This window comes from Emydura macquarii, unplaced genomic scaffold (assembly GCF_026122565.2).
Source record: "Emydura macquarii macquarii isolate MOO-44397 ecotype Brisbane River unplaced genomic scaffold, CSIRO-AGI_Emac_v2 contig_1253, whole genome shotgun sequence".
NCBI lineage: Eukaryota > Metazoa > Chordata > Testudines > Chelidae > Emydura > Emydura macquarii.
In genome coordinates, this window is record NW_027131390.1 from 40,439,473 (window position 1) to 40,509,895 (window position 70,423).

Consider the following 70,423-nt stretch of genomic DNA (forward strand, 5'->3'; position numbering starts at 1 on the left):
GATGAAGTACACCACATAGCAAGTATAGGACCCATGGATCTGGGCAACAAAAAGACAGATGAAATTCACTGTTGATAAATACAAAGTAATGCACACTGGAAAACATTATACATACAAATGATGGGCTCTAAAGGAGCTGTTAACACTCAAGAAAGAGATCGTGGAGTCATTGTGGCTAGTTCTCTGAAAACATCTGCTCAATGTGCAGCAACAGTCGAAAAAGCTAACAGAATGTTAGGAAACATTAAAAAGGCATAAATACTAAGACAGAAAATATCATAACACCACTATATATATATCCCAATCCTTGAATACTCTGTGCAGTTCTCGTTGCCCCATCGCAAAAAAAAGATGTATTAGAATTGGAAAACGTACAGAGAAGGGCAACAAAAATGATTAGGGGTATGGAACAGCTTCCATTTGAGGGGAGATTGATAAAACTAGGACTTAGCTTGGAAAAGAGATGACTACGGGGGGATATGATAAAGGTCTATAAACTCATGACAGGTGTGGGAGAAAGTAAATGAGGAAGTATTATTTACTCCTTCTCATAACACAAGAACTAGGGGTCACCCAATGAAATTACTAGGCAGCAGGTTTAAAAAGAACAAAAGGAAGTACTTTTTCACACAATGCACAGTCAACCTATGGAACTCCTTGCCAGGGGATGTTGTGAAGGCCAAAACTATACCAAAAAAAGAACTAGATCAAAAAAGAACTAGATAAGTTCATGGAGGATAGGTCCATCAATTCCTGTTAGCCAGACTAGGTAGGGATGCAAAATCATGTTCTGGGTGCCCTTAACCCTCTGACTGCCATAAGTTGGGAGTGGATGACAGGGGATGGATCACTCGATGATTGCTTGTTCTGTTTGTTCGCTCTGTAGCATTTAGCACTGGCCACTGTTGGAAGACAGGATACTGGGCTAGATGGACCATTGTTCTGACCCAGTACAGCCGTTCTTAGATAAATGCCTTACATTATTGCACACTGGTGCACTGGATCGTTCTTTTTAAAGTGGCCTGCAACCATGATAAACTCCAGGCAAGGGAAGGGGCTATGGAAAGTAAAGTACCACAGTCATTCTCCCATTGCTTACAAGGCACATGACACCAAATAACTAAGGCAGTGAAAAAATGATTGAATGCATAATTATTCTCCCCAGCTCTTTCTTCTTCAACACAACTCCCCAGATATTTTGGGGAAAGTTGTCTGTTGTCGGTTCCGAGTTACATGAAGCTGAAAGAAGAAAGGCGGTATGACACTGAGCCAGTGAGGGTTAAGCAGCCAGCAAGCTAAGTAACCCAAAATCAACCTTTAAGGACATATTAGAGAAGTATTGAAATGGTAAACAGAGCCATTTCTTGTAGATTGTTACCAAAACCATGCTAAGTGAGTAAATTCTTTGAAATGTAAACCTGTATTGTTTGAGTATTAAGAATAGATACTTATTGTATTTGTCTGTGTTTACATATATCTTGTTAGAATAGGGGTCGGCAATCTTTCGTTAGTGGCGTCCCAAGTTTTCACCCCCCCCTTCTTCCATGGGACCTGGGTCCTGGCCAGGAGCCACTCCCGGCCCCAAGCAGTGTTGTGTGGCAGCCACTCCTCCCTCCTGGTCCCACACCTCCCCCTGCCCCTCTCCCACATGACGTGGGCCCAGCATGAGTGCCGCTCAAAATCATCTTGCATGCCACATTTGACACACATGCCATAGGTTGCCGACCTGTGTTAGAAGTTTAACAATATGACCTAATTAGTTTGTAGAAGCCGAAGTTCGTTTCCTGTCTGTAATGTTTCATTACTATAGTCTATGTATTCAGAGATCAAACAGGGAGATTAACATTTACATGAAACTTGTGGTGTAATATCATGGTCTTTATGTCTCTTTGAAGTTTGCAGAAACTATCTAAGAACTTTTTCAATGGTTAATTGCCTTATGCTAATCAATGCAACTAGTTACCAATGTTTGCCTAGGAAATAGATATTTACTTCAAAGTAGCAATGTATATTACCTATTCTTCCTTGGGAGGCGGTCCTGCTGTGACAAGACACTTCTCAGCCTGCTTGGGAACTATAAGAAATCTCGGGCTTGACCTTTTTTAGCTCAAATCTGCTTACATTTTGTATGGGGAAATTCAAGCCGCAAGACTGAGGTCTCCAGCTCCATCTGAATTACTCTGCTACTATTTCTCATGGAACAATTTGAACAAACACTGCACATGGACTGCCTGTTGGACTATAGCCTATTGAATTGATTCTGGGAGGATTTTTACAAATCAGCAGCTTATCATCTCCACTGTGAAACTGACCTAAGAACTTTATTCATATCTATACGTATAATAATCTTTTAACCACAGTACTCTTTCTTTTTGTCTTAATACATCTTAGATTAGTTAATAAGAATTTGCTGTAAGTGTGTATTTGGGGAAGATCTGAAGTATTCATTGACCTGGAGGGTAATGTGTCCAATCTCTTGGGATTGGTAGACCTGTCTCTATGGCAGTATTTCTCAATTTTATTTCCCCCCGGAACCCTTGCGTGCCCATGCCATACCCTCCACCGAAAAGTCGAGGAAATCTTCCTCTTTTCAGCGGTGTGGTGTAGGGTTGTTTTGGCGGTGCGCTCTCTGAGCTGTTTTCAGCCGCCCCATCAGCGGCCCCATCAGCTGGTCGGCAGCGTGCGAACATCTTTTCGGCGGCCCCATCAACTGTTCGGCAGCCCGCGAACAGCTGTTCAGCGGAACCCGATTTTTGTTACTTTTGGCGGCACGGTTCCACTTCTTCGCGGAACCCTTCAACTCAGCCCATGGAACCCTGGGGTTCCGTGGAACACCATTTGAGAAACACTGCTCTATGGTGAATAAGCATTTAAGTAATCCTCACCCTGTAGACTGGGTTGTCTGGGTGGGAGCCAAAGGCTGGATTACTTGAAGAGAATTGTATTTTAGCTTCTTGATAACCAGTAGGGTATTGCAGAAACTGTTTTGTTACTGGCTTGGTGAATCTAATTATAAGAATAAACCACCAGTTTGGGGGATTGTGTGCCCTATTCTGTGCTGTTTGCCATGACTGAGCATTCTCTGTGTGGCCCCGCCAGTGACCATGGTCACAGGAGGCTTTTCATTCTTTGTAAAACTTCCAACCAGTCTCTGGCCCATCCCCTCTTGGCAAGGGCTGGGAGTATTATCTATGTCCTCACTGAGACCTGGTGTTGTGGGCTGTCTGGGACAGCAAGTGCTGAGCCAGATCTCTCGCTCCTGTGGAAGGAGATGGGAAGGGGGCATGAGGTTTTTATTTCCAAATGGCTTCCTGGGGGAATAGATTTGTCCCACAAGCAGACCATAGGGCCTGTATGAAAAGCCAGCAGCCGCAGGAGCTGCACCCACCCCAGCAGATCCAAGGGAAGCCAGCTCATCTGGGGAGGTTCTGGGGGCTGATCCCTGCAGGCCAGACCTTTCCCCACCAGCAGACCACCAAAGTCTCCCCTCACAGGATGATCCCGGACACACGGGTGGTGGCGCCTCGTATGTAGAGGAACAGCCAGAGACACCACCCTCTGTCAGTGCTAGCACTTCCGTCCTGTCGTGGCACGGCAGAGCCCACGTGCCATCAGAGGGGTTCTATGAGACTCGTTCCCCTGTGGAAGAGCCCTAAAATGCAGTCTTTGTGGTCACAGGGAGAGAAATGAGACTATGCCCCTGGAGCTCCAGAAATCTCATTGCTGCAGCCCCTTCCCCTCTAAGCTGCCTGCTGGGAACTGTGTGCGCTCCTCTGTTTAGTTCTCCAGAGGGCAAACCAGGGCCAACTAGCCCTGTGCAGGTGCTATTCCCACCACCTGTCTTTGGCACTCCAAGGCCCACCTGTGCAGGTGACAGAGAGTCCCCAGCTTTGGGGTGTGGGGTGGGGTGAGAAGGGGCAGAGCAGGGGGCAGCCCTTGTGTGCTGCCTGTTCCACTTGGGAAGAGATGGAAATCCACCCCAGAGCTTCAGCAAGTGGAAGGCTGGTGCAGAAGGGAGAACGCAGGGCAATGCAGCTGCCTCTGAGCCATGGTGTTGCAGGGATCGGCAGGCCAGGCAATAGACAGAGGAAAAGGCATTCCACAGGCAGCCTCAAGGTGGCTTTGCATTTCCCACTGTCCTGCTTGCCTCCGCAGTGCACGCTCCTTCTCTGGGAGGGGGGTGACATCCCTTAGCACCACGAGCACTGACCCAGAGTGCTGGCCACTGGCCCCGGGTTACTCTGCACTGGTTTGGGATGTGACAGCACCAGCATCGGAGCTGGATGACCGCAGCTATGGGCTTGTTAGGGGACCAGAGAGCAAGGGCTGTCTGAGCCCGGGCAGCGCTATCATAACAAGACCACATAAGGAGTGAGAACATTTGAGGTTTGTATTCTGTGCAGTGGGGCCCAGCCAAGCCAGGCCTCGGCGCTACCCCTGCTGCCGAGCAGCCCCCTCTCACAGCCCACGGCTCTCCAGCAGGTCCAGCACCAGCGCCGCACTTTGCTGGGCCTCCGCCAAGAAGCTGGAGACTCTGCCATGCATCTGTATGGAAAAAGAAAGCGCCTCATTTCCTACCATGTGTACATGCACCCTTCAGACTCCCTGCCCACCCTCCTGCCTCCGTGCTGGATACCTCATCAGACGTGGATGTACTGACCTACATTTCCAGAGTCTACCCTGAGCCCCCAGCCCATGGAGCGAGAGACCATAGGCCCACCTAATCCATTGTAACGGGATGCCTGGGCCAGCGCCCTCTCCCAGAGAGGCAGGGAAGCAGCAGGCCTCCCTTGTAGTTAAGGGCTCATGCTTTGGGACAAATTCAGCAGTGATGTAAGTTATGCGTGTGGTGTAAGTGGGTGCGAGTGCTAACGCAGTTAATACTGCTGGCCTGGATTGGATAGTTAGTAGAGGGAGCGTAGCATGAGAAGTCACTGATGGGCGGGGTCAGATAAGCAGCCCCCACTTCTCCCACGACACGACTCCTGCAAACCCGCTCTGCAGCACCCTCGCCCCAAAGGGGTCCCAGGAGCCCATGGCTTTTGCTATTTCCACCAGTAGGAAACATTTTCCAAAGCACCTGCGTGACTTAGGCGCCTATAGCTCAGGATTTGCACTCCTAAGTCACTTGGGCACTTTTGAAACTTTTGCCTAGCAGCTGAATGGACTGTCTCTTGCCACAGGCCCCTGGGCTCACTTCTCTCTTCCAGTCTCAGCTTCCACATGGAAGGAGCCCAGAGCACAGTGGACCAGCTCCAAAACAGCTGAAATTGGACCCTGTCCTTGATCCTTGTAGGGAGTATCTCAGGATGTGGGGGTACAAGTAGTTTCCCAGGCAGCAGGGAAATGGAACTGGCATGCTGGATGCCCCAAAGAACAAGGGCAAGAGATACAGGAGTTGTAGCATTTATCTGAAATCTCCTATCCCACTTTCGGGAGGCTCCTGTTTACTAGGGTGTGCTGAGATGCAGCATTTTGTGGCGTCAGACACTGGAAGGCCACACAAGCAACACAGCTGGGCGGGAGGCTTTTATAAGGGGCCATTGTTTCACTAGGATGGTGCACGGCTTTGAACGGTGGGGCTGCTTGGTGTGAGTGCATTGACTGTGCTTCTCTCAAACTTGCCCATTATTTTACATTCCCCAGAGGGAAGCACCTGCCCCCTTGGGTCTGTGGGGCAGCAGAGGAGCCCTGGCTCAGCAGGGAGCAGAGAGGCAGAGGCAGTGACCAAACACGGGAATTACTCCTAGGGTTTTCGCTGGGCGTCTGCTTCCCAGTCTGGTTCGGGGAGGCTGAGGGACTGACTCTTCAGGTGTGCACCAGGCATAGGGATAAGCAGGTTGCTAGAGCAAAGAGGGGCCTCTACCCCTCGCCCCCAGCAAGAGCTCCCGGGGGGCCAGGGTTGGATAGGGACAGGAGAGGGTGTTGGGGACAAGAGATGACTTGTTCTGACATCCCAGCGGTTTCTGGGATGCCATAAGGACTACAGCCTCTGGCAGCCAGGCACAAGGCTAGGCACAGCTCAGCATGGGATCATCTGTGCTGGGATCCACTCTGAGCAGGGATGAACCAGGGTACAGGGTGAGCAGGAAAGATGTAACTCTGCTCCAAGGTAGATTTCTTCCACTCTGCATTCCAGCTGGGCCAAACTTCTCTGCAAAAGACTCTGAGCCCGCTTCTAGTGCCCTAGGCCAGTACCTGGATATCTGATTTGCAGGCGAGGTTCCCGTACTGTGCCATCTCTTTCAACGTGGGCCACAAGGCATTCACTTTCTCTGCCAGCAAGAAGGGGACACCGATAGCCCTTTTCAGCCCTTGCTGCATAGCAGCTGTGCGCCTGCGAAAAGCAAGAAATACAGTCAATCTGACTGGAAAGGGCAAGCAAGGAAAACCATTGTGGAAAGGAGAGATATCACCCCATGGAAACTGGGCTGGTAAAATCATTGTGCAAATATTTAGGTTTTACATTTTATTTGCTCATCCAAAAATGACCCACCCTGTGATGAGTTAAAAATATGCCTTTCCAAAGCGCATGGGGAAAACACAAAGAATGATTAATGAACACTGAAAGTAGGACAAATGTCCAAAATCACACAATACAAACTTTTCTCTCTCTTCAGGCGTGTTCTTAGGCAGCTTCATTGCATCCTGTTGACAAACAAACAAACAAACAAAGGGTGTCAGACAGATATTGAGCCTTTGCCCGTTCCTAGTGCCTAATCCCAGGATGGCCCTCTCTGCCTGAAGGGGGAGAAGGTGCCCATCAAGGCTGTGTGTTTATTTCACATGCTGGCTGAACACCCTCCAATGAGTCGCTGCCTTGTGGTGCACATTAAAGTAGCCCAGCAGTTGCTGTCAGTCACATCAAGGCTGTGGCTGACCCTCAGTTTTGGAATGAAGGAGACAGAACTGCCTCTCCAGTGCCCCTTTCTCCTCTGCCTGGCGGAGTGCTGGTGTCGGAGGGGATCTGTCCCCTTGGGGCTCTGAGGACATTCCTTGTTGTGCCTGTTTCCGGTCACTCCACTGTGATTCTCTTCCGGGACACCCATGGGAAAGGATGGCACAGTGAGATGGCTGTGACCTGATCCTGGGGAGCCAAGAACCAGGGTCAGCAAATGGGAAACTGGCGGTGCAGTGACTGCAGAACACTCCCCCAGGATAGCAGGAGCAGCCCTGTGTGCTAGAGTGCAAGCAGGCTGGGGATCTGCGAGGGTCAGGCTCACAAGCTGTGCAGTGCTTTCTCTGCCCCTCCTCCCAGCCCACGTCACCCTTCCACATCACTTTTTTGTGCGCGTTTCTTCCGTAGTGCATCTCTTGTTACGCAGCTGCACCCTTGCATGCTCTGTACAGATCTCTGTGCAGGTGTCCTTCCTTTGCCTCTCTTCTAGCAGTCTGATTTGGGAAGCTGATCTCTCAGCACAGCTAAATCCACACTGCCCGAATGACCAATTCCCCTTGCTGCGGCAGCGAGGCTTTGATTGATCCTGGGAGGTCACTGGAGTGTTATCCGGACGGACTAGTTCTATTTTATTAATTTGGCTTTTGGGCTGTTTTCAATTTGATAAATGCACCTTCCCTGAACGCTGGCTTATTGCTGGGTCTGATTTCAAAATGCTGGGCCAGACCCTGAGCTAGAGGAAATCTGCCCAGATTCACTGATGTCAGTGGAGCTGCAAGGATCTACATTAGCTGCGTGTCTGGTCCTCTCTACTTGTCATCGGGCTTATGTCCAAGAGACACTGGCACGCTCAGCTCTCCACTTAAGCAGGGATAAGTAGGAAATGTACCCATAGGGAACTATCATGTCAGCCAGAATTTCCCAGCATCCCTGCTTAGCTTTACCTATCGCACTGGTAATTAGCGTTACATCCTACGGGAAGGGGCAGAGGGAGAGCAAGGGATGAGCAGGGATTACACGTACCACTCACCATGTAACTGCTGAAAGCAAGGGCGTCTGTGTCCACGATGACGATCATCTCATTCATGGCCTGATGGAACGGGGGGATCAGCTTCCTCATGACTGATTCCAGCGTCTCAAACTGACGCTTTCCGTAGGACATCAGCCCCACCATGCAGCCCAGAGCTGCCCCCTGCAAAGAGACATGGGGACAGCTGCAAGCGTGTTCCCTCCTGCACCCTAACCAGAGAGGACTGCCACTGCCGTTCCTGCCCCGACATGCATGTTCCCGTGTCCGCGACTCTGCTGGACAAAGAGCCTCTGCCTGCCTGGGGAGGGTACAGCGAGACACGCCCGTAAAGAGTGAGCGCTACGTGGGCACTAAATAATCAACTAGGAAGTGTTACCAGGAAGAAAGCTGACTGTGAGCCGGCACTGAGACCGTCCCCAGAGCAAAGGGGAAGAAAAGGCAAGCGAGTACAATAGTTACCATGGATCACTTTCATTGGGCCACCGAGGAGGCTGATCTATTATCAGCCCAAAAGCGCTCTCCACTGGCTAGATGCACCTGGCCCGTGGGGCGTCCTCCGTGACCTCAGCCAGGGGCCACGCTGGCCGGACTGTCAAGATATTCTTTGCCCAAGGCGACGTGAGTCAGGGTCAGAGGGAGGTCTCCCCTGACACCTGGAGAGGAGCTGGGGGCAAGACCTCGGGAGCAGGCCATGTTTGCACTGGCACGCCCTCTCCACCCAGGTGCTCAACGGGTGGAGCGGCTTTGCCAAAGTGAGCCATTTTGGCTGTTTTGGGTTCAAATTCACTTTAGCCTTGGATGCGGGGAATGAAACGTTGTTATCCTGATTGTACGAGTCACGGGCAGCAAAACAGCCCTTCATATGCCCTAACTAACTAAGACGACGCAGAGGCTGCAGCTGCAGAGGTTCCCCGCTAGCTGGCGAAATCCCTAAGTAGTGGGCCAAGTGGGGGAACTGCATGTCATGGCATCCCAGTGAGAGGGAGCAGCAGGGATGGAAGCAGCAGTGACGGCAGCAGAGGCCTTGCTCGACCCCCCTTCTACTGACCTCAGACAACGAACTCTGAGGGGGTGTGGTGGAGTGATGTGTTAATGAGACATTTAATCCATTGGACTGTCCCATTGCAAGGTGGGAAACTGCGGCAAAATATACTGGCCATGGAAATGCGGGGCAGGTGTTTACTTCTTGTTTGCATCCCTTCGAATCACTGTTGCCATGGTTTCCCAAAGTAATGCTGGGTTCTCGCTCCCCTTACCACAAGTTTTCTTTTGTTATACAAAGACTCAGGGCTTGCATTTGGGGAAGTATTGCCTCGTAGAGCCACCCAGGGTTTCAGGCGGAATAGAGGGGGAGATGGGGCTCGAGCCAGCTCTGGTTTGCACTGTTAAGAGAAACACTAGACAGTGAACCCAGCACGTCGCTGCCGACACCCCCTGGCAGATGGGCTACAATTACTCCTACGAATCACTTGTGGGCAGTGGGCTTCTCAAGAACATTAAACCCAGCACAGGCTCCCCAGCCCCGCAGCAAAGCAGTTGCCCTGCTATAACCACCGGAGAGCCAAGTGTGGACCTACCAGAGCAGACATTGTCGCAGATACCGATCCTCCCCCCGGGGCAGCTGACCTCGCGCCAACAGCACGCACAAACGTGTGGAGTGACTTCGACACCAAGCCTCCGTCAGCCTGGCCGTTCTGCACCAAGTATCTGCCACACAGGAAATCGGGACAGGCTCAGCTCCACCCGGCGCCAGCTGCTAGCATCAAGCAAATGCAGGGAAGCCGAGCCCCAAACACGTTCCAAAGACTGACCTGAGTGTAGGCCTCTTCCCAGCATGACCCTGTATCATCCCTTTGCTAGAAACCTGAGCTGGGTCCCAGGGGCACTCTCAGGGCGAGATCATCACAGCCAAGAGCCACTCTGAACTCCACAGCCCCCAAAGACCCCAGTAGGTGTCACTGCGGCACATGCGGACATCCCCATGCTAGCTAGCTTGGCTATTCAATGGCATATTAGGCTATGTGTGCTGATTACTCAGCAAACTCTTGCAGCTCCAGATGGGGCTGTCTAAAACCAACACTTTATTGTCCAGTGATTGAGCTGGGCAGAAATGAATTTCTGTTCTGTGGGACATTCTGATATTTTGAAAAAAATATGTTCTGAACTGGAACAAAAAGCCAGAGTTTTGAAATTTCCCATGAAATTGAAATTCTGAATAGTTTTGATTTGGGACCATTGAAAAGTTTCATTTCAATAATGTCAAATTGTTTTGTTTCAATAAGGTAAAAATGTGTCAAGTTTGATAGTGTTTCATTTTACTTTGACTTATGTTTATATATAACATATTAAAATATGAAATATAATATACATTATATTGCATTAAATTCTTAGAGTGAAAACAAAACTAATTCAAGTGATGAAGCTGAAACAAAACATTTTTGCTGTATCAAAATGAAACACTTCAACATTATTGAAACAAAATGAGAAAGTCAAAGTGATTCTTTTTGACTTTTTCCCATCAAAAACTTTGTTGAAATCAACATGTTTCATAGGGCAGTCAGGAGTGTTTTAAACCCTGTATGAACACAAATGGATTCCCAGTCTCATCTCAGGAAGATTATGCTACTTTGGGATCTGACAGAGCAACAACAAATTGAGTCAACAGCTATGCTCAGAGACTTGTGAGCAGATGCAGGCTCCCCCAAACGTGCATGGTACAAATAAAGAGAGTGACAAAGAAAACAGACAAGGTATCCATACTCAATAATGCGCTCCTGGGGGTTAAATGGAGACAAGGAGTCCAGGCCCAGCCGGCTGACTGCCTGAAATGAACAAAGATGAATTCATCAGAACAGAGTTGACACACTGGGGGACACACGAGGGACAAAGTTCAGTTTCAAGGCTCATCAGATGGCCAGGAATTCTAAGCGAGTGATATGATGTAAATACCCATCCAGTAAGGACTGGCCTCATTTGGGACTCTACTACACTCTTCTGAAAAGCAATGAGCAGTTTTTACAAGTAACTTAAAATTGGTTCCAGCTATGAGTATGTTCGGATATCCATTCCAAGCAACAGCAGCAGCGAAATTAACTAGCTCTTACCTAGGAATTTTCACTCCTCCAATTCAAAATGAAAGATGGTAAGTCTCATTAATTCTCATCTAGAAGTGTGATATTAGATCTAAACAAAACTGGCCCTTTTCGGTTCTAATGATGCGTGGCATGGCATTTTAAGTACAGCACCACAACTTTAAAACCCTGAAACCTGATTCATTTTCATGTTGTATATTATTTTGAATAGGGCATCACACTTCACGATGCATAGCACATGGAAAATGAATTATCCCGTGGGCCAAGGACATAGTTCGCACTTGTGTAAGCCTCTGGGAAGCTCCTGCAGAGTTTTAATTAATCCAGTATATATAGAAATAGACTCCTTAAGGACATTAAAGGGCTCCTTTCACGCACAGCACTTCTCCACCCTCACAATTCGCTGAACATTCCTTTAGAACCTAACCCCAATTAATGCTGTCTCGTTAGCAGAAATAAGTCTTTCTTAGAAAGTCACTCAGGCATTTTATCTGCCTCAGGGATGTGGTTTGGTTTCTGAGAAAGGGAATAAATAGGAACCTCCAAATCTTTCATAAGCTCTGCTGGAAAATAAAAAGACGGCTCTGATTTTGCTTCATTGCTTTCTGCCGGGCCCTCCCGCAGGCAGCCGCTATCATTTGCAGCTCCGTACAGTGAAAGATTTCTGAGCAGGGATGTCAGTGAAAGCTGGCCTCACCAGTCTGATTTTATGTTCCTCCTCCAGGATGAAGAGGTTTTCTTTCCGAATGTAATACTCTGCCGCATCAAGCATGGCCTTCTTGGGGATGAGACCCACCAGCTGGGAGCCCACCACGGGCAGGCTCAGCTCCTGCAAACAAGGGCTCACATTTAACAGCCCTTTAGCATTACAGCTCCACTGACTGCTTGCCCTCTCCTCCTGCCCCCGCTCCTGATCTGCAACACAGGGTACCCGTGACTCTAGCAGGCTCCATCCCACTCTAGGGGCTGAGATAACAGTCAGAGCTCTCACTGTTCTGTTCCTTTCTCTTTCCTTCTGCTGCTTGGGCCCAGCCGGCAGCCCCCTCATCCCAGGCACAGCACGTAAGGTCTGCACAACACGGGACCTTAATGTCACTCCTGGGGCCTGCTGCCCCCATGTCCCTCGCTCCAAGGGGTAGATGTCCCAGTGCACCTGGTGCTTATGGAGAAACCCCAAGGAAGGGCCTCTCCCCTGCCCTGGGGGAGAGGGAAGGAAGGGGAGAGCTGGATGGCTCCCTAGTGGATATGCCAGTTAGTGGCCCCCCGGAAATATGAGAGTGGGAGGAGATAGCTGACAACTCACCGAACGAGGCCATCAGGGCTCCCTCCCAAAAGGCAACTGACGGTAGGATGAAAGTGGGGCACAGAGGCGGAGGGGACCCACAGATAAGCTCAGAACCACAGGGTGTTCCCTGTATCTTAAGCCTAGGACAGAAACCTTGGCCAGGCCGCTCTCCCATGTGAGGTAACTGCCAGCCTGGACAGCATGATGCGGCAGCCTGGAAAGGCTCATGAGGCACACATGCCTGTTCCCTTAATGCCTGAATGGTGATGGTAGGTTGTGGCTCCCTGTATATTCACCCACACACCTACTACAAGACAAGCTTTCATGGCATAGGCACACAGACTTTATCTTGCGCCACCAGCATTTTGACTGTAGTTTTAATTCTCTGAAGGAGGCTGGATGCTCTGGTTAAAATGGCTTCAAGCTTGCGCAGCACCTGTGCTACTCACCCGGGCATCTCTGCAGACCTCCTCATAGACCGTGTGCAGGGAGGTGATTTCAAAGTCCAACAGGTTGGTAGAAACCTGGGCAATATTCTCCTCATCCAAGTACCAGCCCATGCCTTGGACCTTCTTCAAACGCCCAGGCTGCAGAGAACCACTACACTTCAGAACTGCGATGGCTGGCCCTGGGAATTAGCCTTCTCCAGCCCCTTCCAGAGGAGTTGCGACAAATAAAGCATGCTGCAGATGCTGGGCACGGACTGATACACAACATGGCCTCTATGCTCTCCCCCACTCCCTGCCCCACTCACCGGGGGTTTCTGTGGAACTCTGTCCTTCTCCCATTCTTCCCTCCTCCCCCGGCACTTTTGGCCGCTCTCCCTGGCCCCTCCTGGCTGCTGCCTGCGGGGGCTTGGCTTGGGGTGGCAGCTCACCAGCTTCCCCGCCCTCCCCCAGGCTGGCTGTCGGGACAGGGGCCCAAGTGAACCAGAAACTTGCTAGGGGGATGGGAGGAGGGTGGCTCTGATTCCCTTGGCCCCTGCCCCTGGCAGTCAGCCTGGACAGGGAGGAAAGGTTGCACAGATCAGCGTCCCAGCTGCCTGGGGCTGCTGCGGGGGGTGGGCTCCGGGGGCGCTGAGCTGACCTGCATTCCAGCTGGGCTTAGTCAGCCCCGCCAGCCAGAGTGAGGGGGCGGGGCCTCAGGCAGAAGGGGCGGAAGAGGGCGAAGGGGGAGCTAGCCTCCCCGAAGGGAGTTGCATGCACGGCACACAACAGCCTGTAGTGTCCCCTCCCAGCCCGAAGTGGCCAGTCCCATGCCTGCCTCTGTTCCTGGTGCAATGTTTTCCGATGGTCAGGGGGGCACTTCACACCCGTCAGCTGATGGGCTGTGAAGCACCATTCCTAAAGGGTGCCTGATCACTGGCAAGGCCAGCCCCGGTGGATGCTGAGCACCCCCTATTTTTTTCTGGTGGGTGCTTGGGCCCCCTGGCACACACAGAACTCAGAGCAGCTCTGCTAGTTACTTATTCGGCTCCATGGCTTTGCATATGGCCCTGCACACTAACAGAAACGGCAGCTCCCTGCCCTGAGGAACTTACAGTCAAAAGACTGTGGACACAGATGGGAAATCTCCCTGGCAGGGTCAGTGGTTCTGTGGGGTACCCGGCCCAGATTATGCATCCCAATACAGTACCCTGCAGCATGCTTTCACAGCTTACTCCAACAAAGACCTGAAGCTCTCTTGCCAGACTGACTGAGTGTGTTTCCACACTGGACTAGGAGGGGTCACTGCAGCACATGCACACACACCGACAGTGCCTTTGATCTAGCTAATGAATGACAAGAGTGGTGACATGGCAGCAGCACAGACTGCACAAGCCCACGTGGGCCCTTGGGTATGGACGTGAGTGACTATCCCACGCTGCTCAGCTACACTGTGATTGGTCCCCACACTGTGCAGAGCAAAGTCATGCTGCGGTCCCCCTCTGATTGCCATGTAGATCAGTGGTTCTCAATCTTTTTGGCTCAAGGGCCACAAATATCATTTTTACAACCCTGAAGGGCCACCGGTCTATCGATTCATAAAAATGTATTGATGTATAACACCATTAAGGACTACAAATCACTACATATTTAAAGGAAACATTTTAATGCTCCTGTGCTCATTTTTACATTCACTGTTTTACACCTACAAATGACTCACAGTATGTCACACACTCACTGACAAAGCACTGGTGTCGGTGAGTGACTGTCACTACACACTGAAGCACATGGCCTGGCAGCTAAGTCATGGTGGGTGGCCTGCTAAGTGCAGGCCAAACTGCAAGGCACTGATTTTTAGAGTCCCACTCCTCCTCAAGCATGGTGGGTCCCGGCTGCTCTGCCAGCAGCTCCTCCCCGCCACTGCAGCCAGACGGACGGAGTTCAGCGAGGAGACTGCCTCCTTGCTGCTCTCCCATCCCCCTGGCTGCAGCAGGGAAACAGCAAGCATCCTTTAGCCCCGTGCGCTCCCCCAGGGTCCCTAGGCAGTGGCTCCCTTCTACAGCCAGTTGGACAGGAGATCAGTGCTCTCCTCCCTCTGACTCCAGCAGGGACCCCAGCACCTAGAGACTTAGGCAGAGCACTTTGCTGTGCTCTCTGCTACAGTCAGGGGGAAGAGAGTGCTGATTTCCCATTCCCTTGGGTACAGCAAGGAGCCTGCACTGGTCTTATAGCCCCACGGCAACGTGCTCCACTTGGGTGCTTAGGCAGCGGCTCTCTTCTGCAGCCAGTGGGAAGGGAGTGGCAGGCCATTTTGAAAGACACTGTGGGCCACTTTTGGCCCTCGGGCTACAGGTTGGGAACCACTGGTGTAGACAAACTGACAACTCTGACAAACACTTGGGTTATGCTGAAAGCCACCTGGCCAGAACAACCTGTACAGCTCCTCCCTACAAAAAATCAAACAAATGCATCCTGTATTACTTATGATGGCAGCCTTGCTGTTTGGAAGTAGAGCAGAGCTTGTGTAAACCTTCGCATACACTCTGTGTGTAATGCTTTGCTCCAGTCTCCTATTGCTCAGCCCCAGAAACCCACCCCCAATTTCCTTCCATCGCTCCCAGATGTATCTGCTCAGATGCATTCCCATCCTTTGAAGCCCTAGATTCTCACTATCAGACAAGGGACGGGACCCATCCTGAAATCCCTCCTATCCATGAGCCCAGTTGGGCCCCTGCTTTGGCCAGCGCCCCTGGCTGCTCTTTGGCTGTTGGGCCATGTTAGAGACTGACTGAAGGCATGTTCTACAAAGTGCAAAGTATCTCTGGGTGCTGGGGAAGAGTCATAAGCAGCTTCCCTTCTTCTCTAGGTGGGCCCTCAGATGAGGCTCTGGCATGGCCCTAGGGAATGACTTGACTGACATGCATGGAATGTGGGATACTCCCATGTACAGAGCTTGAGGAAAGATGACAAGATGATCACCCTAATAGGAACGCAAGCACTCTCCTGTGGGGAAATCATGCCTGCCCTTATGCAGGGAGCATCCTCCTACGCTATAAATGGATAAATATGTCAAGGAATATGGGAACCCTCACAGTAATCAGAGCCTCAGATGCTCTTCAGCTCAAATGTTTTTTGTTGCCTGCTCAAACAGGCTACGACAAGGGTTGCATTTACCCAGCTACCTTGGTCTAAGGAAAGTAAATTCCTCCTCACCTAGATCCATAATTCAGCAACATGAAAATAACTGGGAGGGATAGCAGACCTGTACAAGCCCAATTTGTAATTTTTTTAATGTGCAAATCGGGTGTGGCCTGTAGCACAACCTGGCACAATTCTCCCTTACTTCGGGACAGCAAATATAGAAGCTCAGATCTGGACACTTGTGGAATTAGAAGGCAATGAGGGAGGGATTTATTCATTGTTTATTTTTGAGCCAAACCTCTATTTTTTTCAGTGCCATATCCCAGAGGAGCCTGATTATTCTCAATAAGGAACCTGAAGGGATTACCTGGTCCTTTGCGCGGCCCTGCTCCCGGATGTTGAGTGCAATCCGATGTGCCAGCTCCTTTGTGCACAGGAGGTTGATGTTGTATGCGATGAGAAATGTGCGCGCACCAGTTACAGTGGCTCCCCATCTTGGAACAAAGGACGCAGAGCCAAAATCAGGAGCCCACTCAGCCTTTGTGAGCTTAGAAGAGAGCGAAAGAAAGAAATGAAATCCACTGAAAGGAAACTCCTCACCATTTAGGGTCAACCATGTTTATGTGTGGTGCACTCTCCCACCAGAGAGCTGACTGCAGGAGTTAATTCAGAATTCATAGACTGTATGGTCAGAGACAGGCATTACAAGCATCTAGTCTAACATTCTGTCTGATACAGACTGGAGGACCTACTCCATCATTCTGGCATGAAGCTCAACAACTAGTGGTTGAACTAGAACAGATCCTCTGGAGAACATCCAGCCCTGTTTTACAATTCTGGCTCTTGGGAATCAGCAGAAGAGACATGACACATTCCTCACGCAGAGCTATTTTCACGCCACCTAGATTACTGAGCACAGGCAAAGAGAGGGAGATGGAAAGAGAAAGATCCTTTTTTGTTAGGAGTGGTCTACACTAGAGTTTGTCGACCAAAGTCAACTTTCTGCACCAAAACAGTGCTGGTGCACACACTGCAATACCTCCCTGCTGCCCCAACTCCCCTGATTTTGCAAAACAATAAAACCACCTTGACGAGAGGTGTAGAGCTTTTTGCGCCAAACTTTTAGTGACAAAGCATTAGTGTAGCCACCATGCTTGCTTATTTCACAGTAAATGGCCTCCAGCAGGTGTCCCACACTGCCCATCCTGACCACTCTGGCCATCAGTTTGAACTTCGTTGCCCTGCAGCCATCCACCCCTCCCCCTTTAAAGTCCTGGGAATTTTTGAAATTCCACTTCCTGTTTGGTCGACGTGGAGCGCTCACATCACATCTTCCCAGCTGACCATGGCAGCTCCACACACCAAACACTTTCCTGCATGGAGCACACCAGAGCTTCAGGATCTGATCAGCATTAGGAAGAGGAAGCTGTGCAGTCCCAGCTCCGCTCCAGCCAAAACAACTTCAATACCTATGATCAGATTTCTCATGGCATGGCGGAGAAGGGCTGTGAACGGGACACACTGAATTGCTGAGCAAAAATCAAGGAGCTGCAGCAGGTATAGAAAAGACTGGGGGCCAAACTGTCACTCTGGTGCAGAACCAAAGACCTGCTGCTTCTATAAGAAGCTGGAAGTCATCCTTGATGCCAACCCCACCTCCACAAGACCCATAGATAACTCCGTGGGCCTGGAGACAGTGGACACCATATTCAACCCTGGTGGATGAGGAGGTCGAGCTGGAGGACGATGCGGAGCAAGGGGCTGGTTTGTTTGGTGACATGGGGAGCCAGGATCACTTCTCAACCCCAGAGGGTTTGAGCCAGTCCCAGTCCTCCAGCTCTGGTGTTCAGGATGCAGGAGAGGGGAGCTCTGGTAAGTGATTTTTTTGATCTGATGCTGCTTGGTTACATGAGGTACAGCTGTCCTTTGGTTTGTAGCATTATACGGCTGGTTGAAGAGAGAGAAATGCATAAGACTAGCTGCGTTTGCATGGGCTTCCCATTCCTTTGTGCAGCTAGGCAGTGCAGCAGGGAAGTGTGTGAATTCACAGTGAGATTTCACGGGAATTCATCAGAGAGATCTCTAGGACACTTTCCTGGAGGTATTCGCCAATTCTCTGCCGGAGATTCCTCAGCAGAGCTGCTTTGTTTCTTTCCCCATTGTAGGAAACTTTCCCATGCCAATCAGCAATCACTTGTGCAGGGACCAAAGCGGCACACAGGCAAGCAGCATAGGGACTGGGTTTGAAGCTGCTCGCATGGAGGAGATGCACCCTAGCATCCCTGCTTACTCTCAGGAGTAAGATATCGGCTTCCATGGCCTTCACCTGTGGAACATGGTGGCAGAATTTGAAATTTTGTCCCTATCTACATGCATCAATCCCCCAATCAGCCACTCAATCTTTCTCCCAGCTTGAGTGCCTTCCCTCCACGCCCCCAGGCACAACTCTGGGCATTTGTTGAGCTGTGCACCTGCCAGGGGACAGTGAGAAAGAGGTGTATTCTACAGCAGTGAATCAGGGTTGTTAGTGCACTGACAATCATCCTTCTGTTCATTGTGCTTCTACAGATGTGCCCTTGAGGGGAAACCCCAACACACCTGTCAAGTGTCTGTGGCGGATAAGAAAGTGCCCTCAGAGGAGATAGAAGGGGATGTTCCAAGAACATCTGTTCCTCTGAGGCGGAAAAAGAAGAACAAAAGACAGAGACATACTGTGTCTGAAAACCAGAAAACGGATAGGCAGGAGAGGAGGGGAAACCAGGAGTGAGTGATAGCAGGTCACGAGTGTGTAATAAAAGCCATGGAGGAGCAAATGTAGCTGCTAAAATCACTTATAACACCGCAGACTGAATTCATGTGTATTCGCCTCCTCCTTTGCAGCCAATACAGAACTGCTTTCCACGCCCTTCCCAAACTCCACCTACACATTCCTACCAAACTCCCAGCCCTCCTTGGTACCTCGTTCACTCCACCCCTTCAGACAGCTTCCAGAATGGTAGCTGGGCTTACACTCAGCTGTCATAGCTCACTCTGCCCTTCACTGCTTTCTCCCCTCCAGCCCAGCTTTTTGTCTGTGCTGTGAAAAATTGTTATTTTGTAAAGACAGACTATGTGCAGAATAAGAAATCTTTATTTGTCTCTTGCACATGGTGGTTGCACCTCACATTGATACAAAGTGCAAGCTGGATAGCAGTCTTAGCATGGCACAGTGCTGTTTACAAATACACCTTATTTTTGCTCATTGTCAAAATGGTTCCTCATGGCCTCCCTGATTTGAATGGCCCCCCACTGTGCCCCCCAATAGCCCTGACATCTGGTTGTTCATAGTCAGACGCAAGGCAATCCACCTTTGCGCTCCACCCAGAGGGAAACTTTTCACTCTTAGCTTCATAAATAGTATGTAACACACAGCAGGTTGCAATAACCATGGGAATATTTTCCTCATTTAGATCATTCAATGGTCATTCAGCATCTGCTCAGCCTGTTATTGAAGCTCTTCTTGCCGCTGTCCAGGTTGCCTATGTAAGGCTTCATGAGCCATGGCAGTAAGGGTCTCCTAGGTTGGGTCTCCCAGGATCACTATGGGCATTTCAACATCCACACTGGACTCTTTTGGTCTGGAAAGAAAGTCCCTGCTTGTAGCTTTCTGTACAGGCCCATGTTCCTGAAGATGTGTGTGTCATGCACCTTCCCTGACCAACCCACACTGATGTTAGTTTTTTGTTAGTGCACAAGCAACCTACCTCAATGGCTGCCTGTATTATACCAGTTTTGGGTGGCCCACCCTGTGAACAAATCACGCTGGACCAATCAGAAACCGTTCTACAGCTATGTCATAGAATGCATTCTTCCTGAGCAAATCCTATCATACCAAGATTTTAAAACAAGAGCCACTTCCTCCTTCCTTCCTCCCTCCCCCTCACCACTCCTCTCTCCTCTAACAATAAAACCTTTTGCCAACATGATAAAACAAGATGAGTTTTGTAGTGAAATTAACAAAAGCTGGTTTACAGTAAAATGGCCAGAAATCTCTCAATGTGAAATCACTCAAAAACAAAAACAAAAAAACCCCCAAAAAACCAAACCAAACCACAGACTTGCTTTTAAAAGATTGAAAAGCAGTGGATAAGGTATAAAAAGGAGTAAAAAGCCTGTTCCCCTCCCCACCACACTCCTAACTTTTTAAAGGCAACAGTTTTAAAGTTTTGCCTAAAGGTTTTAGATTGATTTATACAAAACACACACAGGCTGGCTTTTGTAAACCAATGGATAAAAGATAAAAAGCCTACTTCCCCCCTTCCCCCCCCCCCCCCCACACTTTCCTAACTTGCTAAAGGCAACCATTTTAAAGTGCTGCCTAAAAACTTATTTACGAAGTCTTTTGAACTGTTTAAATGGATTTACAATAGAACTCTTTTACAATTTTACACTAAGAAAGCCTCATACAAATACAGAGAGGTTATTTTTTTTCAAATTTAAAATGAGATAAACACTGACCCACCCTTATTTAAAGAAGCAGATGCCTTCCCTGAAAAAACTGTGACTGAAGTAGATAAAAATTGACCCTTCATTCACAACCCAGCTGTAAACTTTGTAGAGAGAGTGTCATGCCCAAGAAAAGTTTAAGAGGACAGTGAGATAAATATCCCCACACCCTTCCTTGTTCTTTGAAGCTGTTAACTACTACAACAAAATGTTTACTAGCATGCTTTTAAAAATCAAAAGCCATGGCTTTATAACTGCATGATAGGAGTAAAGCTATATTAGCAGGTTTTTTATACTGAATGACACCAAGAAAGCATCTTATACAAAGAAAGCAAGAGATTACTTTTTCAAATGGAAAAAGGAAAACCTTGTATTTTACAACAAGAGCCATTCAACACCCTTTGAACTGTTTTGAAGATGTAAGATAAACACTGCCCCTAAAGAAACAAACCCTTTTTAAAAATTATTTTGCTAACTTGAAAAAACAGCCCTATGACAAGATGAGTTTTGTAGTGCAATAAAGATGCACCTCTTTTTCTATCCTAATTTTTTAAGGTTGTTAAAGTTTAACAAATGCACCAGTCTTTAAATATTTGCCTAAAGGCATTTGCTTATGTAAAAGAGGCTAATTAAAAAAAATGTAAACCAAGGAGAGTTTTAAAAAACAGTTTTAGATTTGTTAAAGACACTTGTCAAAGTTATAGCAGGCTTTCTTATTCTGGATGACACTAACAAAGAAACTTATACCAAAACTTTTTTAACTTTAAAAGGAAAAATTAGTATTTTACCACCAAGAGGCCCCTTTCTAACTGCTTGAAGCTATAAGATAAACCCCACACTGGATATCTGAAGAAACAGACCCCTAACTCCCCTCCCCTCATGACTTTTTTCCCACCATTTTGCTATCATATAAAAAAAGTGTATGTTTCTTAATTCTTTTGCTAACACGAAGAAAACAGCATTGTTTATTTTTTTAAGTGAGTGAGATGTAAGACATTTTTAGGGATGTTTTGTATAGAGTATGGCTTGTTTGATGCAACAAGCTTTTTAAAAAGCTGTTAGATTTTGCATCAAAAGCACAGGTTTAAAATTAAATAATGTAAGCCTAAAGAACTGCTAAGTTTACTTAATTTCCATAACTAAATAATTATCGTCTCTGTGACACAAATTAAATAAAGGGTTTGCTGTTTTGTATGTAGTGGAGACCTATCTGAAGCTGCAAGCTTTTTATAAGGCTGTTAACTTTTGCAGCAAAAGCAGAGTTACCATTTACAATAAAAAGAAAAGGCATTTAACACATTTTAAACTGTTTACATGGCCTTAACATATAAAATAAGAAGTGTAAAGGAGAGAAATTATGTAACAGCCCCCTTCCTTGTCTCCTTTTTTTCCTAGAAGAACTGTGTGAAGGAGGTAGATAAAAATTGACCCTCATCCTGGTTATTCAAAGAAATAACTTTTTAAAAAATGAATGACCATGTAGTCATAGTCTGGTAAATCATTTGTACATTTTTTAATTTTGCCTCAGTAAACTATAAAATCTGGTCCCATATTTCTAGGCACGTAAAAAAAATCCTCTCTTAAGAAGTTGCTGCTCATGAAAATAACAACACATCTAAAAAAAAAAATTCATTTTGCAGCAGTAGAAATTAAAATCTTCAAAGGGATACACCATCAAGCTAATGAGATCCACAACATACCTTGCAAGCTCGGTTTTGTGATTGATTTTTGTAGTGCTTAGAAATTAAACAACAAAGCATCCACATCCAAAGGGAAATAAATCCTTGCCAACATCTCCTGTCATTGCATATGTTTTCAGGTTTGTTAGTGCTCCATGCACAATAATTTCAAAGGCAATCTTATTTTAAAGTAAGCTTTAGGTTTCTTTAATGTAATAGTTCCTTCTTTAAACATGGCGGTGGAGGGGCAAAATTAAAATATGTACAAATGATTTACCAGACACTGGCCACATGGTGGTGCAGTTTGCTAAAGGGAAAAGATCATGAGTAGCAACTTCTTATCAAAGATAAAACAACGAGAGTTCTGTAGCACTTTAAAGACTAACAAATTTAATTTCAGCAGGCATAAGCTTTCGTGGGCTTCAGCCCACTTCCTCAGATGCAGTTGGTAGAAATAATACAGCAAATATTGGTAACATATATAGGAGGCAACATATACATATCCAAAGGCATAGACAACATGGGGTTGGTGGATGAAAGCCGGGTACTTGAGGCCTAATGACAATCATTGAGTAGGAGGTGAGAATAGGTGATCAGAGAAAATTACTTCTTGTAATGAGAGAGCCATTCCAAATCCCTGTTTAAACGCAGTTTGAATGTGTCAAATTTGTAGATAATTTCTAATTCAGCAGTTTCTCTTTGAAGTCTGTTTTTGAAGTTTTTTTGTAGAAGTATAGCAACTTTCAGGTCAGAGACAGAGTGTCCTGGGAGACTGAAGTGGTTTATGGACTGGTTTATGGTTGTTATTTTTTATATCTGATTTGTGTCCATTTATCCTTTTGCGTAGTGATAGTCCAGTTTGGCCAATGTACATTGCAGAGGGGCATTGCTGGCACATGATGGCATATATAACATTAGTGGATGTGCAGGTGAATGAGCCCCTTATGGTGTGATTGATGTGGTTAGGACCAGTGATGCTGTCACTAGAGTCGATGTGTGGGCAGAGCTGGCAACGGGATTTGTTGCAGGGATAGGTTCCTGGATTGGACTTCTTGTAGGGTGTATTGTTGCTGGTGAGTATTTGCTTCAGGCTGGGGGACTGTCTGTAAGCCAGGATGGGTCTGTCGCCCACTGCCTGAGCGAGAGACGGATCATCTGCTAAGATAGGTTGTAGATCTTTAATGATGTTTTGGAGAGATTTTAACTGTAGGTGATGCCTGCTGAAATTAAATTTGTTAGTGTTTAAAGTGCTACAGAACTCTCGTTGTTTTTGCTGTATACAGACTAACACGGCTACCCCGCTGGAACTCTTCTTATCAAAGATGTTTCTCATCGTCCTCTGACTCGACCGCACTGACTGGCAGTAATTATATTCCTATCCTTGAATGCTGTATCCGCTTTCCCACTGAGGACAGGGTATGATTATGATTATAGAGGAGGGAACCGTTGGGCTTGACTGGATAGGGGACAAGGATTGAAGGAGAGCCTGAGGCAACTGGGGCTTATTGTTGGGATGGGGCCTGTGGCAGGGTCTCCATTCTTTCCCATCTCTCTGGAAGCGAGTCACTGATGCCACCAGCTCCTGTTCATTCTTCCCATGGTCCCAGCTCTGCTTGGCTGGTGCTATGCGGGGAGTACTGTGAAAAGAGAGATGCCCCACAGGCGGGCAGAGCCTGCGCTCACATGGCCTGGCAGTCCTGCTGGTTGTGTGAGGTGATGTGAGAATGTGAGGGGGATTGGGCCCAGACCCCGGCCCTGGGTGATGAACAGGCACCTCAGCACAGAGATAATCCCTCACTCATAACCTGGAAAACTCTGTCCTAGGTCAGGGCCAACCCTGGCTCCTGGAAAAGTTTGGTCAATGATTTCACTGGGTGCAGGGTTAGCCCCCCCACAGGGTTTGCCCTTTTGGATTTACTATACTTGTCTCAGAAGGGGGCAGAGCACTGAGGGGAGAGATCTGTAAATCCAATCGTACACATTGCTGGATGCACATTATTCACTGAAAAATTCCAGTTCAGGTTCACTGAAATATTTAGCAAATTTGTGTAGAAAAAAACAAACAAATTCATAAGACCATAATAATAACGGCCTCCCTGCGTCAGACCAATGATCCATCCAGCCCAGTGTCCTGTCTTCAACCACCATGGTCAGTTCCAGGCGTGTCAGAGGGAATGAACAGAACGGGCAGCCATCGAGTGATCCATCCTCTGTTGTCCAGTCCTAGCTTCTGGCAGTCAGAAGTATAAAGGACACCCAGAGCATGGGGTTGCATCCCTGCCCATCTTGGGTAATGGCCATTGATGGACCTATCCTCCATGAAGGCATCTCATTCTTTTTTGAATTCAGTTACACTTTTGGCCTTCCCAACATCCTCTGGCAACAAGTGCCACGCAATTTCAGGCCGATTTTATTTTATTTTTTTTTTAAATTAATAAATCTCAAAAACTAAACAACATTTTAAACTTGGTTACTTGCACAGCTGTAATGACGGCACTGCCTGCAGCATAACTCTGGTCACTGTGGCATGCGTCACCCATGTGTCACTCCATGTAACTCCACTGGAATTCAGACAGTTACGCCTGGGTGAAACTGGTGCGTCAGGAGGAGGAATCAAGCCTGCAGTTTATACCAGCTCTTGGAGAAGTTGCTTATTCATCTCCACTTGTTAATAGCAGATGAACTTAAGCAGAGGCAAATGTAGGCTGAGAGGTCTCTGATTACTAGGCATTCTCATCATTTCCTCCAAAATAAACTGGCATTTAAAATACTGGTATTTCTGATGATAGTAAATGTCACTCAGAGAGCTTTCCTGTCAATTAACCTTTCTTGAAAACTGTAAGAATTAGCCTGGAAAGCTCCCACCATGGGCAGTGCTGGTGCTGCGTGATCAGCCAGTGCTAAGTACACAATATCACCACATCACAATTCAAATCCTCCATTCAAGATGACTTTTGGTTTCAACATTTCCCTAGGTTTTATTTTTAAACATGTGAAAATATTAAAAAATGCTGTAAATCGAAAAAAGAAAGTTTGTTTCAGGTCGAACAAAATGTTTTGTTTGACCTAAAATTTTATATATATATAGTCAATTCATTGACAATTAAAAAAAATGGTTTGGGGTTGACCAAAAACTATTTTTTCCCCCATTTTTCAGAATAGATGGCCAACTGAAAAATCCATTATTCACACAGCTGTGATCCCAATCCGGCAAACCCATGGGGCGAGGTTACATGCCTGCTGCACTGAGGTTATGCTGTACATGGCACAGCCACAACCACTCACAGAGTAGGGTGCCTGGGCTTTCATTGCCTTGAGAACTATGTCAGATGTCCCAACAAAGCACAGGCAGACCCTACAAGAATAGTTACACTGTCCCTATTGTCAATTCCAGGTACTGCAATTAGGTAACACTAGTTTTGGAAAATAGTTAACAATCAGCTTTCAGTTACAGCGAGTTATGGAATTTGGAGTTATGGAATTTCACCCTTTGTAGCACTGCTAAGAATTATCACAAGAGATACCTGATCTTCAGTTTGATCAAGGGTCAGTCCAGCACTTTTCAGAAGCTTTTTTACGATCTTAAAAAAAGCACTTCAGGCTCATCAGGTTCGTTTGGTTTTTAAATGTATTTCAATTTTTAAAATAACCAATAACATGCCTGTGCAAGTCCCTAGGGTTCAGCTAGTTAAAGGTATTTAGGTACCGAAGCCACCTAGGCTCATTTGAAAATCCCATTAGGTGCTTCTGCATCTTTAGGCACTTAAATACCTGTAAAAACTGGCCACAGAAGCCCTAACATACACTAACAATACAATACAATCTCAGCAGCATTAACATGATCTGCTCAAGAGGAACTCAGCCAGCCTCCTCCAGAAACTCCTTTCCACTCCTCCATCCTCTAGGAAGGAAAACCTCAGCCTCTCCGAACACCCTCTGGAATGGGGTCTTTTCAGCATGCCTAGAAAGTCACCAAATAGAATCAGAGAACCATAGGACTGGACCTCGAGAGGTCATCTAGTAGTACCTAGACCAGTGGCTCTCAACCTTTCCAGACAACTATACCCCTTTCAGGATTCTGATTTGTCTTGCATACCCTCAATTTTCACCTCACTTAAAAACTACTTGCTTACAAAAATCAGACATAAAAATACAAAAATGTCACTGCACACTAATACTGAAAAATTGCTTCCTTTCTCATTTTCACCATAGAATTATAAAATAAATCAATGGAATATAAATTTTGTACTTTCATTTCAGTGTATAGGATATAGAGCAGTATAAACAAGTCATTATCTGTATGAAATTTTTGTTTGTACTGACTTTGCTAGTACTTTTTATGTAGCCTGTTGTAAAACTATGTAAATATCTGGAACTGATGGAAGACCTCTGCATACTCCCGGGGTACACATACCCCTGGTGGAGAACCACTGACAGGTGTTTGTCTAACCTGCTTTTAAAAATCTCCAGTGATGGAGATTCCACAACTTAACTAGGCAATGTATTGCAGTCCTGAACTACCCTGACAGTTCGGAAGTTTTTCCTAATATCCAATCTAAACCGCCCTTGCCTTACTGCAGTTTAAGCCCATTGCTTCTTGTCCTATCCCCAGAGGTTAACGAGCACAATTTTTCTCCCTCCTCCTTATAACAACCTTTTATGTACTTGAAACCTGTTATCATACCCCCTTCCTCCCCCTTTTCTTCTCCAGTCTATATAAACCCAATTTTTTCAATCTTCCCTCTGGGGTCATGTTTTCTAGACCTTTCATCATTTTTGTTGCTTGGCTCTGGACTTTCTCCAATTTGTCCACATCTTTCCTGAAATGTGTTGCCCAGAACTGGACACAACACTCCAGCTGAGGCCTGATCAGCGCGGAGCAGAACAGCAGCTATTGTCAGCATTGCCAGCCCCAAACTTTTAAAAATTATGAGTTAGGTCCCCCAAAATGATGAGATTGCCTTAAAATCATGAGGCTTACAAATAAAAATAAGTACTAATAAATGGTGGGTTCTTACTATTTGCCCTCTGGCTTCGCAGACCCCTCGGCTGCCCTCGGGTCACATTTTTAAGTTTTTCTCTGTAACCAAGAGAGCTAGAAACTTCCTTTGTTTAGGAAACGAAAGCCAAGAATCTCACCTCACCACATGCTTCCAGGAGCTGGGGCTTCAACAGACACACCAAACACCATGAGACTCATTCTAAAATCACGAGTGCTAGCCAGACTGTATTGTGGACCAAAGCAGGCAGAAAATTCCAGAGTCTCGGAGCCCATCACCCTGCCAGCTACCACCTGTCCTCTGCAACGAGGGGGAGCCAGCTCAGGCTGTGTGTTTCTCACCCAGAACTTTCCAAACCAAAGCAAACCAAAACAAGAGCAGAAAAGTGCCCTGGTGATTATCCTCATTAACTGAGTGCTGACGCGGTGCAGAACATACACTAAGACACAAGCCCTCCCTTCCCCAAGGAATTTGAGAGTTTTTAAGGTAAAAGTCTCCTCAAGTCACAATACCCTTATTTGGCTTCTGCATTTTCAGAGCTAAGTGGAAAAAACCATTCAGGTGATGATGTCTAAGTCTCTAGACAACCTTCCCTCCAGGCCCAAGGAAGGCAATTTCTCTCAGCCTTAACAAAATCTTTTGCCTGGAATGATAAGTGTATTGAAGCCAGCTGGTTGATCTTTAAGATTGTGCTACTAACTAACGAAATCCCATCCCTAGGCAATGACAGGCACAGTGCACAAGGCTATTTGACGTCCTGCTCTCAGCCTCTGAGTGCAACAGTGAAAAAGGCCAGAGCATCCACAGAGGCTCCCTCACCATCATGAACAGCTCGCTTTTGTTCCACAAGCAGGCTTGCCAGTCCCTCCCCGCCATTCCTAGACACCCCAAGGAATCTAACCTTTTCAGGAAGGGCTTCGTATTCCCCAGCTCGGATTGCCGGCAGAGATTTTCTGCTCTCCTTCCTCGCTGCTTCTCCGTACAGGTACACTGCCAGAAGAAAGGCACATGTGACGGACAACTGGCATGGATCCATTCACCGCATGCATGTTAGTTTGGGTAGGGACCCAGGTGACACATGCACTGGGAAAAGCGCTAGATGTCATCCAAGGGGTTCGAAGGCATGACAGCTCTAACATAATGTACCACAGCAATGGACACCACATTCTGCTTCTGGTGAAATCACACGTAGCTTAAATGGAAACCTCAGGGAGCGTGGCAGGAGACTGACAGCTTCCCTGACACCTAGATGACCAGAACTTTCAAAAACGATAAAAGTTCTTGGGTCTTAAATCAGTAACAATCTTTGTGTAGACCTGGAAATCCCATATATACACTGAAATCAGCTTCTCCTTCATATGTAGGCCAAATTCTGAGTTAGCGATTCCGTGCTTTCCCTGCCACCAAGAACAATGAAGGTAATGTAGGAAAGTGCTCTCAGCAGGGCTATCTATTTTTTACTCGTACTTCCGAACTTTCCTAGTCATCAGGGCTGAAAGTTTGAAAAGCGGCGAGTGATTCTGGGTGCCTCGACTCATGAGACTCTGAAAGTGAGCAGATATTCTGAAAATGCTGAGTGCTCCCCCTCTCTCAGTTGTCTCCCAAGATGGGCTCCCAAAATCTCTCGTGATATAGTTGAAAACCCCGGCCCTCTTTGTTCATGTGTGGTGGCTTTCAAAGCTCATACACTTCTCTTGGGGGATAATTTAGTCCGTCAACATTTTTCCTAAGTTAACTCTTCTATAGGTGTTTTTTAAATCACCTCGGTACAGTTCAAGAGCAGCACTGAAGCAGAACAATGTTCGGTAGCTACGTGAGCACAGGGGGAGATGGTGGAATTATTAAAGAGGTCAGAAAAGAGTTGTATGCCTACAGAATTCTCTCCCCTCCCCATAAGCAACTCACCAGGCACACGCAGCTCCTCCGACAATTGCTGCCCAAACAGATTGGCACAGCGAATGCATTCTTCCATGGTGACATCCCTCACTGGCACAAAAGGACAGACATCCAGGGCCCCCATCCGGGGATGTTCTCCTAGGAAAGCAAAGCAATATTCCAGAGACATGCACAGAGGCCTGGACAGGGCCTGGGAATGGGGGAAGGGAAGGGAAGGAAGAGCAAGTTTAGAGAAGGCCAGACTTTATTTATTCAGTCCTTTTGATTTCAGGACTCAGCTGACACCCCATGGATGTGACAGGAATCACTGATTACGCTGGCTGTGTTTGCTCAACTGACAGCCTAGTTTACTCCAGCAAAAAGAAAACGAGCGCAAGTTCAGGGCCATCAGAGGGAGAGGTGAAACCTCGGTTCCCATTGCAGCCTGCCCTTGTCTTTGCCACGCAGGACATGGGGATGGTCTGTTTGAACAGTGACTGCACTTTGTGTTTGTGCAATCCCCTCTGCCAGATCCACGCTGGACCTGACAGCGGAGACCTTTGGCAGTAGGCTGTACCCAAAAGCGCCTCCCCCCAGACCCTGGCGCTCAGCGGGGCTCTCCATGTCCTTCTGCCCCGCCACCTCCCTCGTCACCTCTGTGCTTGCTCATGTCAATGAACTGAAAAGCCACTCTGGCCGCCTGCAGCGCGCCCTCTACCACGTCCTCTGGACTCCCCACAAAGGTGTAGACAGTTCGATTGGTGGAAGGGCCAGCATCCACATCCAGTAGGACGCACCCCAGACTCTGAGAGATGGCCTCGCTAATGGCATCGATCACCTGAAAGAGAGCACAGCCGAACATGGGGCTTGCCCTGGTAGTGCTTTTCTGACACAGGCATTGGTTCCCATCCTGCTCCAGCTCTGCTCCTGCCTTCCCTGACTCCTGGTAATCCAATTCTGATCTCAGCTCTGACTCCTGCCTCCGCCTCCACCCTTGGTGCTCCTGGTCCCACCTCTCATTAATCCTGGGAGCTCTGGGCAGGTGGCACAGCGCTGCGCTGGGACAGGGAGGCAGCAGGAGGGAATGGGGATTCCAGCCACTGTTCTTCAAGAAAAGTGGGGCAGTGAGCTCGGTCATGGGCCTTTCCAGGGCTGGTCAGGCCTAGAAAACCTCAGCAGCAGAAATGGGAGCAAGGGCAGGGCCAGGCACAGGGCTCGGCAAGTGGACAACCCAGCCTCCACTGGAGAACCAGACCAAGGCAGGTCAGTGCCAAAAGGTATGGGGCTCACTCGTCTCCTGCTTGCAACTGGGAAAGCCAGCTTGCTCCAGGCAGGCATGCTCTGGGGGAGGCCGTCTTGTGACAGAGTGGGGGGGCAAGCCTCACTCAGCACCAGCCCGGCCGATGTGGGACCCAAGCCGCAGCTGCGAGTCTCACTCTGGGAGCAGCGAAGGTGGCTGCAACAGGTGTCCCTGCAGGCCTTCTCCGCTCCCATGGAATTCAAGGAGTCTGGCCATGGATTTTCAGGGCAGCTCTGGAGAGTCGGAAGGGAAGTGAATTCCGTGTGTCATACAAAACGGTAATCGTGTGGTAAACTGCAGCTGATGCATGTAGGAGGAGATCTTATCTGAGGACAGGCTGCAAGCATTAACTCCACACCAAACACCCTCACTTCTGCCCAGAGGCGAGCCATGCAGAGCAGCAGCCAGGGCAGCTGAAAAGCAAACAAGCCAAGGACCTTGCACACACAGTTTATTTCCACAAAGTGAGTCACTTAACAGAGCGAGAACCTGAGCCCCTTACCTCTTTGTTATTGCCCTCGGAAAAGTTGGGGACACACTCCACCAATTTGGACATTGTGCTGGTTTCTTTCCTCCTCGGGGGTGTCCCTTGGCCTGCACGTCACTTGTTGGTTCAGTTTGTGTAATGCTGGGGTGTTAGCTCCGACCTTTCTGGCTGCAGAAATGGAACTAGAAGAACAGGCATCTTTATAGGGTCTAGCCAGTAACCTTTCCCAATCTCCAGGGTTTCTCATTAACTACCCTAAACTGCAGCCAAGAGAAGAAAAGTTTCATGATTAAACAAATAAGGAGCAGCTTTTGGCAGAAAGGCCTATCTGGCCTTTATGTTACTGAGTCTGACTCTGCTGTCAGTTCTGCTGGCAGCAGTCAGAAGTGATATCCCTGCAGTCATGAATTTTTGCACCTGGGACTTTAATGTGCTGTTATAACATGGGCTCTCTTGTCATGTCGTTGTCTGATTTAGTTTCATTTAGAGTAACCCATGTAACAACAGTTATAAAGCATTTCTTTTATTTTATAAAACACATATTTTAAATATTTTTGTTACAACAGAAAAATACACAAATAATAACCCCTATTCATAGGCTATTTTCTCCCATTTTTTTGCTGATAGTGTCTTCCATGGTTGATTTTTTCTTCAGTTGCCCACAATTTATTCTATGCTTATAATCCAAGACATACACACGCAAGTATTTAAGGATATATAGGAACAAAAAGAATCCTGACAGTAGTATTGGTCTTTGTTACATGGAAAAGGTAGACTTTTTTTCCCCATTATTAATGATAAAAGAAGACAGACGTGTTTAGAAAACATTTCCGTTCTGTATCTGGGGGGAAAAAACAGATGATGTAGTTGTCATGCGGGCTGGCTAGAGGGGGGGGGCAGCTAATATATTGTGTGACATCAGCATGGCAGAATCATAATAATCCATGTGAGATAGGCCATGTCAGGTGCGGTTAGGAAGATTATGATATGCTAAGTAAGAGAATATTACTTATGTTCTTGTGTAATATGTGACATGGAAGTTATAGATGTATTTGATATGTCTGTGTTTCAATTGGGCTGCCTGGGCAACACCCCAGATAGGAAGGCTGCAGAACAATGGCCTGCTTAATGGCCCATTAAGGCCTCCCCAGGTGCAAGGGGCCTAGAGAGAAAGGCCAGCATCACCAATGAGTCACCAGAACCTGCTTACGTGACTGGACCCCAGGCACACCTGAAGAGTCACCAGGATTGGCCCATGTGACTATGGACTCCATTTTGGGTCTTGTGACTGTCCGCAGGCCGCATGGCCGGGGGAGGGGGTTTATAAGATCAAACCACAGGATCCATCTTGGTCTTTGCTCCTGTCCAGTCTGCAGACATAGACCTATCTCTGGAACAATTCATCTTGCAACTGAACCGAAGGACTCAGACCCATCCAGGTACTGGATGTGAACCGGAGAGAACTACACAAGCCTGCAAATCCACGTTTCTTCTAGAAACCTGATGTAAATGGACTTTTAATCATTTGTATATCTGTGATTTACTTTAACCCTTTAACATTTCTCTCAGGGTTTATTTCTTTCTTTTTACAATAAACCTTTAGTTTAGACACTAAAGGATTGGCTGCCAGCGTGGTATTTTAGGTAAGATCCAAACTTATATTGAACTGGTGCTGTGGCTGACCCTTTGGGGTCAGAGGGAACCTTTTAGCAAAGAGCAGAGAGTTTGAGTAACTGGTCTCTTTGCTGGACCTGGTGCTGATTTGGGAGCCTGGAGCTGAAATGCAGTGAAGGGGGCTGTGGGCATTCGTGGACTGGCTTCCTGATACCCAGTGAGGGGTAATCAGAAGCAGTTCGTGGCTGGTTGGGAAGCCGGGCTTCAGTGTCACCCACCAGCGTGAGGAGAATCTGCTCTCCTTTTGCAGCCTGCCCTGACCTTGGCATTATCAGTTGGCCACCCTGGGCACGGGGCGTATCACAGTAGTTTTAACCTATGATGATAATACTCTTTCCATTCCACTAGCATTTCAGGAAGATGTTACACAGCAACTACTAAAGTTACACATTTTTAACGCGGCAGGTTCAGATAACTTGCAGCCAGGAGTTTAAAAGAGCTTGCTGAGGAGCTTGCTGGACCATTAAATGTTGATTTTCAATACCTTTTGAAACACTGAGGAAGTTCCAGAAGACTGGAAAAAAACTAATGTTGTGCCAATATTTAAAAAGGTTAAATGGGATGTCCTGGGAAATTATAAGCCTGTGAGTCACACATTGATTCTAGGTAAGAAAATGGAGCAGCTGATAAGGTACTTTATTAATAAAGAATGAAAGAAAGGTAATATATAATTAATGACAATCGACATGGTCTTATGGAAAATAGATCCTGTCAAACTAACTTGATATCTTTTTTTGACGAGATTACAAGTTTTGTTGCTAAAGGTAATAGTATTGATAAAATATACTTAGACTTCTGTCAGGCATTTACCACACACCATTTTCACTAAACAAACAGAATGACACAAAATTAATGACACACATCAAATGGATTAAAAACTCACGAACTGCTAGGCCCCAAAAAGTAACGGTAACAGGGAATCATCATTGAGTGGGTGTTCTGCAGGGATCTGTTCTTGACCCTCTGCTATTTAACATTTTTATCAATGACTGTCATGGCTTGGTTGTGGGTGGCCAGGCCTGGTAGTGAAAGCCATACTCTGCAATCACAAGATAGGAGTCAAGAGTCGGCTGGGCATGGGCCAGGATACCAGGAGGTCAGAAGCAGGAGACAATCTAGAGATGAGAACCACAAGTCAGATGCCAGCAGTAGCAGAAAGCACAAGGCACACAGTCTAGCACAGCTGTTCAGACAGCTTCCTGTTCCTACTCTCCGGGACTCTGCCAGTCGGCCCTGGAAGGCAAAGCCTCACACTGGGGCTGGGCCTTGTGTGGCCAGGAAGCTTTTCCCAGCAGGCTGCTAGGTGCAGGGCAGGAGCGTGGCTGTGCCCATAAATGTGTCAGGCCTGGGTCTGAGACCTGTGGGGCAGGACAATGACCTAGAAGAAAATATAAAATTATTACCAATAAAGTTTGCAGATGGCACAAAAATTGGAGGAGTGGCTAATAACGAAGAGGATAGGCCAGTGAATCAAGCAATCTAGATCATTTGGTAAGATGGGTACAAGCAAACAATGTGCATTTTAATACAGGTAAATTTATAGATCTAAGCACAATGAACATAGACCACACTTACAGGAGGGGGACTATGCCTTGGAATGCAGTGACTCTGAAAAAGATTTGGGGGTCCGAGTGGATAATCAGTTGAACGTGAGCTCCCAGTGCGACACTCTGGCCAAAAGGGCTACTGGGATCCAGGGGAATCTTGAGTAGGAGCAGAGGCATTATTTTACTTCTATATTTGGCCCTGGTGTGACCACTGCTGGAATCCTGGGTCCAGTTCTGGTGCCCACAATTCAAGGCTGTTGATAAACTGGAGAGGGGTCAGAGAAGAGCCATGCAAATGATGAAAGGATCACAAAACCTGCCTGATACGGACAGACTCAAGGAGCTCAAGCTATTTAGCATAACATAGAGAAGAATAAGGAGTGACTTGATCCCAGTCTATAAGTACCCACATGGGGAACAAATATTTAATAATGGGCTCTTCAATCTAGCAGAGAAAGGTCTAACCCCAACCAATGGATGGAGGTTGAAGCTAGACAAATTCAGACTGGAAGTAAATCTGTACATTTTCAATAGTGACAGTAATGAGCTATTGGAACAGTTTCCCCAAGGGTTGTGGTGGATTCTCCATCACTGGCAATTTTAAATCAAGACTGGCTGTTTCTCCAAGAGATTGGCTGGGGGAACTATTGTGGGGCAGGTCTCTGGCCTGGGCTGTCCAGGAGGTCAGACTAGATGAGCCCAGTGGTCCCTTTTACCCTTGGATTGATGAATGAATCAATGACTATCAGCACCCCTCTCTGCAAGGCCCAGCACAATGGCTCTGTTATCTTTCCTTCAAGGTGAGGGCTCTTCCCGAGGAAACAGACTACCCGGCCGTGATAATGCTGACCTTCTGCAGAAGATAGCAAACGCACCAGTAAAGGGCCCATACTCGCCTTCATCCCTGCCCCTTATCTATGGGGTAATCCTTATTCAGACCAATAGGATTGCTCACATGAGGAACGACTACTCATGTGAGACAGGGATCAGGTCTGACGGCACCTGCTGTTCAAAAGCAAATACGCTAATCGTTACATGTTACCTAACATCAGCTAAATCTTTAACAGGTGCCTGCCTTTTCAGATGAACAATGATTTACACATGCAGGGCCCGATGTCCACTGCCCTTGGCAATGCCACGCAGCCATAACACACCCTAGCCCTTTGAGATGGGTTTCTGGCCCCTCAGGAAACAAGGAAATGAGCTTCCCAGGCTAGATGAAAAAGATCACAGCTCTAAAGTCAAAAGCAGCCAAGTAACCCTTTGTGTGCGTTTCCCTCTCTCTCCGTCTAACCCGTTGTGTGTACACGTGTCTCTATCTCTCCATGTAGCCCATTGTGTGTACCCCTGTCCCTTTATCTCCGTGTAGAGCATTGTGTGCACACATGTACCTTAATCTCCGTGTAGCCTATTGTGTGTACGCGTGTCCCTCTCTCTCCGTGTAGCCCGTTGTGTGTGCGTTCTTCTCTCCGTGGTGTTTGTGTGCATGTTCCTCTCTCTCCATGTATCCCTTTGCATGTGCCCCTCGCACTCTGTAACCCTGTATGCACGTGACCTGCTGTATGTCACTTTGTGTGCACGCAGCCCTCTCTCTCTGTGTAGCCATGCGCGCTCGTACCCTGCTCTCACATGTAACCCTGTGCGTGTCTCTGCATGTTTCTCACTCTGGTTTTGGCTTGCCTTTTGCTGTGTAAACACTGGCAGTGCACATAGACTCACGCAGAAGCAGGCCCAACTTGGCTCGGGCCTCAGACAGATTGTCTGTTTGTTATCATCTGACAGGTGCATAGCACAAGTTCCCTGTCCTAGCCCAGCGTCTGTCACAGCAGCTCCTGCTGACTGCGGGGTTGACCGGACCAAGGACTGTCTAGTGATTGCCGGTGGATGCTCCTGTAGCTCATGGCACTGCTTGATGCTCTCACACCTGATGGAAACTACACTCCCCCTTGATTAGCAACATGACTACAAACGACCCCCTCTCAGCTGTCATAATAAGCCTATCTCGTTCCACGTCTTTAATGGCAGCAGGCTAGTTTGCACCAGCTGAGAGCTGCACCTTGGGTCTCAGCTCTCTGCTGTTCCGACAGGTCACCCTGGGCTACAGGACAGGCAACACAGTATGGATGGGACCGGGAACGGGTGGGGGCTGGAGTGCAGCTGGCGGAATGTAGTAATGTGACTGGTTGTGGCATAAGGCATCTTCAAAACCTCTTGTTAAGCAGTGCGGGGGGTGGTAACATCCACGCCTCTTCCAGAAGGACATGTGAGCCTCCGTGCAGGAGCCACGCTTGCTATAAGGTGGATAAAAAGCTGGCTGGTTAGTCAGGCTCACCGAGTAGTGATCAACAGCTTGAAGTCTAGCTGGCAGCTGGTAACAAGTGCAGTGCCCCAATTTTGTTCAACATCTTTATTAATGATCTGGAGGATGGGGTAGATTGCACCCTCAGCAAGTTTGCAGATGACACTAAGCTAGGGGGAGTGGTAGATAGCCTTTGGGAGTAGGATAGAATACGGAGTGACCTAGACAAGTTGGAGAATTGGGCCAAAAGAAATCTGAAGAGGTTCAACAAGGACAAGTGCAGAGTCCTGCACTTAGGACGGAAGAATCCCATGTGCTGCTACAGGATGGGGCAAACTGGCTAGGCAGCAGTTCTGCAGAAAAGGACCTGGGGGTTACAGTGGATAAGAAGCTGGATATGAGTCAGCAGTGTGCCCTGGTTGCCAAGAAGGCTAATAGCATATTGGGCTGCATTAGTAGGAGCATTGCCAGCAGACCAAGGGAAGTGATTATTCCCCTCTATTCAGCACTGGTGAAGCCACATCTGGAGTACAGGGTCCAGTTTTGGGCCCCCCCCCACTACAGAAAGGATGTGGACAAGTTGGAGAGAGTCCAGAGGAGAGCAACAAAAATGATTAGGGGGCTGGAGCACAAGAGTTATGAGGAGAGGCTGAGGGAACTAGGCTTGTTTAGTCTACAGAAGAGAAGAGTGAGGGGGGATTTGGTAGCAGCCTTTAACTACCTGAAAGAGGCTTAAAGGGAGAATGGAGCTAGGCTGTTCTCAGTGGTAGCAGATGACAGAACAAGGAGCAATGGTCTCAAATTGCAGCGCAGGAGGTTTAGGTTGGATATTAGGAGAAACTTTTTCATTAGGAGGGTGGTGAAGCACTGCAATGGGTTACCTAGGGAGGTGGTAGAATCTCTATCCTTGGAGGTTTTTAAGGCCCAGCTTGACAAAGCCTGGCTGGGATGATTTATCTGAGGTTAGTCCTTCTTTGAGCAGGGGGCTGGACTGGATGACCTCCTGAGGTGCCTTTGAACCCTAGCCTGCTATGATTCTGGCTGGAGATAGCTGGGGAATGAGACAGTCCTGTCGATGGGGCAGATGAAACTTCCTCAGCCATGGCTGTGGTAATGGAGGGTATTGAAGGGAGAACAAAGGCCAAGTTTTCCCCTGAGTGTTGACCAGTTTTGCTGATGGAGGTTCTGGCGGGACCATGTCCTGCTGATTAGACACAGGTCCCGCTTGGGAGGATATGGGGCCCAGTGTTGGGTCAGATTGTCAGCTCCTCCCCATGTCTCTGCGGGGAGGTTTTTGGCTCAGATGGAAGGAAGGGGCCACATTCATATGGGATGAGGAGTGCATTTAGTTTGTTTGCACCCAGGGAAGGACCGGAGTTGTTCATCCAAAGACTAAATGAGAGATGTATCAGCAGACTTTCTTCCAGCCTCTTCACCCTGGGAAGCAGCAGCAGAGGCACAAGATTGTCCTGGCCAGCAACTACCGACTCTGGGCAGCTGCCCTCTTAGAGCTGACTCAGGAATAAATCAACATAGGGAGCACCCTCTCCCTGCACTGCATCACCTCACTCTTCATGGGGTGCTTTGCTTCTCAATTCTCCATGGAGCTGCTCTCCTTTGCAGTACTCTGCTCCTCCTCCTGCAGGAAGGGAGACAGATCAGACAGCTGCTGCGAGCTGGTAAACCCAGCTGGGCAGGTGACAGAACTCTTGCAGAAATCTGGGAGCCCGCTGGGAGAGGAGACTGGGGAATTTAGCTCCCACCAGATGAACCCACCACTCTACTGTGCTGTAGATTCGAAGCTCTGCCCGGTGGGACCTGCCTCTTCCTCTGTGTCTGTACAGTGCCTAAGTGGGCCCAAGGCCGCTGGTGAGAGTCCTGCAGTGGGAGCCCACATTGCCGTAGTCTCTGAACTGTCTCTCAGACACTTGGGCAGCCTACGGGCATGTGAGAAATCAGGAAATGGACTACAAATATGGGGCCATCTTTTCTAAAAGATCTCATGATTTTGGGGGCTAAACTCACAAGTTTTTTGGGGGGGAGAGAGACTCATGATTTCAGATCTTTCAGGGTTGGTGAGACCTGCACCACCTTTCTGAGGAGGGAAGCATGGTCAGTGCTGTGACATTCCCCTCTGCAATCTGGACTGGTTTATTGCTGTCACCCCAATCCTCACTCCTGGAACCTGTCTTATTCTGCTCCACTGTGTGAACCCCCATTCCTGGGTCAGCCCACGCACAGCCTATGGTAATCAAGCTGCTCCGAACTACATGAGTGAGTGCTTCTGGCCAGCCACTCTTGGGATCATGCACTAGTATGACCCCAGCCACCACCCCCAGTCCCAGATGCGACCCTAGGAACTGTCATTTTACAAGGTTCAGTGCTGCCCACTGCAAGCTCATTGCTTTGTCAATTTATCAAAGAAATTGATATGCACCTTGTCCCTTCAAATGGAGTCTCTGCCAGACCTTAAACCACATGCACTATTTAGATAAACCAAACAAACAAATGTATTAAGTACAGAAAGATTTTAAGTGATTATAAGTCAGAGGAAAATAAGCCAGATTTGATCAAGATGAAACAAAAGCAAATCACGTTCTAAGCTAAGCTTAAAACACTTTCAGCAACCTTACAAACACAAAGGGTCCTCACCATAGGCTGGCTAGATTCCTTCAGCCAGGTCCTCTCCCTGTGCTCAGCACTTCAGTTGCCTGATGGGGTTTATAGATGGAGTTGGAAGAGAGAGAGGGAGAGTGGTACGTCTCCCCTTTTCAAAATTGTTCCTTAGCACCCCCTTCAGGGTCAGGTGACAAACAATGTCCGTGTATGGCTTCCTCCATGCCCTGACTCACTGAGGTCCTTTGTGGATTTGCTTGTTGATGTGTGGGCCGGTCGTTTGTTCCTGGAATGATCAGCTGGGTTGTTCTATGTACGCCTTAGTGATGCGCAAACTGCCCTTCAGCTCTGTAGAGTTTTGCCTAGATCTGTCTCAAGCCATGAGGACACATCTTTGGGCATATCACATAGCTGTCTCGACAGGTTATGGATCCCCCAGAGTCAATAATCAGTTGGATAATACAACAAAATTTTATTAAGGAATATGGGGTACACGCTGTAATACTTAATACGTAGCTTAAATTATTATCATATAAAGCAGGCAGAGAAACAGGCAAAGCAGTTACTTTTTATATCTCACCACTAGGCACAGAAGGAGTCGCATGTCATTCGATACAGGCCAGCTTTCACGTTTCGCTCTCAGAGTATGGGAATGGGAGAAGCAGGGCAGTCCAGGTGATCAGGCTGGCGAACGCTTTCTCAATTTGGGCATGGGGCGTACCCCTTTTTATACTAGAGAATGCATCACAAGTTTGGTAGCTCTGGATTGGGGGAGGGATATACATTAGTACGTGCCAGACTATGACGAGGCCTGTGGCCTTGGGTGAAGCTGTTATGGCACTGGATTCATAGCCCATTATCTGTGGGTAACAAAGACACTGGGGTGCGTAGGCGGTTTTCTTATAGCAGCATAACAACTAAATGCTGTAAACAACAGATGCAGCCTAATAAGGTCAGGTCACGGTTTTACTGTTGGCACCGAGCGGGAGGGGGGCGAGGGGTGGGCATATGCTGGGAATTCTGCTGCAACAATAGCGAAGCCTCATAACCGCACACGTGACATTGCAAGAAACATATTACTATGACAATAGTGTTCGGTAAGCCATGAGCATTCCAAAAACACCTTACATGACATACTTTGCATTAGGCAATACAGAGTTACACTATGTGGGTGAACATGAATGATACACAATCACACATTAGGGGTGTATGTGGGGTGCAGTGTGTCACAAGTGCCCAAATACTGCTCAACTGGCAGAGAATGGGGAGAGGAAGGCTTCATCTCCTCTCCTGCCCAAGCTCACTGAACCCCATGCAAGAGATCCTGAGCAATGGGCGGAGATTGATCACACTGCCTGACACCGTGGCGCGTGGGAGCACAGTTCAGCACTCAGATCAAAGGAATGGCACAACCAGAGTGAGCGATGGGCTCCTGGTGTGATCTCACACCTCATATCAGCCCAGCTGAGCCAGACACTACATGGGACAGGCACTCTCCCAGGGCCAGAGACCACCAGCACAGCATGAGCACCACCGTTAGTACGGCCGGCACTCAGCTTTCACACCCCTCTGCTGCTTCAAGGTGACAAGTGTGAAAAATAAACCCCTCAGTCCTAGGCTGTGCCCCCAGTAGCCTGTGCCTCTGGGAGCATCTCTTCGGAGCATCCCAATGGCAGCACGAGTAGGCTGCCCCATGGCACAACAGGCAGGTTAGCCAATGCCCCTGCTCCTCTGACGGCTACAGAGTTAGGGGGGAGGGAGACAGCCTGGCCTAATGAGAACTGCAGAACCTGCTGTGTGGCCCATGTGGCTAGCGCACTAGACTGGGACTCTGGCGACCTGGGCTGTTCCCAGATCTCCTGTTGGCCCACAGGGTGCCCTTGGGCAAGCCATGTCGCCTCAGTTTCCCCATCTGGACAGCAGTGTGATGACACTGATCTCCTGTGTAAAGCGCTTTGAGATCTACTGCAGAACAGAGCTAAGTGTTAATATTATTTGGCCATTGCTAGGAGAGAGGGGCGTCCGCAAAGCATTTGTGTGAATGCAGCACCTACTCTGCAAGACCCTGGAGTACCAGCTCTCAGCAGCAGGCTTGGAAGAGATGACCCGTAGCAGGTCAGCCATGGTGGGGCAGGGTGTTTGCGTGATGCTTTCCCAGGCTTGTTACACACAAAGCTCCAGCAGAGGCACACAGATGGCAGCAGCTAGTGCACTGAGGCTGTGTGAGCGGCGGGAGGGGCTGGGCACCCCGAGTATGTACCCAGGGGTTGAGGAGGATTGTAGTCAGGACGCCCAGCCCCTCCCACTGCTCGCACGGTGCTGATTACGTTCTCTCTTTAGTGCACTGGGTCCAAACTGTGGGGTGCAGCAGAAGCCCAGGGTCTGGCAGCATGGGCAGAGTTTCGGGGAAGGGGCGACACCGGGAGGTAGGTGCAAGTCCTCTGTGCCTGGGAAGCACTGGGTGTCGGTGGCCACGGTGACGGTGTATGGATGGCATAGCCCGACCTGGCACACACTGCCACGAGGAGCAGAGTTGTTATGGTCTGCGTGCACGGCTGAGCCCCAGCAGCAGCACCCATGGACACAGCTCCTCCTAGCATCATGGGCTGCCCCCCTGCCTGCACACAGCCTCTAGCTGCCCCTTCCCTGCGCACAGAGCTACCCCTGCTCGCAGACAGCCCCTAGCTACCCCATTCTTCACCCTGAGCTACTACCTGCCAGCGCCCTGAGGTGGCTGAAAGGCTGAAAATTGAAGGTGAGATCAGGTTGCCATCTGCTGGAAAAGCTGTGCAAGAAGCAGCAGGCAGATCCATCTCATGAAGACGACACTTAGTCTGTAATTACTTTATACTTTTATTTACAATGTTTGATTCTTTTCTAATGAGTAGCGAGCACAGGCGGGTCTTTGCTTACGAAACAGATCAATTCAGATTTGATACAAACAAAACTGAACACACAACATAGTGGTCAAAAGTGGCCAACTATTTTGTTTTAAAATCAAACAATGTTTTTTAAGAATTTTGTTATCATGGTTGCGTTGCTTATCGTTCAATCTTACACAAAGTTGTGTTTTCCCTATTTGAATACCACAGTTTGCTCTCAACATTTTTCTAAAGTGTAGTTTCACTGGAAGCATTTCTCTGAGCGCATATTGTCAGGAATTTCTAGTGTCACAGCTGCTTACATTAAAATGAAAGGGAAATGTGGACATTGTTTATTTTCAGTGTTACGGTTTAGCTGGACGCAGTCATGAAAATGAATATTTCCCTCAAGAAATGTTACTGGTGGCTGCAGGGCCTGTGCAGCTCACAATGGGCCTGGGGGAAGAAGATTCGGGAAGCCCTGCTCTAGTACACTAGCTCGATCACAATGGGTGTGGGCACGTCTCTTCCAGCTTGAAGTGCAGATGCAGGCTCGAGGTCCTCTAAGCCCACACACTCACTGCCCCCTCCAAGCCTACACATAGGCATGGATCTAGTGCTGCCGCAAGAATCAAATGTGCAGAGTCCTCATTAACCCAGACAAGGCCAGGGCCTGCCAGCCTCCCTTGCGCAGTCCTGTAGCCATGCAAATCCAGCTAGTGCATCATTAAGGCTGCAGGTCTGCCGTGGCACATGAGTAGGGCCCAGGCTCAGGCGGTGGCAACAGCTCACTTCCCTCCAGCCGGGATCTCCTCTTCGCTGCCCCAGGACGTGGGCTGCAGCTTGCCAGCGAGGGCGCTGCTGGGGTGCAGGCGTGCAAAGCGCCCCAGGGCCCAGATGGGGAAGATGTTCCGGTAGGAGGTGTAGCTGATAGCACAGGACTTATTGAATACCCCAGAGATGTTCTCCTGCAAGGAGAGAGAGACAGAAAGGGGCAGGATTGGCAGGGAGCTCTCACGAACAAGTGGCGCTCCCGGGGGAGAGGAACGTGAGCGTCTCCCCGGAGCAGTCACACAAGCCATCTGCATTCACACAGGTCTGTTATAGGGCATTGTGTGTCCAGAACACACGCCATGATGGTCACACCAGTGTTTCTCACGTGCCCTGGCAGACAGACACATTCCCTACTGTCCCGCGTGCTCGCACTGAGGCATGACTCACTATGCACATGGAAGGCCAGGCTCCCCCCATGCTCCGGGGGCACCCAGGGGCCACACACTGGCCAGTGCTGCCTGGCATAGAGCCAGCGTTACCAGGCTCTCGCAGCCCCAGCACACAGCATGTTCACAGCACGGCTGGCGTGCGCTGCTGGATGGGACCACAGGAACCTCCTAGGCAGAGGTTCACCACCTTCCCAGACTACTGTACCACTTTCAGCAGTCTGATTTGTCCTGTGTTCCCTGAGTGTCACCTCACTTAAAAACGACTTCCTTACAAAATCAGACATAAGAATGGCCATACTGGGTCAGACCAATGGTCCATCTAGGCCAGTGTCCTGTCTTCTGACAGGGGCCAGTGCCAGGTGCTTCAGAGGGAATGAACAGAACAGGTAATCATCAAGTGATCCATCCCATCGCCCATTCCCAGCTTCTGGCAAACAGAGGCTAGGGACACTTCAGAGCATGGTTTTGCATCCTTGCTCATCCTAACTAATAACCTTTGATGGATCTATCCTCCAGGGACTTATCTAATTCTTTTTTTAACCCTTTTATAGTCTTGGTCTTCACAGCATCCTCTGGCAAGGAGTTCCACAGGTTGACTGTGCATTGTGTGAATAAATGTTTCCTTTTGTTCATTTTAAATCTGCTGCTTATTAATTTCATTGGGTAACCCCTAGTTCTTGTGTAATGCGAAAGAGTAAATAACACTTCCTTCTTTACTTTCTTCACACCAATCATGATTTTATAGACCTCTATCATATCCACCCTTACTCATCTCTTTTCCAAGCTGAAAAGTCCCAGTCTTCTTAATTTCCCCCCATACGGAAGCAGTTCCATAACCCAATCATTTTTGTTGCCCTTTTCTGTACCTTTACTAGTTCCAATATATCTTTTTTGCAATGGACTGACCAGATCTGCACACATTATTCATGATGTGGGTGTAGCATGGATTTATAAAGAAGCTATATGATATTTTCTGTCTTATTATAGAATCAGGAAGTCATCTAGTCCAACCCCCTGCTCAAAGAAGGACTAACCTCAGCTAAATAATCCCAGCCAGGGCTTTGTCAAGCCTCAGCTTAAAAACCTCTAAAGATGGAGATTCCACCACCTCCCTAGGTAACCCATTCCAGTGCTTCATCACCCCCCTAGTGAAAAACTTTTTCCTAATATCCAACCTAGACCTCCCCCACTGCAACTTGAGACCATTGCTCCTTGTTCTGTCATCTGCCACCACTGAGAACAGCCTAGCTCCATCCTCCCTGGAACCCCCTTTCAGGTAGTTAAAGGCTGCTATCAAATTCCTCCTCATTCTTCTCTTCTGTAGACTGAACAAGCCTAGTTCCTTCAGCCTCTCCTCATAAGTCTTGTGCTCCAGCCCCCTAATCATTTTTGTTGTCCTCCGCTGTACTCTCTCCAACTTCTCCACATCCTTTTTGTAGTGGGGGGCCCAAAACTGGACACAATACTCCAAATGCGGCCTCATCAATGCCGAATAGAGGGGAATAATCACTTCCCACGATCTGCTGGCAATGCTCTTATTAATGCAGCCCAATATGCTATTAGCCTTCTTGGCAACCAGGGCACACTGCTGACTCATATCCAGCTTCTTATCCACTGTAACCCCCAGGTCCTTTTCTGCAGAACTGCTGCCTAGCTCATCGGTCCCCACTCTGTAGCAGCACATGGGATTCTTCTGTCCTAAGTGCAGGACTCTGCACTTGTCCTTGTTGAACCTCATCAGATTTCTTTTGGCCCAATCCTCCAGTTTTTTAGGTCCTTCTGTATCCTATCCCTGCCTTCCAGGGTATCTACCACTCCCCCTAGCTTAGTGTCATCTGCAAACTTGCTGAGGGTGCAATCTACCCCATCCTCCAGATCATTAACGAAGATGTTGAACAAAACTGGCCCCAGGACCAACCCCTGGGGCACTCCGCTTGTGACTGGTTGCCAGCTAGACGTGGAGCCATTGATCACCACTCATTAAGCCCTATGCTCTAGCCGTTCTCAATCCATTTTATAGTCCATTCATCCAACCCATACTTCTTTAACTTGCTGATAAGAATACTGTGAGAGACCGTATCAAAAGCTTTGCTAAAGTCAAGGTATATCACGTCCACCGCTTTCCCCACACCCACAGAGCCAGTCACTTCTTCATAGAAAGCAATCAGATTGGTCAGGCATGATTTTCCCTTGGCGAATCCATGTTGACTGTTCCTGATCACCTCCTCTCTTCTAAGTGCCTTAAAATGGATGCCTTAAAATTAACTATCCCTTTCCTAACAATTGCGAACATTCTGTTAGCTTTTATGACTGCCGCTGCACGCTGAGTGTTTGTTTTCAGAGAAACTATCCACAATAACTCAAAAATCTCTTTCTTGAGTGATAACAGCTAATTTAGACCCCATCATTTTGTATGTATAGTTCGGATTATGTTTTCCAATGTGCATTATTTTGCATTTATCAACACTGAATTTCATCTGCCATTTTGAAAAGTTCCAGAGGGGTAGCCGTGTTAGTTTGTATACAGCAAAAACAATGAGAGTCCTGTAGTACCTTAAAGATGCAAGAAGTTGCAGCCCATGAAAGCTTATGCCTGTAGAAATTTGTTAGTCTTTAAGGTGCTATAGGACTCTCATTGTTTTATCTGTCATTTTGTTGCCCAGTCACCTGGTTTTGTGAGATCTTTTTGTATCTCTTCACAGTCTGCTTTGGACTTAACTATCTTGAGTAAAAATACATCAAAACACAAAAGTGTCACAGCACACTATTACTGAAAAATTGCTTCCTTTCTCATTTTGTCTGTATGAAATTTTAGTTTGTACTGACTTCGCTAGTGCTTTTTATGTAGCCTGTTGTAAAACTAGGCAAACATCTAGATGAGCTGATGTACCCCTGGAAGATCTCTGCATACTCCTAGGGGTACACATAACCCTGGTTGAGAACCCCTCTACCAGAACAGTCCTTGGGCTGCTCTAACATGCGCAGGAGCCAGGGCCAGCAGGGAGGCAGCCCTGAAATCAGGCAGTCAGACTTCCCCACCTACCAGGGCTTCCCTGCAGCCACCCCCCCCTTAACATGCTGGGTCTGCATCTCCCTCCAGGGCTCCAGCCCCTGACAATGGGGGTGGGGTCAGCAGATGAGCCCTGTCCTGTTCCTGGTTCCAGCTGGTTTTAATTCACACAAAGCAGCAAACTCTGCAATGGCCCCAGCTCCATAAGCCGTGGAGGGTGAGCGCTGGCGGAGGAAGCCAGGGCACAGGGGGCGCAGCCCAGGATTGGCTTAGGGTGCTCTTTGGTTTGCCAGCTAAAACAGCAGTGAGATGACAGGCAGCTAGTAATGCGGGACAGTGCTGGTGGGAAGAGGGAGGGAGGGCAGACAGAGAACGTCCCCTCTGGAATGTCCCCATTGCGGAGGGCGCCTGCTCTTAGAGTATTTCACTGCCTTGCAGCCCTGGACCCTTCAGTGTGCCTGGATCCCCCAGGAACCACGGCAGCCAAAGAACCCTCACTTCACCGGCCCAGCCAGAAGCCTGCAGGCCCTGTCCCAGCAGGCAACGTCTTGATGAGATCTAAGGCTCCTTACTGCTGTTCATGATGAACCTACACACCCTGAACAGCTCCAGCTGGTTCAACACACAGCAGCCTCCCTGCTCTGCCACACAGGTCACCCCAGCACCCACCCCCCTGCTCCGGCTCCCCTCCCACAGAGTGCAGCTGTTCCAAACCTCCAGTGTATGGCCTTCTCCACCGCGGAGACCGTCCCTTCTGCTGTGACCATGAGTTCGCATGACAGCTGCACTCCACCAGCTCACCCAGACAAGGAGGCTTTTAAATACAGGAGGCAGAGCTCTCCCTGGGGCTGGACCCAGACTGTGGAACTCACTGACACATGAAAGGAGAGATCACAGTGTGGCTGGAATAAAATGCAAAGCTCAGCTCTTCCACTAATCCCCCTTCAGTCAATGATTCACCCCCCAAAGACAGCCCTCAGCAAAAACCTATAAACCATCAGCCAGCTTCTCCTCGAGCTGGGAGGGCCAAGAATGGCTGGTTGAAATGCCTGTGAGCTGTCCAGCCCCTGCGGTGACAGGGACTGACACACAGAGATCAGAGAGGAACTGCATACCTGAGGCCAGTCACCATTGGGCAGCTGCTTCTGAATCAAAACCTTGATCCCCCTTTCCAGCACCCCAACATCCGGGTACCTGCACAGCGAAGGGACAGAGATCAGTGGTGCTGTCTCCACATATCGCGCTAAACCCCCCGCCCTGGCTGTGTGCAGTTGCAGCAGTGGGTCTCTCCTCTCTTCCTCTCTGGCATTGCAGCAGGAACAGGAACGCTCTTCTCCTCTCCCAACCAGCCCCCAGCACTCACACTAAACTGTCTCCCCCCGCCATCTGGGTCATTCTCAGGCTGGCAGGGTGGACACCAAAGGCCCAGTACAGCCAAGCAGGGAAAGAAGTGGCAGGCATTAAACCCAGGTCTGCAAAAGCAGCCAAACGCTGCAGCATCCAGCTCAGCCATGCCCAGACTGTGGGACAGCAGCTCTGGGATGCACTGCTGCCTTTTGGAGCCTGGACATTCATTGTGGTTGAGCTGGTCCCTGGTCACCCTTCACAGCGTGCCAACGGGCACTGAGAGCCATCACTGGCTAGCCCCTCTAGACAGTGGTGACTCCTAATCAACGAAGTGTGTGTTCTGGGCGAGCCCGGGCGAGGAAACCCTGCAGTGCACAGCAGAGGGCAGGCATGGTGCAGGCAAAGGCTTCCACAGCGCAGGGGCTGGTGCCTCTGATTTCCAGCCTCTCGGTGCCCAGGCCCTCAGCAGGGCTGTGTTCTGCAGTGCGGGTGAAGAGGATGATTGAGAAGCGGCGTCAGTTCTCCTACCTGACGGCCATGAGCCCCAGCAGAGCCCAGCAGGTGTTGTGGATCTGGGAGGTGGTGCTCTGCACATATCTGCGCTGCTCGCAGGACTCAAAGTCCTCTCCCCAGCCACCATCCTCCATCTGCTTGGAGACCAGGAACTGGCAGGCCTGGGTCACTTCCCTGCATGCGGCTCTGAAGGTACAAGGCAGAGAAATGGGAGTCACTGGGGGGAAATGAGGGGGAACACCTTGGAGCCTCCTGGGCTTTGGGGGATGGGGCTGGTGGAGCAGGCAGAGGCAGGAGACAGCGTTAAGCTGGTGTAGCGTGGCTCCAGCAGGAGCCTGGGGCTCCGAGGTGAGACGTGGCCCCGGAGTAGGAACAGCAGCCTGGGGCCAGGAGAGCTTCCTCTGGTGAGTTCATAACCCGGCTCTGAACGCCAAGAGTCCCAGAAGCGTGCAGCCAGGAAGCGGGAGCGTGGTGGCTACGGGCCGGTGACAAGAGCCCAAGTGGCTGTGACTCTCCGTGAGCAGGGGACGGGAGGGTTACAGCACGGGACGGGAGAATGATTTAATGCCCGGTGGGGAGGGCTGCTCTGGGTCTGAACAAGTTCCTCTCCCAGCAGACTTATGCAGCACGTGCCATGCTCAAGGGATGGCGCCAGCTAGTCCAGACCGTGCCCTGCTGTGGGGCCGGACCCCATGGCCAGAAGGGCCTGGGCAGAGAGCGCACCCAGGGAGCCACACACACGGCGCTGCCGGATTTCCACACTCACCCGTTCTGGTAGGTGTGCTCCAGACAAGCAAAGGCCTCCAGTCCAAACCAGGTGCCGTAGGTGAAGCACACACCCCAGCTCCTGGTGGGAGGACAGCACCAACGTCAGGCCGCGCAGGACTCTTGGTAGTTCCACCACCCCCAGCCCCTGCCTCTCGGTACAGTCCCTCCCTGCCGCAGACCGCGTCTGCCTCCGGCTGTCCCTCCTCAGGCTACACTGAGCCTTTATTCAAGGTGTCGCACACATGGGCCAGAATGGGGCGTCCTGGAGTCACACCCCATCCCGCATCACTGTGTGTTTGTCACATCTCGTCCACAAGCTAAGGGGTTAAGTCACTCGATATGCAGTGCCCAATGTCACAAGCTCCAGTGGGGGGAGGGGGGGGAGATGTGGATGGGGGCTAGGCATGACTGTAACAGTCAGGACTGATGTGGGCTCCCTGAGCCAGCCCCCTCCCACCCCTCCAGTCACTGGCACACCGGGAAGTAACAGGGAGCACAGACGCCCAAGGGTACATGTACCAGCACTTATCTCCTTGTCCCAGCCCCAAGCACGGCATGGAGTTTGCCGCAGCCAGCTGTGCACATCACCACTCACCCTTCCCATGAGCCATCCGCTCTCTGCACCCCTCGGCAGTACTCCAGGCCCTTCTGCAGCGTCTCTCTAAACAGCAGGAGAGAGGGTTCCTTACAGTGTGCAGTGTCCTTCCTCCTGCCAGCCCAACCCAGGGCTCCCATGGAGCTCACAACCCCTCTGGGAAGGCAGTGGGGTCTGGCCCCTATTACAAGGGTCACTCCAGGGCTATAAGCTGCAAGGTGGGCTGACCTCCCAGCTCCAGCTCTCAGCTTCCACAGGCCACGGTGCAGCTGCCTGACCACGTCCCCTGGGGGCCCAACTAGAGACAGGACCACCTCCCCTGCCTCTAACCGTCAGCTTATGGGCACTTAACCCAAAGCCTCCCAAGGGCAACCCTGGGTCTCTCTGGTCTGCACTATCAGGGACAACGTGTTCAGAAGGGCAGTGACTTCAGCCCATCTGCTTATAAGCCCAATGGCTGAGCAGTGCTGAGAGATGCGTGGCATTTGCCAGTGGCCTCCCAGCTGATCTGCAATGAAACAAACATCCTGGTCTGTGCCTTCCTGTGCCCTGCTCCAAGGCTGGGCAGCCCCGCCTGCCACATGTGCTGTGGCTTCACACAGGAAGTGGCTGTACTCAGGAGCACTGCTCTGAAGGGGTTAACATCACACTGGCTAGCTAGAAAAGGAGGGTGCCTCCTGCTGCACATGGGGCATGCACCCAACCAGTGGCACAGGCCCGCTGCAGGCAGGGTGCTTTGTGAGGCGGGGGTGCCAGTGGCTGCCATGGTGTAACTTCCCCGTGTTCGGGCACTGGCTTACCGGGTTCATTCCCGGGGCTGCCCTGCCAGTCGGGCTGCACAGGCGGGGCCCGCGCCCAGTTTCATCTCAGCAGGCCTCACTTACTGAGCCCTCCCCAGGGTGTGAGCTCTGAACAGACAATTTGGCACTCCCCATCCCAGTTACCTGACCTCCCGGGCCCGGTGCTCGGGGAACGTGTTGTGGAAGTGTTTCAGTGCCTGCACGATGGCCGACGTGCACTCCACATAGGTGTAGTCTATCATGATGTCACCTGCCCGACAGGAGAAGCAGCAGTGAGTGTCCCCCTCCTCAGTGAGAGCGTCAGAGCAACATCAGGGACCCTGCCCTCAGGTGCAGGCCTACCCCAGAAGCTATGCAGCATGTACTGTCTCTGGGGATGGGCACTGGCCTGGCGACTGCGCTGAGACACCCTCCTCCCCCGAGCCTGCTTTTGGACAGCGCTTCCAGGACTGGCCCTTCTGCCCAGCACAGCTGAACTTACCAAACACCTCCGAGGGATTCAGGAGCTCCAGCAGCCGGCCTCCCCGCTTGGTTTCATACGTTGCGAAGCCTCCATCAGGATTTCTCATGCTCAGCAACTGCCCGGACATGTAAGGAAAGAGACTGACTATCCAAACCAGCCTTGGTCACCCCGTGTCAATCACCACGTCTCCCGCTGCAATCCCTCTCCAGAACCCTTTCCCAGATTCCTACATCCCCTACTGAGATCATTCAGGCTGATCTGCATGGCATTGGCCGTGGACCTTCCCCAAATAACTCCTTTCCAATAGCAGCAGGTCTTCTAACAAACATCCATCCTGGATTTCAAAATTGCCAGGGATGGAGAACCCACCACAACACTTGATGACTTGCTCCAATCGTTAATTACCCTCTCTGTTAAATATTTACACCTTCTTTCCAGTTTGAACTTGTCTAGCTTCAACTTCCAGCCACTGGATCGTGTTAGACCTGTTCCCCATGCAGGTACTTGTAGGCTGGAATCAAGTCACCCTTTAACCTTCACACTGTTAAGCTAAACAAATTAAATTCCTTGAGTCTATCACGATAAGGCAGGTTTACTAAGCCTTTAATCATTCTCGTTGTTCTTCTCTGAACCCTTTCCACTTCATCAACATCCTTCCTGAACTGTGGGCACCAGAGCTGGACACAGGATTCCAGCAATGGTCACTCCAGGGCCAAATACAGATGTAAAATATCCCCTCAACTCCTACTTGAGATTCCCATTTATGCATCCCAGGATGGTATTAGCCCTTTTGCACGAGGAGCTCATGTTCAGCTGATTATTCACCACACCCCCAAATTTTTTTCAGTATCATTGCTTCCTGGGATAGAGTCCCCCAGCCTGTAAGTATGGCCTACAATATTTGTTCCTAGATGTACACATTTACATTTAGCTTATTAAAATGCACATTGTTTGCTTGCACCCAGTATACCAAGCGATCAAGATTGCTCTGTATCAGCGACCTGTCTTCTTCATTGTTCACCACTCCCCCAATTTTAGTGTCATCTGCAAATTTTATCAGTGATGATTTTATGTCCTCTGCCAGGTCATTGATAAACTTATTAAACAACCAGGGCCAGGAAACTGATCCCTGCGATAACCCTCTAGAAACACACTGCTTGGTGAGGATCCCATTTACAGTGACAGTTTGAAACCCAGCTTTCAATCCATTTAATATGTGCCATGTTCATTTTGTATCATTCTAGTTTTTTAACCAAATTTTGTGCGGTACCAAGACAAACATCTTACAGAAGTCTAAGTTTTACATCAGCACTATCACCTTTATCAACCAAACTTGACAGGATCTATTTTCCATAAAACCATGGTGACTGGCATTATTTATATTACCCTCCTTCAATTCTTTCTTAATGGAATACCTGATCAGTTGCTCCATTACCTTGCCAGGGATTGATGTCAGACTGACCAGCCTATAATTACCTCGGACATTTGATTTAACCCTTTCAAACATTGGCACATTAGTTTTGGGGAACTTCCTCACTGTTCTAAGGCTTACTGAAAATCAACATTAACGGTCCAGTGAGCACCTCAGCCAGCTCTTTTAAAAAAAAAAAGTTATCTGGACCTGTTGATTTTAAGATGTCTAACTTTAGCAGCTGCTGTTCAACATCCTCCAGAGATACTAGTGGAATGGAAAGCACACCATCATCATCGTATGACATGACTACTTCATCTGGCTTTTCCCCAAATACAGATAAAAAGTTATTGAACGCTTCTGCTTTTTCTGCATTATTACAGATAATTCTATCTTTTCCATCTAGTAAAGGATCAATGCCACTGTCAGGATTCTTTTTGTTCTTAAAAAGCTCCTTCTTATTGTCCTTAACTCTGAAGGCCATAGATTTCTTCTTGTGCCCAATTGCTTCCCGCATCTATTTTCTACAATTCTTAGCTTCTGATTTCAAATTCCCTTTTCTTCCCTTTGTTATGTATTCTTTTCTTATTTTTATAGATGCCCTCACTTCCCCTCTAAGTCAGGTCTTTTGTTATCCACTCCAGCCTTCTTCCTTAATTGTGGGATTGTAGCTTTCAAGGCATCCACTAAATTGTTCTTAAACAATTTCCATTTATCATTCACATTTTCTCTGATTAAATTTTTCCTCCCAACTGATTTGGTTGTTGTTTTTAGCTTTGTGAAATCGGCCCTTTTAAAGCACCAAATATACATACCTCTGGTCTGGACTTTATTCTGTTTGTACATGACACGTGATCAAGTTATGATCACTTGTACCTAAGCTCCCATTAATTTTTAGTTCTGCGATCAGTTCCTCTTTGTTTGTCAATACGAGGTCTAATGTAGAATTCTCTCACATTGGTTGCAACACTTTCTGAGTTAGGAAATAGTCATCAATGAGCTTTAGAAATCCCAAGGGTGTTTTAGTACTGGCTGCCGGAGACTCCAGCATATGTCATTCTGACTGAAATTCCCTGTAATCACACAGCTTTTTTCCCTGCACATTGCAGAGAGGTGCAGAAGGAGCCAGTCATCCTGTTCCCTAATGTGATTTGGGGTCTGTAGCAGACACCAATTAACAGCCCATCTTGTGCTTTATCTGTTAGGACACTGAAAATAATCTAGAATGCTAATGGATCTTCTGAGATATGAGTGACTTGGGTATAGATGATGCCATTTCTGACATGGATTGCCACTTCCCCTCTCCTTTTTGCACATTTGATCCTTCCTAGCTAGGTTCTAACCATTGAGTGTAACATTCCAATCAAGGGAATCATCACCCAGGTTTCAGTAAGGCCAAGTAGGTCGAATCTGTGCTCAGAAACGAGAAAATTCAGTTCCCCTTGTTTGTTAACCAGCCCTGAGAATTGGTGTATAGGCAAGTCAAGAATTATTTCCTCTTCATGTCCTTTGGTTCCTTGATTTTATTTTCAACATCTCAATTTTATGCTAAACGAGGGCCATGTCTTCCCTTTTTTCATCCTCCCCTTTTGCTAGAGCCAGAGGCACATTTACCCTCCCCACAGAGTAGCTGCTGGCTCTCCAAGGCCCCGGAGCCAGCTCGGGACACTCGCTTCTGCTCCCCAGGACCTGAGCGAACGAACTCCCTGCATGTGGAGTCTGTGCTGTGAGCAGACTCTCCGCCAGGGAAAGGCACCACGCTCTCAGCACTGGGTCAGTGAGCAGCGACCCCACGCGCCCTCGCTGGGAGTGGGAACGGCCCTGATCTCTCTCCCACACATGCGGGGGGCAACCTGCCCATTTCCTGTCAGGCTGCACATGCTGCTCCCCATGTGGGACTCGTGAGCGAGACCCCGGGGCAGCATGAGACACTGCACTAACAACCCTGCCTGGGCTCCTCCTGGGGCTCATGCCATCCGGACTTGACTCACACCCAGACCTGAGCCGAGACTCTCATGCACCAGAGGCCCCCAGATCCAGAGAGATTGAGGGTGCTATTTTGCTGAACACCCCCCGCCCAGAAGCCATTTTGTTGTTAGCTGTTCCGATACACATAGCTCTGACTCTGGGGTTCTCCCCCAACCGCCAGGCCCTTGCCGGCTCTTACCACATTCACAGCGTCGAAGAGGCGCCCTGTGGGGATGGGCTCTGCTATGAAGGGACACTTTTCCTGCAGCAGCAGCACCGACTTCAGCCCCTCCGCAGTGCAGTCAGCCACGATCCAGCCGCAGTCACGGGTGCTGAAGGGGAATCCGCCCTGGGGAGTCAAGCACCACAACTCAGCACCAGAAGCATGAACAGCCAGGGGACCCTCCCCTGCCACGCTCTGGTGCTGACCAGGTGAAGGTGGAGCCCCTCACCCAGCCCCGAATTACAGCTCCACGTGTGCACATGAAATGAGGAGATAACACTATCAGCTATGATCCCCATCAAGTCCACCAGGAGAGTCCTGCCTTAACAGCCAGGTGGCACTGGAAGCTACTGCAATAGCTTTCACCCTGGAGGCTGGGATCACACCAAAGTCTGGGTCCCAAGCCAAGTGCCCGTGGCGGGTGTCCTCACAGACAGTCACCGTACAGCTGAGTGCGACGGCAGGCCGGGCCCAGAGCTGGCACAGTGGGGGCTGCAGCGCAGGATGGCAGTGCCATGGCAAAGCCGGGAGGCGGGAGCTCATGCCGTGTCAGGCTGCACTTTGCCTGTTACACGGGATCCTCATAATTACAACCAAGTGAGGCTTCCTCCCACCACCAAAAAATACTGTTCCGGAGAAACCAACGCTGCCCAGCCCCAGCCGACAGAAGAAACAGTCCTAAGTGGGATTGGGCCACGTCTCCTTCCACGACAACTAGCCTGACGGGCCATCTGCTGCCCCAGCCCCATTGGCTTCAGCGTACAGTGTGAGGTGTCTTGGCCATGCCCCCCCAGCTACAGCCTCCGAGCCGCTGTCTGTTCTGCTTCACACATCCATGGCCCTGCCAGGTACTCACTAGCTCGTGCCTGTCGCTCCAAGCAGGCAGAGGGCTTGCACGGCAGGACAGCCCAGACTGAGCCTAACTGGCAGCACCACGGCACCGGGGGTCTTGGAGCCACAGTCACAGACTCATCTGGACCCCAGGGAGTCATTCTGCGGCCAGAACCTCCCTGACGCTCTCGAAGGACAGCTGCACTTTGAGTCTAGGGGGTTTGTTCCTCCCCATGAGTAGCACAGAGCCCGGGGCAGCTGGACACAGGAAGAACGAACAGGGAATGGCAGGGGAGAATCATCCCAGGCAAATTCCCGCTCCCTTCACCAGCCCCAGCCAGCATGTGGCCAGTTGTACCTTGCTCATCTGGCGATAGTACTTCTGGTAGTTGGGTGGGTTATCCAGAACCTGCAGGAGATGCAAGGAGCACCAGTGAGGAGGGATAGCAGGAACAGCCAGGCCGCAGGCCCTGTACACCCCACGGTAAGAGCAGAGCACTGCGAAGGGCAGGGGCCCCACAGCTATGACAATGGCCATGGGATCAAGGCCAGCAGCGCCCGCAGAGCACTCCTGCCAGTGCTGCCGCAGTCAGGTCGCCAGGGGCCAGGCAGGGATTGGTGCTGGTCTGTGTCGCATCTCAATGGATCGGACCAGGCCCAAGGCTGTTCCTGGACTCCACAGCTGGGAGGGGATGAGCAGAAGTGACTTCCAGAGCTGACCTTTTGCAGTACACCCCTGGTGCGGCTGTGGCAGCGCACAGAGCACCTGGAGCCCTCTCCCCAACCCAGCTGTGGAGGGCCCTGCGCTTCCCGCTTGTTTTCAGTGCTTCACCCCCTCCCCCAGTACTCTGAGAAGGCCTGTGTCTGGGTCTGCACCAAGCTTCCTGTGAGACCGCCAGCCAGATGGGCAGATCTCCCTCCAGAGCATGAGATACACTCTGCTTCACAAGGTCAGCACCAGGGATCAAACAGCCTGCTGGGGTCTTGACCACCGGGCCAGCCAGCTCTGCTCAGAACAGCCCTGGACGATGTGGTGGTGAGAACACTGGTGCACTTTCACATGTACGCTTCCATTGCTGCTGGTACGCGTGGAATGGCACCAGGCAAGAGCACCACTGCAGGGACATCACAGGGAGCTTAGGGCCAGCAAGGCCCATGTGCCAGCTGTGTCCAAGAATGAGCAGGTCTCCCTCCAGAGCATGTCCCCAGTGTGGTCCCTGATGTGAGGTGAGACACACACACTGCTTCAAAAGGTCAAGCGTGCCATGTGCTGCCACACTCCCAGCCCGGAGAGTCTGGGGCATGGAATCCAAGCACACTTATGCCAGGGCAGAGCTCACCCACAGGTCACTGCAAGAACCTTCACTGGCACTGCAGTGACCTCCTCTGCAACAGGCGGGACAGCACCAGGGCTCTGTAAACGGGAACTAGAGAGAACTTTATTGGGTCAGCCCCTACAGAAAAACCCTATGGGATTGAATCAAGAGGAAGTCAGCAGAGATCCAGAGACATTAAACAGGGGCCCATAGAAAGGACTCTGCAAACTAGTGCGTTTGATAGACAATGAAAGCCTCATAGCTAAGCTAGCCATTTACCTCCCTGCCACAGAATCCCACGACTGGTTTAAAATGCCCCTGACTCTGACCCGCAGACCCAAAAGGAGTTAGGCGCCTCAATACCTTTGAGACTCTGGGCATCTCCCCCTACTAATGTATTTTGGTGTCAAACCCTTTTCCTTTGAAACTCCTATGACAGCATCTGACAGGGATGAGCCTGGCTGGATGCTGAGAAGCTAAGCAGCAGTTCTGTGCACGAAAGGCACTATAGACTTTGCAAACATGAAATGGTTGAATTCAGGATCCTGACAAAAGGAAGAATGAACAGCAGAATATGGACCCTGGACTTCAGAAAAGCAGACTTTGACTTCCTCCGGGAGCTGGTGGGCAGGATCCCCTGAGAGGCTAATATGAGGGGGAAAGGAATCAAAGAGAGCTGGCTGTATTTTAAAGAAATCGTATTGAGGGCGCAGGAACAAATCATCCTGATGTGCAGAAAGAATAGCAAATATGGTAGGCATCCAGTTTGGCTTAACAAGGAAGTCTTTGGTGAGCTTAAACACAAAAAGGAAGCTTACAAAAAGTGGAATCTTGGACACATGACTAGGGAGGAGAATAAAAATACTGCTCGAGCATGCAGGAATGAAATCAGGAAAGCCAAAGAACAACTGGAGTTGCAGCTAGCAAGCAACGTGAAGGGTAACAAGAAGGGTTTCTACAGGTATGTTACCAGCAAGAAAAAGGTGAGGGAAAACATGGACCCCTTACAGAATGGGGGAGGCAACCTAGTGACAGATGATGTGGAAAAAGCTGAAGTATTCAATGCTTTTTTTTGCCTCCCTCTTCGCAAACAAGGTCAGCTCCCAGATTACTGCACTGGTCAACACAGAATGGGAAGGAGGTGAGCAGCCATCAGTGGTGAAAGAACAGGTTCAGGACTACTTAGAAAAGCTGGACATGCACAATTCCAAGGGATGGATGCAATATATCTGAGGGAGTTGGCTGATGTGATCACAGACCCATTGGCCATTATCTCTGAAAACTTGTGGTGATTGAGGGAGGTCCTAGATGATTGGAAAAAGACAGATGAAATGTCCATCTTCAAAAAAGGGAAGAAGGAGAATCCAGGGAACAACAGACTGCTCAGCCTCACCTCAGTCCCCAGAAAAATCATGGAGCAGGTCCTCAAGGAATCCATTTTGAGGCACTTGGAAGACAGGAAGGTGATCAGGAACATTCAGCATGTATTCACCAAGTGCAAGTAATGTCTCACCAACCTGATTGCCTTCTATAATGAGATGACTGGCTCTATGGATTTGGGGAAAGTGATCGACGTGATATACCTTGACTTTAGCAAAGCTTTTGATATGGTCTCCCACAGTATTCTTATCAACAAGTTAAAGAAATATGGGTTGGATGAATGGACTATAAGATGGATATAAAGTTGACTAGATCATCGGGCTCAATGGTTAGTGATCAACGGCTCGATGTCTAGTTGGCAGCTGATAACAAGTGGAGTGCCCCAGGGGTTGGTGCTGGGGCTGGTTTTATTCAACATCTTCATTAATGAGCTAGAGGATGGGGTAGAAAAATTAGAGGATTGGGCCAAAAAAAATCTGATGAGGTTCAACAAGGACGAGTGTAGAGTCCTGCACTTAGGACGGAAGAATCCCATGCACAGCTACAGACAGGACCGACGGGCTAGGCAGCGGTTCTGCAGAAAAGGACCTGTGGGTTACAGTGGATAAGAAGCTGGATATGAGTCAGCAGAGTGCCCTTATTGCCAAGAAGGCTAACGGTATATTGGGTTTCATTAATAGGAGCATTGCCAGCAGATCGCAGGAAGTGTTTATTCCTCTCTATTTGGCATTGGTGAGGCTGCATTTGGAGTATTGTGTCCAGTTTTGGGCCCCCCACTACAAAAAGGATGTAGACAAGTTGGAGAGAGTCCAGCGGAGGGCAACAAAAATGATTAGGGGGCTGGAGAACAAGACTTATGAGGAGAGGCTAAGGGAACTAGGCTTGTTTAGTCTGCAGAAGAGAAGAGTGAGGGGGGATTTGATAGCAGCCTTTAACTAACAGAAAGGGGGTTCCAGGGAGGATGGAGCTAAGCTGTTCTCAGTGGTGGCAGATGACAGAATAAGGAGAAATAGTCTCAAGTTGCAGTGGGGGGGGGTCTTGGTTGGATATTAGGAAAAAAATTTTCACTAGGAGGGTGGTGAAGCACTGGAATGGGTTACCTAGGGAGGTGGTGAAATCTCCACCTTAGAGGTTTTTAAGGTGTGGCTTGACAAAGCTCTGGTTGGGATGATTTAGTGAGGGTTGGCCCTGCTTTGAACAGGGAGTGGGACTAGATGACCTCCTGAGGTCCCTTCCAATCCTCATCTCCTATGGTTCTATGAAAGTCTATGCAGCCTTTTCACATCTGCAGCCCAACTCAGTGCTCACCTGGGTGATTCTGAGGAACTCATGGGCCCGCCTGAGACAGGAAGCCAATGCCGGGTAATTCTGAGCACCAGCCTAGATAGGGAGGGAGACACATAAAACAGACATCACTGCTCAGTTCTCTGATCAGGAGTTTAGATCATGGGGAAAGAGAAATGAGACAAGGGAGCACCTAGAATCTGTGTCAGGCACGGTCACTCCCTTTGAGAGTCAAACACAGCACTTTGGCCAGCCAAGAACTCCGGGCACCAGTTTTGTCCAGCAGATCTGCACTTCGGTGGCTCATCTCGCACTGGCTGGTATGGGTGAGGAAGGCGGCAGCAGCAGGGGAGCTCCTGGGCTGGGAGCGAGAGCAGCATTGCTGTGCCTGATGCTGGAGCTACGCCAGGCGACGCACCCTCATAGCTCGCGTCACTGTATTCTGACACTGCTGCAGCTCCGAGCAGCGCTGGGCTCTAGGTGGTGTGATAGGGCCCATCTCTGTGCCAGCGCCGCAAAGAGAACTCTCAGTACAGGCAGGGAAGAGGTGACAGGAGTACCCTCAGGCCGCCCATATGCTCTTCAACATCTACCCACCCGTGTTGTGTGGCCGTGAGCCTGCACCTGACGGGGTTTAGGACAGTATTTTCAGGGGCCATAGCCGGCAGTATGCCACATTCCTATGGAGCAGCTACCGCTCCTGCCAGCTCCATGCCTGCAGATGGCCAAGTGCAGGTTACCAAGCGATATAACAGTGCTGCTAATCTCAGCATGGTTAATACCAGGGGCATGTGCAGAGCACCATATTAGAGCCTTCCTCCAATGACACCTAGCACCCAGCGTTCAAAGCCCAGCTTGCCTTCGTACACAGGTGTCCACCTGATGCTCCGAGGCGCTAGCTGCTCTGGGCCCTTAGCATGCACGTGGCGCTCTTTGGGCACATTGGGCTCACATGCCTGGCGGTCCCTCTATGAGCTGTGCTTTGGCTGAAACGCCAGCTACCAGGCTCAGCAAGGGGATCTCGGGGTGACATTCCCTGGCCTGTGCTATGCAGTGGGTCAGACTAGATGATCACAACTGTTCCTTCTGGGCCTGACGTGAGGCTGTAGAAGACTTGCTCGAGTGCTGCTGTCGAGCATATGCTGCAGGAGCCAGGCCCCGAGAGTCGTGGCACTGAGGAGAATGCGGGATGTGCACTTCCCTTGCAGGAGGGCACAACAGGAAACATTACCTCCAAGAAGGCTTGGATGGCAAACACTGTGTCCCAGAGCTGGGAGCCGTTGGTGCCCTGGAAGAGAGGAGTGTGCACCGTGAGGTAGCTCTTCAACCCACCCCGGGCTTCCTGCCCACCCCTGCAGGCCGCACTTTGCGACTGCCATTGTGTTGGCTGCCGTCATGCTGCACCAATGGGCCCCGTGCACAGAGAAGGCTTCAGGGTGCGCTGGCTGGGTGCAGTTATGGAGCACGGACACCATCATGCTGCACTAATGGGCCCCGTGCACAGCGAGAGCTGCAGCCTAAGGGAATCCTCTGAGGCAGAAACGGGCCACAGGAGCAGGGTTATGGGGTTTTTGGTTGGGAGGAGGGGGTAGAATTTCCCTCCAATGCAATTTTAGGGTCTGATCCTGCAATCCCCCCTATGAACCCAATGCAGGATGGTCCCGCCACTTCACCCAGTCCAGGGCTGGTGTTTACAGCACCTCGGACTACACGCTGCGCCCCACACACTGCGACTGGAAACAACTCTGCAGAGAGAGTCCTAGGGCCTGACAAGCGGGGAGAGTCTCTGAGCTGAGATGGGAGGTGAGGCACCCAGGAAGGCTGGCCCAGATGGCAGGAGGTGCAAGGGACACGGCTCTTGCACCGCACAGGCGGCCAGAGGGAAGGGGAGCAGAGACAACAGGTCAGGGAGAGAAGCTACAGCAGGTGCATGGAGGGAATCCCAGCCAGGTTAGGTGGGCCATGAATCCTGAACCCAGGCGGTGGGTGTGGAGGGGACATGGAGGGGTGGATGGGGTGCTGTGCAGCAGCATGTGTGCCCTGCTAGGTTGGGATGTGGATCAGCCCCAGAGAGGGCAGCTGCAGTAGTCAAGGCCCAAGGAGCTGAAGGCTGGAAGTGGGTCTCGGCAGACTGGACCACCTGCATGGAGGGTCCAGGACTGCAGTGCAGGCCGAGGCCAGGCCGCGACAACAGGAATAGTCGCTGGCCAGGCAGCAAGGGGAACCCAGGCCGGAGGGGGGGAGGAAGGTGGCAGAGCTGCATCTGGGGGAAGCACATTGGCCTAGGCAACATTGAGCTCCTGGAAGTGGGACAGAAAAGCAGGTCTGTGTGGCCAGGGTGGGAGGCACCTCCCTTCGCTTTGCAGGACACTCAGCGGGGGCAAAGCTGGTGGCGGCAGTGCTGTTCTAGCCTCCCATGCCGGTAAGAGCAGGGCTGCCCACTAACGTGGGGGCCAGAACAGCACAAGCAGAGATGGCTGGACTCCTCCTCTAGGCACCAGCCCAGGAGGCCGCAAGAGGGCGCAGAGGGGAGGGGCTGACTGCAGGATGGTAGGTGCAGCACCCCCCAGAAGTGCAGGAGAAGCAGTTGCCTGAGACCAAGGACACACCCCTTCTCCCCTTGGCCAGGAGGAGGGGCAGGGATGGGAGAGGCTGCTGCCCTGAGTCCCACCAGCTGTGCCAGAGCTGGTCCTATGGCCACCAACAGCTAGGCAGGAAAAGGAGACATTCTGGGGTGCCAGATCCCCCTGAAGCACAGCGACAAGGGATTGAGGCCAGGCTGTGGGGCCTGACTACCCCTTCACAGTAAGCATCACCCCTGCTGGGGCCACAGAGCCGTACCTGCATCTTCAGGCCATCAAGCCCCAGCCTGTGTGAAGAGAGAGCACAATACTGCAGCAACCTGGGAGCATGGCACTGTCCCCAATCTCCCACGGCCACCAGGGTGTCTGACAACACTCCAGGGGCAGCCTTGGAGTGGATTGCCCAGGGATCCTGTCCCCGGCTTGCCCCTTCCCAGCCCCCCGGATCCCCACCTGAGCGGAGTGACAAGGACTCACCAACAAGAAGCCAGTGTCTGGAGCTGACTGGTGAGAGACTCCCCTGTTCACATGCTGCCCGCACAGACCTCCCTGCTCCCGGGGTCTACGCAGCAGGGTGGCCCTGGGAGTGCAGAAGCATCCCTCGGGGCCTGGGGCCTACCGCGTGAGGCAGAGCCGCTCTCTCTAGCCAAGCCCTGTGCTGTCTTCAGGGCTCGGGGGCAGGGTGCATGGCCCTGGCCTTACCAGAGGTAATCAGGGATCCTGGAGATGTGCTCCTGGAAGTCCAGGGAACTTGCCCCCTCCACGTACCAGCGAACCAGCATGTTAATTGTCTTGGAAATCTGTCGAGAGAGGAGAACGCGTCACTCTCCCGCAGAGCGCGCAGCGGCATTCGGCACAGGCCCCGCACAGCGTGACCTGACCTCAGGTCCAACCCGGGGGCTCTCTCCAGGTGAGTGACCCACAGCTAAGTGGGGCTCTGGTCACAGCATGGACACCTTGGTGTCCTTCTGTCTCTTCTCCCTCCCATCTCAAGCCAGGGCACCAGCCTGTGGCACGGCACGTCCCCAGCAAAGACTCTGCCAATGGCGAGGGCTGGCAGGCCTTGTTTCCGCTGTCAGTCTACAACGACCAGGCAGTCGCTCACGCTCATGCCCTCCTCTCCCACCAGCCTGCTCATGTCCCTGGTCATCCGCTGTGAACTCTCCTGGCCAGGGATGGTGTCACTGGCCGGGTGTGCAGCGCTCAACACAAAGAGCCCTGAGTTTGCCTGGGATTTCTGGTTGCAATGGTTATACAACAACAATCTGGTCCCACGTGAGAGAGGCAGGGAGTCCAGGACAGCATCTGAGCAGAGCCAGGGGGCCCAAGGCCGGTCTCTCCAGCATGTGGGCAGGAATTGGAGCCAGCTCCGATTATACATGGGGAGAGGTAACAAGTAGCCTACCGGCCCAATGCTGATAGCCTTGGTGAACATGTCGTCAGCCTTGATGTGGTCGTACACCACGGCAAGGGCTCGCTGCCTCAGACGGGTGCTGTGGTGGGCTTCGTACATGTTCAGCATGGCTGGGATGGAAACAAGAGAGACGCAATAAGGAAACTCTCACCAACTCTCCCAAGTCCTGTGCAGGTAGGGCCTGAGCCCCAGGGCTAGCTGCAGACAGCTCCAGCACCCCACCCCCGGCTAGCTAGTGCTCGGGGGGCAGCTGGACGCGAGCCCCACGATACACCCCAGAACACTCCACACCTGGACTAAACCGGGTTGTTTTGCTGCTGCTCAGCCCTAGCCATGACCTGAGGGAAGGTGGGAAGCTACTGACAGGTGACAGAACCAGAGATTCACTCCATGCCCTAGCATGCAGCAGGTGCTGGGGTCAGAGCCTCCGCAGACCACCTCTGAGACAGTGTCTGGAATTATTTTAAGAGCCCTATTTGGCACTGATGGCACGAGGCAGTCAGGACAGCTCTGGGTTCAGCCACCTTCCACGGTAACCAAGACAGAGCCCAGCATTTTTTCCATGTGCTGGACATGCTTAGTGGCTGATCGCTCGTGGCTGGTGTGAGCGAACCAATGAGCAGCACACAGATCTGCCCTGTGGGTCTCGTGCCCACTTGGCAGGGCAGGAGTTAGAGCACCGTGCTGAGGCCAGACTAGCATTGCTTTGTCAGGCATGTGCCTTTCCTTCTGGGTTATTAATTTACTTTCTTGCCGGCTTTTGGCCCCTGGACACTCGGAGATCTCCCTGGCGGGACTGACTGGACTGGAAGCGTGGGGGCTGCACTGGATCTGATGTAAGGCATAGGGCAGCTCTCAGTTCTGCCAGTGGGGCCAGAAAACAAGCTGCACATCAGCAATCTCCCTCTCCCTGTCCAGGCTCTGCCGGCGCCCCACTCACCATAGGTGACTGTGAGCAGCCAGCTGTGTGGCGTGTAGAGATCGCAGGCAGCCACGTTGTTTCTTTGGGCCGGCCAGTCAATGCTGGAGTAATCCTGGATGTACAGCTCCTGGCAAGGGAGCAGGCAGGAGATTAGCCATCCTGTCACTAGTGACACCATGGGGGCAGACCCACGAGCGAGCTGGGAGTGTCAGCACGGCTGCGCTGGCAGCTGGGAGAGGGCTCATTCGTACAGCCCGGAGAGCACAAGGCGGCACTGGGGAGGGAGGGAAGAGCTGCCTGGCCCGCTCTGCTCTGTAGGCTCCACACCAGCCCCTGGCCCAGGTGGGAGCTGCTCCAATGCCCCTTGGCGAGGGAGACTAAGAATTGGGGGAAGCTGATGAGAGAGAGCCTTCAGACAGTGCCAGAACTCCTGAGGGCCCACCCAGCCCCAAGGGGGACACTGGGGCCCTGGGCCACGCTCATGGAGCAGGGGGGGCAAAAGGTTCAATTTAATTCTGGCTGGCGGCCTGTGTGCAGGACTCAGCCCCCTCCCATTCACAGATCCCCATCCTTTGCCTTCCTTCCTGCCCTCCCTCCCAGTTATTTCCTTTCTTCCCCAAAGCACCCGATTCCTGCCCCATAGGGATCTCTCCATACCCTTCCATCAGCCATGGGGATCAGCAATGGAAGAGCATGAAGACCGCGCCTTACGCTGGCTATTTGTGGCCAGAGCAATCATGGAGGGCACGGGAGTTCCTGCCTCAAAGTATCAAAAAGAAGACTGGCAGGTGACTTAATCACAGTGCTGAAGAACCATCCTGGAGAGAAAATACCAGATATCAAAGCACAGAGAAAGGCAGAACAAGAATCAGTGGCCAGAAGCTGAAGCCAGATACATTCAAGGTAGCCATAAGGCCTGGATTGTGAATAACAAAGGTGATCTGGAACAAACCGCCAAGGGAACTGGCAGATTCTCCCATCTCTGAATGTCTTCAGATCCTGACTGGCTGCCTTTCTGGAGGTCACACTTTAGTGCAGCCAGACAAGTCGCTGGGCTCAGTCCGGGGTAACCAGGAGACACTCTCTGGTCTGCGTTACACAGGAGATCCGACTAGATGATCTAATGGCCCCCTGGCCCTGCTTTGAGCAGGGGGTGGGACTAGATGACCTCCCGAGGTCCCTTCCAACTCTAATCTTCTATGATTCCTGGAGTGATGAATCAGGCTCTGCGCAGCCATGCCGACAGCAGGCCATGGCTCCATACAGCTCATGTTCAGAGGGTTACTATTGCACATATGCAGGCAGAGTCTTTCCATCTGCTAATGAGAGCTGGGATGCTGCACAGAGGGAACACGCCAGAGGCCACATATTGACATCAAGGGGCCAACCTAGCATGGGCCAGTCGCTACCTCAGCCCTAAGTAGAGGGAAAGCATAGAAGGGCCACGTGGCTCATTCAAGCAGCACTGCCATGAAGGAGTGGAAATGCAGCCCTTGCAATGCCAACATACAGAAGCATCAGCTGTGGCAGAGGACGTGTAAGGAGGCTCAGAGAGAACTGGACGGGCCAGCAGCCACTGGGATAAACACAATGAGGAAATTCTGTAAGTCTCAGAGAACCAAGAAGCTGGTGGGAGTTGCTGGCCTGCTCGAGCTGCAGGGAGCAACCGGGGTAATCAAAGAGGATGAGGAGCTGAGCGGCATGTTTGCTAAAGCCTTCACTACAGAGAAAGGAGGGGAGATTACCACCCCAGAGCTCCTCTTTGGTAATAGAGATGAGGCAGGCTGAGGAACTGCGGTGTCAGACACAGGGTTGCTGGGACATGGCTCAGGGGCATTGCAATTAGTGCCCCGGCAGGGGGGTTATATCCTGAAGCTCTGGTGAGACGGGGGAATGAGGGGCCGACGTGGGGATCACATCACAATGACCCAAACGGGTCTCCAACAAAGCACCGCCATGGTCTGCAGGGACTGGGATTTATGCCCAGTGAGGAGATTTGGGTCCAGGTGGCTAGAGACAGTTGGGCCATGGCAGCAAGTGTCCAGGCCATCTTCACACAGGGTGAGGAGCGGGGTGGGTGCTTGGGGATTCATTTACCTGTCTGAGGCTCTGGACCAGCTCATCCTCCTCGGCTGTCAGCCGCATGCCGTAGCAGTAGCTCATTGGCAGGTAGACCTGGCGGCAGTGACACCAGAGCGTGGAGGGGTGGCCGGGCATCCATGCCGGGAGCAGCCTGTCACACAATGGACAGTGCTGTCAGCAGTCTGTGGGATGGCGGACAGGAGACATGGGATGGGACAGGACAGGCCTCAGGCACAGGTAGGGACAGGGCTGTGGGACAGTCAGAGGGGTAACGTGCCCAGGAAACACTCAGGGTGCATGATAGCGGCTGCCTCAGCATTATACTAGCCCTACAGGACAACGCACAGACCCCAGGCGATCACAGCTCTGTGCTCCTGAGGGTGGGGTGGGAGCTGGGAGAAAAGCTGGAGGCTCATTTGAAGCCAGCAGACTGCCTCCTCTAGCCCGAGGAAGGCGTTCTGGGTGGTTCCAGAAACCCAGCAGGGCTGTTATCTGTGCGGGGCCTCTGCTGACAGACTGCGTTTGATTCTCTGCGGTTAGTGTTAGCAGGGCTCAAAGGGAAGCCAGTGGAATAAACAGCCTCTCCTATGGGGAACAGGCCGGGAAGCAATGCTGCCCCTATTTTCTGTGTAATCAGCCAGCTGGCCGCACCCCCTCACCTCAGGAGCTGCCCCCTACTCCAGCCACCTGGCTCCCCAGCCAACTTGGGCACCAAGCAGTCCCTGGACTGGGGGTAGTCCACAGGGCAGGTCTACACTACCACTGAAGCTGATCTAATTTATGTTGCTCAGAGGTGTGAAAGACCCCTGCTGAACGACGCAAGGCACGGTGACCTAAGCTCCGTCCACATCTGCGCTGTGTCAGCAGAAAATGCTCTCCTGCCAACACAGCTTGCGCCTCTCATGGAGGTGCAGTAATTATGCCTCCCGTCAGCAATGCACTACAGCAGCATTGGTGCACCTGCGCCGCTGTAGCGCTTCTAGTGTAGACCTGCCCGGAGGCACACCTAGTCCCAGGACTTGGACATCCATGGCATGCCAAATGGGGAGGAACCATATTAGGACTTTGCATAGGTCCAGCCCTGGACTCATCTTGAGCAGGATGGTGGGACTTGGGGAGAGGGAAACATGTAGGTCTGGAGGGGCTGGCCGAGAGGGTAGGAGGACTGGAGGTCTAGCAAGTGGTCCAAGGTTAGATGGGAGGGAGGTCATGAACAGAACATCCCTCCCCCACCAGCCCACACTGAAGCCTGACTCCCTTTTGCTGCTGCCTGTCCCCCCTGCTCCAGGTCGTGGCAGGAAAGATGCCTGGTTTCCATTCCCAAAGCCTGCTGGCCCTGGCTGAGCAGGAGAACGGGGGCCTGGTGCAGGCCTGGGATTGCTCTCAGGGTCCCTGGTGTTCAGTGTCAGGCTTCCTGCTGTGCGCTGTTGGCAGGGGACTGGGCTGTGGCATGGGACTGAACATCAACACACACTGCAGATAAAGAACAGCACCTACCAGAGCTCAGGGAGAAGCGTGTTCATTCCCTCCCAGCTGTAAACGTTCAGGACAGCCAGCCAAAATTTCCCCCAGGATGGGATTCCCACAGCACCACCTGGGGACAGAGATACAGATAGGTAGTCTGATAGCAGCCAATGGGGTCAGGGACGTGGCCCTGTCATGTGACGGGCTCCTGAACCATGGTCTGGGGTGGGAGACCTGGCACGGAGTGTGGGGAGGGATCAGCAGCACGTCCACATTCTCCTGAAAGCAAGGGACATCGCAGAGAAGCCAGACAGAGTGAAATCCTTCAACCCCCTGCTCCGTGTGGCAGGCCAGAGGGCCCTGGAGAGCTGCAGTTCGGTGCTGCAGGCACATAAAGGGCACTGCACACTGGCAGACACAGCCATTCACAAACGGCACCTGGGAAAGGCACATTTTCTGTGCAAGGTGCAGCTGGCATCGCGTCACACAGCCACATAGTGAAGCTAAACCATGCGAGGGGGGCTGGAGACAGCAGTTTAACCCACAACCAGCTCAAAGCAAATTCATTGCTGAGACACGGATTGGAGATTTGCAGGGCTCGTACATATTGCATCTCCCTAACAGAGGTGTCTGCAACTGGTGAAGGAGCTGAGGTTTCACCATCACCCCAGAGATAAGCACTGCAGGGTGCTGGCACAGCAGAATATGGTGTGGGATGCTACCTGCCACTCATGCTGCAACAGCCAGGCCAAGATGGGAGACACCAGGGGTGACATGGCAGAAACTAACATGCAAACTGCATATGGTGCCGTGCAGCCGAGGACAAACCATTGCAAAGGTGCAGGCCGCTCTGGCTGTATGTCCCCTCGCCCACCACTCACCCCTTCGGAGCTGGGCTAGCCCCTCTCAACAGTCCCAGCCCCATGGCTGCTCAGGGAGAGACAGGATGCCAGAGAACTCCAGCCGCATGCTGACCTTTGCTGTGGAGGTGAATCCGAGCCCGCACAAGGTCAGGATCATCTGGCCCAACCCCCAGGATCCTCAGGGATGTGTAGTTGAGCGCTGTGCCAAACACCGTCGATTTGTCTTCCACATGCCTGCCATGTACATAGATCAGGGGGGTGAGATATGGCCGAGCGCTGATGCAATCAACTGAGACTGGTTTTATTGGGGCAAACCTAAGCAGGTTAAAGCTAACTGGGCAAGGGAAGGGCAAACTAGCCAAAAAGCAACCATGGTGGGCTGTGCTGCTGGGAGGAGGAAGGGAACTCTCCCAACTCCTCACTCTAGAGGGCTCCCTATGGTGAAGGAGGGCTCTGGTCACACCACATGCTGGCCTCCCATCACTGCTCCACCAGCAGCTCTAGGGCCAGTCTCGCACTTTGCACAGCTCTGAGCCATTTCCCACATGTAAGGGAGCAGCAAGCCAAGCTTCGGACATTTCAGAAGTGCTCAGCCATGGACTAGCCCTGTCCCCACCGAAGCCATGGGCAAGCGCTGCCACCAAGCCAAGGGGGAGCAGAGCAATGCCCATGCCGAGTACTTCGAAACCTCCATTCATCACAGAGGCACAGCTGGAGTGACGGTCACCCTGGAAAAAGCCGACGAAGTGGGGACTTATTTTGTTATGAAATCAGAGTCTTTTCCTCCCACTCACCGGAGGGGCCAGCTTAGGGCCTGGATTCCGTTTAATAGGCTGAAAGTGAGACGCACTGAAAATGAGTCGGTTGGTGACATTCTCCCTAGTTTCTTAGTGCTCCTCTGGGTCCCTCTCTCCTTTGTTGCAATAGAGAAACCTGCCTAGACCATGACAGAGAGCTGGCCAAGCACGCATGCATTTCTACTGTGACTTCTTTCCTTTTCACCAAGGCCTTTCACACACCCTCTTACCGGAGACGGGAAAGACATTCTTCCACAGTGAAGCCAACACAGAATGCATTTAACAAGGGCTACAACCAGAACTCCTCTGCAGACCGGCCCCTAGCAATGTTCATACCAGTCCATCCCCGCCTGCTGGCAGACTCACCGCCCCCTTGTTTTTGTTCCCTCCTTCCTCAAGTGACCCAGTCAGCCCACCCCACTGACACACCTCGAGCCACCATAATTGCTCTGCGCCCCACACAAATTCCGTGAGGCAGGGTGGGGCCTAGTTAAGGGCAGCTCCAGGGCAACCCTGCAGAAAGTGCAGGGCCTAAAAGCTGAATGGTTGAAATGTAAGGCTGTATTAGAACATATTAACAACGCACGTGGCAGACATCTCGAGAATGGAACTGGCTTTCATGCTGGTGAGGGGCTTCTGAGATTTCTATTCTATTTTCATTGGCTGTTTTGTGTGGGGATAAACAACAGACAGGCAGATAGCATCCAACGTCCTCTGGTCTCTCCATTACTAAATGTCAACCGCATCTGGAACACACAACCCACCCAATGCAGCAGGAATGAGGGGAAAGGAGCTTCGCTGCTACTCACAAGCCCCAGCCTCCATCCGGGAGTTGCACCGAGCGCAGGTAACGCACAATCTCCTTCCTGTACCCTTCTGGCAGCGGGATCTTGGCAACGTGGCACGTGATCAGGAGACCTGTTGGACAAGAGAGTCCACCCTTTAGGCCAAACAGCCTCCATGTTTCAGCAGCAGGGACACTCTAGTTGGTTCAGAGAAGCGCATATCCTCTTCACGGTCAGTGCAGGCTGTAAGAGATCGCTTTAGTTAGGAGTCCCAAGCAAGCACTGCATGGATCTCTAACAGGTAGCAGCTATGGCACAAAGCTAAAGGACTGCAAGGTCCTTGTCTGCTGGAACCCAAAGGTGTCGTCAGGGCCTTTCTAGACAAAACTCACGTCGGAATGTAACCACCATGTGACCCTTCCTAGCGTCTCCTGCTTCAGGCCCCACAATGAAGCAGGCTCTGGGGTAAAAACGGCAAGAGACACCCCCATTCAGCAAAGCCAGATGGAGATTTAACTGGCTGTGCAGTTCTTGGTGTTTCACAACAGAGGCCAGCTTATAATTAAAAGCATGTTCCTTGGGGATTAACTGTTGCGCAAAGCAGCCAGGGCGCTGCCTAGGTCACTCTTTGGGGAAATGAACAGACATTAAAGTTCAGAGTTCAGTGGAAAGACACTGCCCTGCCCGG

General features: G+C 50.4%; 2 protein-coding genes across 3 annotated transcripts in view; both read right to left on the minus strand.

Moving 5' to 3' along the window:
* Window positions 1-4,376: 4,376 nt before the first annotated feature.
* FTCD (formimidoyltransferase cyclodeaminase) lies at window positions 4,377-30,886 on the minus strand. Its single transcript, XM_067549936.1, has 13 exons — window positions 30,713-30,886; window positions 29,565-29,748; window positions 28,941-29,069; window positions 27,937-28,025; window positions 16,239-16,418; window positions 12,755-12,892; window positions 11,718-11,849; window positions 10,689-10,750; window positions 9,506-9,635; window positions 7,929-8,090; window positions 6,605-6,648; window positions 6,199-6,337; window positions 4,377-4,545 (listed from the first exon to the last, which is right to left on the minus strand). The coding sequence occupies exons 1-13, from the start codon at window positions 30,764-30,766 to the stop codon at window positions 4,459-4,461; spliced, it is 1,530 nt and encodes a 509-aa protein (XP_067406037.1). The 5' UTR covers window positions 30,767-30,886; the 3' UTR covers window positions 4,377-4,458.
* Window positions 30,887-41,122: 10,236 nt separating this feature from the next.
* The window catches only part of LOC137153356 (lanosterol synthase-like), a 31,526-nt gene continuing 2,225 nt past the window's right edge, over window positions 41,123-70,423 (minus strand). The window contains exons 4-22 of one of the 2 annotated variants that reach the window (XM_067548581.1): window positions 69,760-69,868; window positions 68,266-68,387; window positions 67,324-67,420; window positions 65,842-65,977; window positions 63,763-63,871; window positions 62,814-62,932; window positions 62,111-62,208; window positions 61,668-61,695; window positions 60,058-60,114; window positions 58,851-58,922; window positions 55,205-55,255; window positions 53,992-54,141; window positions 50,432-50,528; window positions 50,095-50,200; window positions 49,151-49,216; window positions 48,554-48,634; window positions 47,803-47,973; window positions 47,043-47,121; window positions 41,123-42,662 (exon numbers count right to left, since the gene is read on the minus strand). In XM_067548581.1, coding sequence (XP_067404682.1) covers window positions 42,483-42,662; window positions 47,043-47,121; window positions 47,803-47,973; window positions 48,554-48,634; window positions 49,151-49,216; window positions 50,095-50,200; window positions 50,432-50,528; window positions 53,992-54,141; window positions 55,205-55,255; window positions 58,851-58,922; window positions 60,058-60,114; window positions 61,668-61,695; window positions 62,111-62,208; window positions 62,814-62,932; window positions 63,763-63,871; window positions 65,842-65,977; window positions 67,324-67,420; window positions 68,266-68,387; window positions 69,760-69,868 — 1,928 coding nt within the window. In that variant the 3' untranslated portion in view covers window positions 41,123-42,482. Of the gene's footprint in view, window positions 42,663-47,042; window positions 47,122-47,802; window positions 47,974-48,553; window positions 48,635-49,150; window positions 49,217-50,094; window positions 50,201-50,431; window positions 50,529-53,991; window positions 54,142-55,204; window positions 55,256-58,850; window positions 58,923-60,057; window positions 60,115-61,667; window positions 61,696-62,110; window positions 62,209-62,813; window positions 62,933-63,762; window positions 63,872-65,841; window positions 65,978-67,323; window positions 67,421-68,265; window positions 68,388-69,759; window positions 69,869-70,423 lie in introns of those variants that run through there. The other variant, XR_010919766.1, reaches the window with a different exon arrangement.

Bases quoted from the DNA above. Each gene is read 5' to 3' on its own strand.
- FTCD (XM_067549936.1), bottom strand. From the start codon at position 30,766: ATGTCCAAATTGGTGGAGTGTGTCCCCAACTTTTCCGAGGGCAATAAC. The intron at 29,749-30,712 runs GTAAGGGGCTCA...GCTCTCTTTCAG, and splicing joins CCGAGGGCAATAACAAAGAG to GTGATCGATGCCATTAGCGA. The intron at 10,751-11,717 runs GTGAGGCCAGCT...TGTTCATTTCAG, and splicing joins AGGAACATAAAATCAGACTG to GCAGTCAGCCGGCTGGGCCT.